Source organism: Mus musculus, chromosome 16 (assembly GCF_000001635.26).
Source record: "Mus musculus strain C57BL/6J chromosome 16, GRCm38.p6 C57BL/6J".
Lineage (NCBI taxonomy): Eukaryota > Metazoa > Chordata > Mammalia > Rodentia > Muridae > Mus > Mus musculus.
Window position 1 is genome coordinate 47,260,118 of NC_000082.6, and position 72,089 is coordinate 47,332,206.

The following is a 72,089-nucleotide window of genomic DNA, read 5'->3' on the forward strand; positions in this document are numbered from 1 at the left end:
TTTGTCCTTATGTTTCTCTATATCTCCTTGGTGTCTATTGTTATGTCTCCTATTCATTTTTAATTTTGTTTATTTGAATACTCCATCTATCTTTTGTCTAATTTGGATAAGTGTTTGTCAATCCTATTTATTGTCCCAAAGTGCCAACTTTTGGTTCCACTGCTTCTTTTTAGTTTTTGTTTCTGTTGTTTATTTCTATTTTATTTATTATAGCCCTGAGTGTTCTTTTTTTTTTTTTTTTTGCTATCTACTCCTTTTAGGTGTGTTTCTTTTATTAATTTTTCTCTCTCTCTTCTTCCTTATTTTCTTTCTTTCTTTCTTTCTTTCTTTCTTTCTTTCTTTCTCTCTCTCTCTCTCTCTCTCTCTCTCTCTCTCTCTTTCTTTCTTTCTTTATTCCTTTCTTTCTGTCTATCTGTCTAGAGCTTCTACATGTGTTGTTAGGTTACTACAACAACAGGTATGAGACCTTATTTTTTTTAAAAAATATATAGGCACTGAGTGCTATGAACTTGACTCTTGAAGAAATAAAACTAAAGCTTTTAGTTACCTACTTAAGAGATTTTCATCAGTTCCAGATGCTTCAGTCAAATTGTGGGGAATCCTTAAAAAACTAGAAAGTAGATTAATAAGGTTTACAATGGTGCAATTTTTAAGGTTTTATTTGATATAGATGCTTACCCTTCATTATAGGTATCCATTTTGAACTCTGAATCATTGGTGCCCAGAAAACAGAATATAAAGAATGAAAAGCCAGAAAGGAGAAAATATTTCTCAGGTACTATCAGAAAAAAAATGATTTGATGTACACTCTTTTGTAAGTCATATTCTTTCTTGAAGTCTACTAAATGTTGGCATCCTGTCAATCACAGCATTACTTAATCATCCTCATTCTGGCAATGGGCTTACAGAATGATTTGTTTTGCCTTATTGTTTTTTAAAGAGTGAGGTTTAGTTTCATTCTGCCAACATGTATTTACTCTCAATTGTTTAGTAACTTTTGTTATACTTACAAATTTAATCCTATATTAACATTTGTGTAATTACATCTCTAGATGTGAATGTAAAAGACTTCATTATTTACTAGTTTATGAGATACCTTTTTTTAAAAAAACATCTACAAATACAATAAAATTAGGTTAAAAAATATTGTAAGGAGAAAAATGCAGGTTAGAGACAACATACAAAATATATTTCTTTTTATGGAACACAAAATGTTCTTTGTATTCTAACCTACTTTGTTTCAAATACATTCTTTGTTTATTGGTCTTGATTGAAAATAAGCTTTTCATACAATATATTATGGCTTCCCCTCCCTCAACACTTTCCATGTTGTCCCTGATGACCCACTCACACTAATCCATACTTTTTTCCTCTTTTTCTCATCAAAATGTAAGCAGTCATCTAAAAAATCAGAATACAAATAAAACTGAAACAAATGAACTGCAATATAAAAAAATAAAGAGACAGTAGAAAAAGACCCAAAGAAAAAGCATAAGAAACACATATAGATACACACACACACACACACACACACACACACACACACACACACACTTAGACACATACAGAAATCTCATAACCAAAACAAAACATCACCAGATATCATACTATATACATAAAAGGCCTATGAAAACAAAAGAGAAAGAAAGAATATACAGACAAAGTATTATGAGACAAAGAACCTTCAAATTCAAGAATTCTATTGAATTTGCTTTGTCCTGTCTGACTACTGCTGGGAATGATGTTTATTCTTATAAGTGGTTGGTAGACCTACTGAGACTCTCCAGTAGAAAACTATTTTTTTTCCTTTGCAAGTGGTAACCAAATGGAGATAGCTTTTGGATTAGGGATGGAGGCATGTGTCCAGTTCCCCTCTCAGCACTGAGATACCCTCTGGCTTAGACCTGTGCATGCTGCCACAGTTATGTTTGTCAGCTTGGTTAGTTCCATGGAGTCCTCCACACTCTCTGGCACTTATACTCTTTCTTCCCGCTGCTTCTGAAGAGTTCTTTGAACCCTTAGGAGAGGGAATGGATAGACAGTGTACTTAAGACTGAGCTCACACATAATCTTTTTAAAAATTGGTTATTTTATTTATTTACATTTCAAATGTTGCCCTCCTTCCCAGTTTTCCCTCCGCAAACCTCGATGCCATCCCCTCTCCACTCCCCTCTGCCTGTAAGATGGTGATTCCTAACACCCCCCATCCACCCACTCCTGCCTCACCCCTCTAGCATCCCCCTATACTAGGGCATCAAACCTACACAGGACCAAGGGCCTCTCCTCCCATTGATGCCAGAAAAGGCAATCCTCTGCTACTTACGCAGTTGGAGCCATGGGTCCTTCCCTGTGTACTCTGGTTGGTGGTTTAGTCCCTGGGAGCTCTGGGGGTTCTGGTTAGTTGATATTGTTGTTCTTCCTTTGGAGTAACAATTCCCTTCCCCTAACTCTTCCATTGGAGTCCTCTGGCTCAGTCTGAAGGTTGGCTTCCAGCATCCACATCAGTGTTGATCAGGAAGAGCTTCTCAGGGAACAGCTATACCTGGCTCCTGTCAACAAGCACTTCTTGGCATCAGCAATAGTGTCTGGGTTTTGGTGTCTTCAGATGGTATGGATCCCTAGGTGGGGTAGTTTCTAGATGGCATTTCCTTCAGTCTCTGCTCCACTCTTTCTCTGCATTTCCTTTAGACAAGATCCATTCTGTGTTAAAATTTTTCAGTTGGGTGGGTGGCCTCATCTTTCAAATAGGAGTCATGCTTATCCACTGGATATGGTCTCTACAGGTTCTAGCTCCCCTTTGTTGGGTATTTTAGCTAATGTAATCTCCGTTTGTTCCTGGGAACCTCTTGCTTCCCTGACTTCTGGGACTATCTAGTAGCTACACCCAGTTCCCCCACCCCCCACTACTACACACCTCCTTTCAAATTTCTGACCCTCTGTATTTCTTCCCCATTTCCTTCTCTCCATCTCCTCCCACATCTGATTCTGCCCCCCCTTCTTTCCTTCCTCTCCTCTTTCCCTCCCAGGTCCCTTCCTCTCTCTACCTCCCATGATTATCTTGTTACCCCTTCTAAGTTGGACTCAAGCATCCACACTTTGGTTTTCCTTCTTGAGCTTCATATGGTCTGTGAGTTTTATTGTGGGTAGTTACCTGGTAGAAAATCCAGAGCCCTCACAATCTATTAGATATCTCAATAGTAAGATTACACTAAATGTAGCAATAAATAATAGAGAATTTCAAAATGAGGTTGGAAGTTTAACTATGTAAATTCACATAGGACATTTTAAAAATTGGTTATTTTATTTATTTACATTTCAAATGTTGCCCTCCTTCCCAATTTTCCCTCCGCAAACCTCCATGCCATCCCCTCTCTACTCCCCTCTGCCTGTAAGGACATAAATATATGAACTTCCAAAATTGTTTTATGTCCATAGCATATGTATCAATTAATTACAATATACATCCTTCCTGTAAATATTAACTCATATTTATAGTCACAGGAAAAAAAGCAAAGTGTCAAAACCTGTAAGAATAGAAACAGAAAATTATGGTGAACATGAATTATGTTTTCAATATACCAGTTTCCGTTTCAATTACTATATATATTGAGTAATATAAATACTTTCCTAAAATTAGAACTACTGTTTCAATCATTTCCTAGCTAGATAATGTAATTACATAAGGGTTAGCAGCCTGCCACAGGCCAAGCACTCAGAAATGAATGTAACTCCTATCAACCTCTAGAACACACGAGCATGACAAAATAGTAGTTCCTGAAAACCTAGTTTTCTCTCAAAATGATGTGCTTTCTGATTTAGTTTCTAATTAAAAACGCAATTAAATTATTAACTGTCACATAAAATCAGTTCTTACTCCATAATGATATTATTAGCTAGATACATGGAGACTCATTTTTCAAAGTACATTTTCTCGTATTCTCTGTATCTTCAGGTCTCCCACTGGAATGTGAATTAAAATGATATGTGTATCATTATTAAAATTGTTGAATCCAAACTATAAACATGCATGTAAATTAGATATTACTTAAGTTAAAAAATTGAAAATTGCCAATAAATACATGAAAATGTTCATCATCAATTATCACAGACATGCGAATCAAAGATGTACTGAAATTCTGTCTCACCTCAATCAATATGGCTAACATATAATAAAATGATGTTAAAGGTGACCCACAGTCAACTTTATACACCCATCATGGGATTATAATATTTCAGCCTCTATGGAAATCAATATGCCCAATTTTCAAAACACTCTTAAAAGACATACTATAAGATCATGTAGTTTATTCTTATTAATGCACATGAAAGAATTCAAATCAAGATTTAATTGAGAAACCTGCACTTCTCTGTGTGGTACCATTCACAACAAGTTACAGAATCAACCATGTATATATGTATGACATGTATGTAGATGGAACTTCTTAGGATGAAAATGTGACAAACAAGGGATAGTAGGAGATAAATGTGAAACATATGATAAACAAACACATCTGCATCATTTCATAAAATAACTATATACTGATATATTTTTTATTGATTTTTAAAATGTCCTACTTCTGGCCTTCTTTCTTGTTTCCTACAGGTGTCAATGTTAGTGACAATTAGCTGTAATTCAGTCTCCAGAGCAACAGAAGACAGGAAGTAAATTGAATACATGAATAACTTCATGGAGCAGAAGTTTTTAACCTGCACTAATCATGTACAATTTTTAAATGTAAAACATCCTAAAAGAGAAATATACAATTGTAATAACACAGGGACAAGAGAGGACATGGTGCCATTCCCAGTGTGCTAATGAGTGAGATAAAATTTTTGAAAAGTAACGTGGTCTTTCACAAAAATGTTGGTATATGCTAGACATTGGAACATCATTAATAATAGCAACATCAATATAAATAATCCTGCTATTGTGAGTAAACAGAGAAGGTTATTGTTGAACTAGAGTACAGAAGACAGGTGATTAGGAGTATGGGCAAGATGCTTAACCCATCTCCCTTTATTCTGAGAACAGTGTGAAATCAAGAAACATGTACAGTATGGGGCACAATGAGTTGCTTATTCATTATACTTCATTCATTTTCTGTTTGATATATAGGATCAGAAAACGGAATCATGTCTTATGTGCTCATGCAACAATTCACAGGGAGATGACAGAAAGAACAATGATGTCTTGGGACAAGTGCTGTGATGGAGGTAAAGAGAGCCCACCTATGTGAGGGAAGGAATAAAGATTATGGGGAACTGAGTACAGGTAGAAGACAGCACACAGCAAGCTGCAGAAAATTTAACACCAACATCTGGGTGGGGAAAGGGCCAGGGTGACAGAGAGTGAGGTTAGAGAAGAGGCTGAGAAAAGATTAAGTAGGGAGATCACTCTTGAGTTTTGTCACTATGTAGAGTGAATCTGAGACTGTATAGTCTATAGCTATGGCAGTGACTGTACAGTTTAACTCCTTTGCCTTTTATCAGCATGAGACCACAGATGCCTAAAATGGAAAAATCTACAATGAAGATGCAATTTAGGATGCTGGTCTTGAATCCCAAATATGGCCAGACTATGCAGCTTCATAATTTCTACATGATTTTTTTTAATTAGATATTTTCTTTATTTGCATTTCAAATGTTACTCCCTTTCCTGATTTCCCCCTCCGAAAAACCCCTATCCCCTCCCCCGCCTACCCCTGCTCACCAATCCACCCACTCCTGTTTCCTGGCCCTGGCATTCCCCTACACTGGGGCTTAGAGCCTTTACAGGACCAAGGGCCTCTCTTCCCATTGATGACCAACTAGCTACATATGGAGTTAGAGTCATGAATCCCACCATGTGTATTCTTTGGTTGGTGATTTAGTCCCTGGGAGATCTGGGGATACGGGTTGGTTCATACTGACGTTCCTCCTATGGGGCTGCAAACCCCTTCAGATCCTTGGGTCCTTTCTCTAGCTCCTCCATTGGGGACCCTGTGCTCAGTCCAGTGGATGGCTGTGAGCATCCACCTCTGTATTTGACAGACACTGGCAGAGGAGACAGCTATATCAGAGTCCTGTCAGCAGGCACTTGTTGGCATCCACAATAGCGTCTGGGTTTGGTGATTGTATATGGGATGGAACCATGGAAGGAGTTACAGGACAAAGTGTGGAGTAGAGACTGAAGGAATGACCATACATGTTTCTTTCTAAAAAGCTACTTTCTTACAAGCAACAGCAGCAACAAAACTGTAGTTTTACCATTTTTTCTTGTGGGTTTTTTTTGTTTGTTTTGTTTTGCTTTTTTCTTTCTTTCTTTTTTTTGTAAAGGATTCGCTAAATTATAAACATGGTGTTTGTGTCATTAATCAGGCAGAAAACTGAGAAAGGGTGGTTGTTAAACCACACATTTTGTTTTTGTAACAGTGCTATTCCAATTATTTTCAGTGATGCTGCAGCAGTAACCACCATACAGTAGGCCTCTATACAACAGCAGACATAGAGGAAGGGGACACCTAAAGGATACAAATCCAAGAGAACTAAAATCACAGGAGTCTGTAGGAGCAGCAGAGTGACCGGGGAGCCGGAAAGAACATGTGGTGAGATATGATTCTTTCAGGAGTGCTTTATTATTATAACAATAAACAAAAATATTATTTCTCCCCCTACCCCACTAGGGATCATTAGGACCCGCTTCTGATCAGGCTGAAGTGCTCAGTATTAAAGTGTGAGCTGTTTGGTTCTCACGCTTTCCTTTCTTCCAATGAATACTCAGATGAACAATGTGTGGTATTAGCCTAGGGTCACACAATAGTCCCCATTAAAGCTATTGCAACTCAACCAGAAGCAGTCTATTGCTATATATGTGTTCTTCACTGTCTGTCTCCTTCAGTACAGAGCACCTCGGTGCTGGAGATTTTCAATGTGAGGGGAAGACAAAGCAGAGTTTATTAGCTGGGTGACCACTGTCCACATGTGATGATGTTCTTCTTCATCTTATATGTGTCTTCGAAATGGATTAATAAACAACATAGCACTGAATGTTAGTGCAGTGCGCTAATGACCTCTTGATTTTTAATTGCAAGAGAAGCTTTCCCTGGAAGAGAGCCAGGAACTCCTGCAAACCAAACAGTCTTAATTTAGTTCCACCTCCGCCTGGCTTACACTGTGCTCTTCTTCCCTGCCCCATGCTCAGAGGCTGTGTGCAATTTTCTGCTCTGCCTGTTTTAGCTATTGTTACATTCAGGTGATGGTTCATTTAATCACTCATAATATTGATGCACTACGTTACATGTGTTAATACCCAGGGATCTCTGTTTGCAGGGCCTTTGGGTTATTTAGTGTCAGCCCATCTCTCTAGTACAGACAAAGCTCAGGATGTCGCACCCAGTTCACAAAAGAATTTTGTTCTCATTAATTCTTACACTGCTCTTGAGTGGGAAGTAGATTATATATTCATAGCACAGCAGTAGCACTAGAAACAATAACAGTTTCTGGCACCTTTCCACATATGTACCCTTTTTGACATTATTTGACAAGTAAAGGATCAAGTTACCTGACAAGCATCAAACCTCAATTATCCCTAGCTCACATTGGATCAAGCACTTCAGTTAGTCCCCAAGGTGCTGAATATTCCAAGTTTCTGAAAACACTCCTTCCATAGAGTTTGGATCAGCATGACAGGTATGGGGTCATTCTGTTAGAAATTATAACAGTCCCTCTCATACTGCTTCTGACCACAAAAGTGACTACTAAAAATGCCTGCAGAGAGAATCAGTTTATTTGTAGGAGTGCTCAGTTCTATTGAGAAGAGTTAGAGGGTAGAGAGGAGAGAGAACTTCAAAGAGGCTGAAACATGCAGGCTTGACTTTGATACCTTGACATATAGCCTAAAATCAGATCGATATGAAAGGCCTTAGGACACACTCCCCAAATGTGCCAACTTGGATGTCACTCTCTAACCTCCTGCCTTTCATCCAAGATGCTTGTAAAATGGAATATCTAAACAAATAAAAGAAGCAAAATAAATAAGAAAAGAAATGTATAAGAAAGTAAATTGGTAGATCTTCCCAGAGAAATACATTATATTTGGAGGTTAGGAAAATTATGACTAAAGAGATCTTTCTTAACCTTTCCTCTTTGTCATTAGATCTCAATTTTTGCCCTGCAAACAAACTTCAACACAACTGTCCCCCAAAATATTTTTCTGTGACTCTTCTCTGAGTTCCATGTCATATAAAACTTTAATTGGATAGATTGGCTTTGCTTTTCTCTTGTGAAGCGCTCTCTCTCTCTCTCTCTCTCTCTCTCTCTCTCTCTCTCTCTCTCTGTTATAAGGATTGCTGGTGTGATTCTTACAAAAGAGGAAGTATATTACTGTTCCCCCCCATTTCTGTGCGCACATGGGATAATATCGTTTAGTTTTAAATGATGATGATATTGAAAATTAATCATGTTCTTCATTGGGTGCATGTATAAATGGCATTTACTAGCTTAGTAGCTATAAACCGTAGGGGACAATGTGTTGAGTTATTAGGACTAGTAAGAAGGCACAATAGAAGAGCCATACTGGAATTAGTCTTTTCTTATCTAATTTAATGGAATTGTTGCTGGTAGAAGATGAGATTTCAAAGCCCGTTTGAGTGATGAAAAAAAAAAAAAAAAGAGAGAGAATTAGTCAGGGAGAATCAGAAGTTTTCTGAGAGAAAGCAATTTGCCCAAGGTCACTTAACTAGCCAATGTCAGAATTGGGAATTAAACATTGTGAAAGGAAATGGGTGTTTCTATAGTGAGTCTCTTAGAAGAGCACCTTCAAGCTGATGTCAAGAATTTCCTCCAGGAGGTACGCGAGAATTACAGTGACCTTCAAGAAATTATACATTGTGACTCAGAAAAAAGAGACTAAGATTTTTCATCTAAGGAGCCAGGGTTCCACAGGCAAACCTAAACCCACTTTCTGCATTATCTATGAAAGTGCTTTCACAGCCATGTCAAACCTGGGACAAGACAAAATTCTGGAAAAGATGAAACTTGCTTTAGTCAACCCTTTGACTGCCAGGGTAATCTTTCTAAAATTTGTTTGATAAATGCTTTATTTCAGCTACATATGAACACTCACAAAGTCATACATACAGATATATATTAATCCTGTGTATATTTCCTACAAAAAATTAAACATGAAATCCATTTTAAAGTAATATAAAACCATAGGAAAAGACCAGAATGAAATTTAGAAATAAATATTTTAACCATACATCATTTTTATATGGATGAATGTAATTTACATATTAAGCAACACAGAATTATTTTCCACAGTCTTAAACAGAAAAGAGGAATAATTTCAGGTTACAAAAGCCATTGTTGTTTTACTCTAGAAAATAAGAACACTAAATGAATGCAAACATTTGCAGTCACATTTTTCTCAGCAGTCTCTCTTAACTAATTCACCTGGGTAAGTAAGGGACCACACAAGCAGCCAGACTGATCTCAGAAATGCCATGTCTGAGAGCAAGCTCTTCTCCTCAGGCACACCATCTGAAGCTGTTGGTGTGCTTTCTTAATTATCAGATTCTACCATAGTCTTTCTATCTTCCCCTCGCCCACTCCTTGACTACCATCTTCCTTGATCATGTGCAGCACCTTTTTCCATTTTTCTCCCAATGACCTGTAGGCCTGAGCTCAACCCAGCTCATTACTATAACCATTGCACCTAGAATAGGAGCTGCTACATCATCCTCAGCATGTAATTTCTAAATAAGGCTGGGTTGTGGCTTAGTGATAGATGCCAAGCTTGGCCTGAATGAAGCCCTAGCTTATATTAATGACAAAAACAAATAAAAACAAAACAAAATAAATAAATAAAACAAACAAACCAAACCTCTTCTAGATTATTTTTGTACAATCCAAACTTAAAGTGTATGGAATTTCTGAACAAAATTGGAAAGCTAAGGCTATTTCATTATCAGTCTGATATCATCAATGTGAAGATTATTGATAAATAATGTGTGTTACATACAGGTACCAATGTTTTCTATTATATATGATAATAAGATCACATGGATATATATGCTTCACTAGAGGAATTGCCAGTCTGGAAAAATGTACTGACAACCACTGTGTGAATTTTAATTTTTATTTGTTTATTAAGTATAAAAATGTACTGCATAATTAATAAAACTTATATAGTGATAACTTGATATTTATCTCCATTGTGGAGCTATTTTCATAATCAAGTGAATTAGGATATTCAGTATCATGCATAGGTATACTTGTGCGTGTGTGTATGTGTGTGTGTGTTTGTGTGTGTGTGTGTGATTGCACACATGCATATGCGCTTATACTTGAGTTAGCTGCTCCTCTCTCCACTCCTTTTTCTATCCCTTAGTGTACAGGCTAGTTTTGTGTCAACTTGACACAGCTGGAGTTATCACAGAGAAAGGAGCTTCAGTTGAGGAAATGCCTCCATGAGATCCAACTGTAAGGCATTTTCTCAATTAGTGATCAAGGGGGAAAGGCCCCTTGTTGGTGGGACTATCTCTGGGCTCGTAGTCTTGGGTTCTATAAGAGAGCAGGCTGAGCAAGTCAGGTGAGGCAAGCCAGTAAAGAACATTCCTCCATGGCCTCTGAATCAGCTCTTGCTTCCTGACCTGCTTGAGTTCCAGTCCTGACTTCCTTTGGTGATGAACAGCAGTATGGAAGTGTAAGCCAAATAAACCCTTTCCTCCCCAACTTGCTTCTTGGTCATGATGTTTGTGCAGGAATAGAAACCCTGACTAAGACACTTAGCAACCAACATCTTGTTCTTAAATAAGTTCAACTATTAGAGCTTTCATGTGTAAATGACATAATATTTCAAAATATTTGTCTTTGTGTCTAGCTTATCACAGTTTTAAGAATAATTAATAGATGTTATTTGAAACACCCCCTTTTTAATCCAATATACATATAATATGTATTTATTATATATGAATCAAACTGTGAAAATAGAAATATAACTCTCTAAAAAACAATTTTTCTGGTGTTATCATCAGTTTAATAATCCTCAAAATTTAAAGATTAGTTCTTTTCTTTAAGTTATTTCTTTCCTGAAGTTTAGAAACTTATTCACATTGATATGTCATTTTTCTCAGTAAATGCAATAATATATACTTCATAGGAATGTTGTAGCATCAGAACTATGTCAATGATATGCTATATGATAATATATCATCATAATAATTGTTTATAAATAATATAGTTAAAGTATAGGAATTTCAGCCAATAAACATTAGTAATTGGTTCTTCCACTCAGCATATTCTATTTATGTCTACCACGGTCCTCTGGCACCCACCATATATTGTTAGTTACATAGGGTTTTATTCTTCTTGTTTAATTGACTAAACTGACATTTTTACCCAATAATCATCTTGGACTCTATCTGCTACACTTTCCTAAACATGCCTGCCTAGATGATATAATGACCTTTCCCTATGCCAAGAGGCTGCTGTAGTTTGGGTCTTTAATGTCTCCAAAGTTTCTCATAATAAAGAATTATTCCCCAATCTGTAGTACTGGGAAGTAGGATAGATCTAGGAGAATTTAGGTCATTTTTGATGCACCCATGAAGGACTCTGGCTTCTTTATATTGTTTTTAAATTTGCATATACTATAAGATAGGTACCTTGCTCTCCACCAGCTTCTGTCACAATTTGGTTATGTACTTTTTCTCAGAGAAGACTTGAAGAAATGTCTAGCTCTAGGCAATCCATAAAAGAAAGGGCAATGCTTAACTGAAAAATGAGTTGTCTAAGTCCAAGTTGCTTGAACAAACAAGTTTGTTACAGAACCACAGTTACTTATAGAAGCATGAGTAACACCATTTAGAGATAACAGGAACAATTTTCAGGTAACTACACCACTGACGAATCTCATTTGCTTGTGGTATAAATGACCCATGAATCCACATAACTGACAAGTTCCCTGGACTATATAGAGGTTATCACACCACTGAAAAGGTCTACTCACTTCAAAAAACATTAGGATGCACAATAGCCTCATGAGGAACTCAAAAGTTCACAAGTCCCATTTCATTGCTAAATTTTGAAACACTGGAAACACATAAAAGTGATAGGTATCTGACTTATTTGAACTAATCAACAATTTGGTGGTAGTTATAGATTGAAAGTGGAAGTGCTAAAGGTGAACACTATTTTGGCTTGGAAAATTAGTTTAAAAAATAGTTTCCTCTTCAAGTAGGAAATTAGGAGGTACTGGGGATTTATGAAAAATGGAAGATTCTGTATCAGTTAGGGAACATCTGTAATCCTATAGGTATGTAATAATTGAATTTTGAGGCTTGGAAGCTTGGAAGACATATCACATTGAGAGATGTGTATCTGAGAATCATTCATGTACTCAACTAATGTTTGTTCAATGTCTTCTGCACATAAGATTGCTTCTTGTTCTAGACACAAAATCATTCATCCTCAGATTAATTACACACTAGGGGGGCTTTCAAAAAGTGTGCATGGAAAAAAACTCAGCCAAGATGACTTCATCCCTTAAGAGAAGGAAGCCAGGGAGTTTTGAGAAACCGTGAAGGAAGAAGAGTAGCCACTGAGTTTGAGTTACTACAACTGCCTCAACTTTGCTTTTTCATGTGTTATGAAGAGCTGCTGAATGCCTCTAGATTATCCACTAAGTTATTTTGATTTACATTAATTGTGGTGCTTTGTCTATCTCCAGATGATTTTGAGATGGTTACTCTTTAGGAATTAAATGGATAAACTCCCTTTAGAATAATTAATGTTGGAAACCTAGAACATTTTCGAATTTATCTGAATATAAGGATAAGTATGTATTCCTAGATCTAAGTTTTAAATTAAGTATTTTAGTTATTTCAACACCTATGGTTTTTTTTGGAAAATGATGATCATAATATTTAAAGATTTTTTTAAGATGGCCAAATAAAATATACACTCACAAAAGGATGTTGTTGGGATATACAGAGTTACATGTGTTTTCACAATGTAAAAGCAAGAAAAAATGTTTTCTACACTATTACTATATTAAATAACTCTGTAAGACTCAAGTCAATATAGTGATTTCTAACAATAGGGTTTTTTCTCTTAATTTTACAATAAACTAAAAATAGAGTAGGAAATATAAAACAACAAAGCAAGGTCAAATCGGTGAATGGAAAAGTAGTTTCACTCAGTAGATATGTAAATTCCTGATCTTCATATGGTCTAATTATAATGCTATGGATAAATGAGACATAAAAGAAATGATTTCCAAATACTCTTTCTTTGTTTAAGTGATGAAAAACCCAGCTCTTTGATTGGCCTTCTTAAAAGGGAGGCAGACTCCTGAGAAACAAAATGTCCATTTTCATTCTGGTTTAATGATTCACTATTCAAGTGTGAAATTAGATAAATAAACAATATGTCATACAGAGATAAAAGTTTGAAATGCAAGGTGTTTTTTTTAAGTGTCACACAGTGTCTCTGTTTTTCCTTGTTTTGCTTATTTTCTGTAATTTGCAGAATGGTGTACAAAGGTTTGCTACTCCGACAGAGGAGGAGAGACAGAATAGCATGTATTATTCACCAACAAGGTGAAAATCACTCACAAACCCATCTGCCTTCTGGATACAGCAGAAGAAATATGAGTCTACATTCATGGAAAGCAAGATGCCCTTCTACATCAACAATTTTAGAAATCTCAGGTAAGCCTCACAGTACCCCGGAGCTCTTGTCTCTAGGTGCATATGTGTCAAAAGATGGCCTAGTCGGACATCACTGGAAAGAGACCCATTGGTCATGCAAACTTTATATGCCCCAGTACAGGGGAACACCAGGGTCAAAAAGTGGGAGTGGGTGGGTAGCGGAGTGGCGGGGAGAGTATGGGGGACTTTTGGGATAGCATTGGAAATGTAAATGAGGAAAATTCCTAATAAAAATAGTAAAAAAGAAAAAAAGAGAGAGATGGGATTTTTCTATACATTGTTTCACAGCTGTGAAACATTATTTCAAATTTACAGAGGTGGAAGAAAAGATATCATTTTGAGAAAATGGGAAACACCAGTTCTCCTGATAGACTCCCAACAACAACAAAAACCACATTTGCTCCTGAAAGATACAGAAAAAAAAAAAAATCAAAAATCCAACCAACCAACCAACCAACCAACCAACCAACCAACCAAAAAACAATGTTTAGAGAAGACAGTGGTAAAGTTAAAGCCTAATTTAAATTAATTTTCTCTAAGTTATTTTGTTGAGCTTTTCACTGAGCCCATTCAGTGTATAGATGAGAATAAGGAAATTCCTCCCTATTGAAGATATTCTTAGAGCAGAAAAAGTGCACATAGGAAATCAACTGGATCCTGTATCATAAAGGTTTTACTTGGATAGCCAGGATTTTTATGACACTCTTTCATGCTCTTCTACTCCATGTGGAAAAAGAAAAGAAAAAAAAATGAAAACTATCCTCCGAACACACTTAACCAGTGGAAGAAAATCTTATCTGTACCAAGGGACCATACATGTTTCATCACACAAACTCCTATGTATCAGTCTAAAAGAAGATGTGAAGACTCCGTACCCTAGATACAGAAAAAAAAAAATCTACAAGCTCTTCTGGAATTTAATAATAAACACTTACAGACCATGGTGATTCAATGGCCAGCATGACACACTTAGATAAACCCAACATTTCCCAGCTGTTTCCTTCCACAGTAGCCAGGAAGACGAAACAGAACAGGAGAAATGTTAACAAAGATTTGACATCTGAACAAATTTGAATACCCATGCTTGCTGACCCAGTGAGTGCCATTCTAAGCAATCTATCACTAGGTGTCTCCAGGTCAGAGGAATCACTATACCACTGAGAGAGAACATAGATACAACTTGCCTGCTTAGCTCTCCAAACAAGGGAAACAGCAGAAGCCAGTCTGACTGAAAAGTTTGGTGGAAAACTTGTTTTCTGTAGCTCATTATTGAGAAAAAGTCAAAGCCAAAAAAAAAAAAAAAAAAACCAAAAACAAAAACAGAAATAAGCCCAAGGAATATACTTTGTAGATTTCCAAGTTCCAGGAGGGAAAGTTTCTGGAGAGAACACTGAAAGCTCATGTATTGTTTCAGGGGTCGGGGTCTCAGAAAATATGTGCATGTTCTGACAGTGGTCCTTGTCTGGACTGGCTTGCATTTGTTTTCCTTAAGAGAAAAGAAATATTAGGAAATAATAAAGTTGTACCAAATTGTCTCAGAAGGCTATTAAATTGTATTTCTACCTCAGTTCTGGTGACTGACATGAGAAGTTCCTTATACACAAATAAACAAATATATAACAACTATGTTGGAAGCACATAGTTTGTAGTTTACATTCCAGAACTCTCTTCTCCATCAGCTCTGACAAGCACATGGAGATAAAGGCTCTAGGGCAGTTGTTCTTTGGAAAACCAATCAACAAGAAATAGTCCTGATATTCTCTAGACAACTCTCCATATATAGTATCACATAGGAAAACAGGCTCTTCCTCTAAAGGAAACTCTTTGTCATTTTTTTTCTTACTCTTCTTTGTGACAGTATCTGTTCTATACTCTGTAGGCAGCAAAATAGGTGCTTCACAGTATTTTGAACATGTCCTGGGGTATAAAGTCTAGTAAAGGGAGGCTGACAAAGATATCTCACACTCTGTAATGAACTCCAGCCATACCTCTGCCAAACAGAGATTCTTTTAGCCTCTGGGTTTCCAACATAACTGTTATTTCTACTCTGTAGAAAAGATGTAGCAAGCAAAAGATGAAGTTATTTAATGCTTAAGTATATTTTAAAAATACAGAAAAAAAGTTAGAATAAAAATATGTTCACTTTGATTTTGAGGCTAGTCAAATATTATTAAAGACATCCATTCCTGGTCTCTGCCACTAAGCTTTATTTTATTGCCACCAGCAAATGTCATATGGAAGTACTGTACATTTTATCATTTGTAACCATAAATTATTTATACAGTTCAACTCAGACTGGAAAGAAATTAGGATGTGTAGTACATCTTCAAAAAAAAAACCCACAAAAAATGTTTAGCTGAGAGAATATCTACTGTAAAACCAGCAATTTTATAAGACTGTATTTTTTTATAAAGGATACATATACTCACTGAAATGCTATATTCAATTGTATTACAGCCTAATCATGTCACAGGTGCATGCCCGCATATAGTTCCCTGGTGGCCATTTTACACAGAGAGTCTATTGTATTGTTTTCCTTTCTCTTTGGACTAGATGACTAGCTAAGTGTTCATGTTCAAGTGTTAGTGTGGGCCACTGTTAACTCTATTGATGCTCTATACCTCATAAATAAATACAATTTGAGTAGATGACTTTCAGTCTCTTCTCCATTTGTGTAACAGACACATATGATTTTGGCCTTTTGCCCATAAATTGATTTGTCAGTTAGTAGAAACCTGTGCGCTATGCTCTATCACATTTTTTGAAAAAAAAAATCTATTACTACTAGCTTAGCAAAGAAGAAGCAATAGCAACACACACACACACACACACACACACACACACACAAAACCAACAAAAAACTGTGTCTGACTCATTATCTAGTCTGAGATACACAACCTCAGTCTTCTGGTCAATTCTCAGAAATAATCTTTTCTGGTGAGTTTTTTTCTTTTTTCACTTAATATTGGGATAGTGTGGGTTATTTTCTTCTAATATCTATAGAAGGAAGAAATCTCAATTTATGTCAATTTTTCATAGAGTTCTAGCAAACAGAGAGAGAATTTCATTCCATCATTTCAAGATATATACTATGATGGCTAGTGAGATTCTTCATCGGGTACAGGAGCCTGACACCACGCCTACTTACCTGACTCAAACTTGATCTCTTCCCCATGATGGACTGGAAAAAGAATCCTACAAGTTTTTCCATGACCTTTTCCTATATATCCACTATGTCACAAGTGTACACCACATAGACACACACAGACACACACACACACTCACGCATAATACAACCATACATACATACATACATACATACATACATACATACATACATACATGAAATTAGTTTTAAAATTCAAATATCAGAAAATAAAAGATAATATATTGAAATACCTCTTTTCTCAGTGTGAGGGATCTTATATGATTCCCATATCCCAAGAAACACTTCAGTTTCCCAAAGAGTGGAATCTCATTGGCAGATACGAACCTGGCAATTATGAAAGAAGTTTATTAACTTGATGGACATATGAACTAACTTGTAACTTAACTTCTGGCCTCAGACTAAACACTGGCTAGCAAACTATATACAGCATGTATTAATTTTGCTGCCACTTTGTTAGACTAACACAATTTCTCACTATATTCTAAATCTTATCCTTACACCCACAGATAGGTGTAGTTACTAACCCTCAGCAAAGAGCCTCCCCTTTCCAACAATGGAGACCATCACAGAAAACCACATCTGGACAAAAAGCAAAGATTCAGTCCATGGAGTCCCCAATCCCAGTGGATATATCTTTATCACACAGTTACTACATCTGTGACTCAGGACACATCATGGAAGAAGGGACAGAACATTATAAAAAACAGAATACAAGGAAATCTTTCATAAAGCAGTCTCTCCTAGAAATGCCTAAAGAGACAAAAACAAACAATAACAATATCAATGTTAAATTGGAAGGGGAAATTTTTCATAGAATCTCATCCCTAAATGAGGAACTTCAAGCAATTAGTAACTACTTAGAGAAAGAAAGCTAACTTCTTCCAGAAATGAAGTATCCATTGGATAAACCATTTAGTATAATCAGCATTGAAACCATATACACAAAAACAACAAATAGAGAGTCAGCAGATTGTATTTATGTATCTTTGTGCATAAACCCATATGTATACATGTATGTGTATGTGTAACAAAAATAAAGAAAATGAGGCTTTCAACTTGAGACTGGGGGATACATAAGAGGTTTAAGGAAGGAAAGTTGAAAGGGGTTAGAGGGAAGAAAGGGACAGAGAAAATTATATTCTATCTTTAAATTAAAAATATACATTTAGCTAAGCTAAGCAGTAGGGACTCATGCCATTAATCTCAGCACATGAAAGACAGAGTCAGGGAGATCCCTGAGTTCAAGATGAGACTGATTTACAGAGTGAGCTCCAGTACAGCTAGAGTTACACAGAGAATGCTTTCTCTATAGATTAGATATAGATGATATAGATATAGATATAGGTATAGATATAGATGATGTAGATATAGGTAGATAAGTATAGATATCACTGAATCAAACATAAAAATATATTTATAGATGAAGATATAGTCATAGATAGATATGAACCTTGATATAGATGCATATATTTAACATATATATTAAATTATTATATAATTATGCAATCATGCTAGGTTCTCAAACAAAAAGTATTTTGTAGAATACCAGTTACATAAAAATAGTTGTAAAAATTGTAGCACAAAGAAATGTCTTTATTATCTGCTTAATCCAATGTTCTCTGGCATTGTTTGAGAAGTTAATTAATTTAAATCATACCATCTATAGAGGGGACCAGGTCGCATCTCACAAAACTCACCTAAAAATATTGATGGATGTTAACTTTCATTTTTGTAGTGATCAGTTTCAAATGTCCCATAATAGGGGAATTCCAGAAAGGTGTTAAGCAACCTGTTGGAAACAGACAGCTTTCAGAGAGACAATAAAACTTAAACTCCACCTTGGGAACCAAGGCAATTATCCTTGCTCCTGACTCAGTTTGGACAGTGTACATGCAGCCAGCAGGATCTATCACACTTATGAACATCACACTTAGAACTCACAGTGGAACTGAGCTCTGAGAAACCAGAATTCAGCCAAGAACATGACAATAGGCTCACCATAGATATGTCTCCATTTTCTTGCCTGAATAGCCAATAGTGTCATCAAAGAGAATCATGCTATGCTTCCTGATGAAAATAGGGAAGGTCTCAGCTGGACTTTGTATGCTTATTTAAAGACATGAAATGTGATATCTTGCTGTAATAAATATTTTGGAAGAGTTTCTGAATGTTATGGCTAAAACACATGAATAAAGCAAAAATCTTAAAGCAAACTTAATTTTTGTAGGTAATACAGGATGGAGCTAAAGAAGAGCTGAAGAAATGAAGTTATACAAGCTGATGCCCCTCTATGAACTATGAGTATGAAATAACACCATATCTGAGAAGGAAAGAGGGAGTTCCCTGTTGGAAGTTGTTATCATAGATGGATTCTTACCCTTGTGTTCTCAGAACCACTTATTTTCCTGTGAAATTTTATCTTCTGATTATTTCTGAGAAGTTCAGCTACTTTGAGGAATTACCAACTCTCGCTACTTATAGACTTTTGCAATAGTGCAGGTGTCAGCCATACTGTTAAACAGTCTTACTAGAATTATACCATTAAACTATAGTCAAGGCACTGAGGTAAATTTACTAAAAGTTTTTTTTATTTTTAGGTATAGCATAGACATTTGATTGTGTGGGAAGCCGCCCTCACATTCGCCGTTGCAAGATGGCGCTGACATCCTGTGTTCTAAGTGGTAAACAAATAATCTGCACATGTGCCAAGGGTAGTTCTCCACTCCATGTGCTCTGCCTTCCCTGTGACGACAACTCGGCCGATGGGCTGCAGCCAATCAGGGAGTGACACGTCCTAGGCAGAGGATAATTCTCCTTAAAAGGGACGGGGTTTCGCCATTCTCTCTCTTGCTCTTGCTCTCTTGCGCTCTGGCTCCTAAAGATGTAAGCAATAGAGTTCTTGCTCTTGCTCTCTTGCGCTCTGGCTCCTAAAGATGTAAGCAATAGAGTTCTTGCTCTTGCTCTCTTGCGCTCTGGCTCCTAAAGATGTAAGCAATAGAGCTCTTCCTCTTGCTCTCTTGCTCTCTGGCTCCTGAAGATGTAAGCAATAAAGCTTTGCCGCAGAAGATTCCGGTTTGTTGCGTTCTTCCTGGCCGGTCGCGAGAACGCGTGTAAGAGATTGGAAACACAGAATCATTTCATAGACACTAATTTTATAAAATATGATATTTGTAAAATGTTTAAGAACAAACTTTATATGCCCCAGTACAGGGGAACACCAGGACCAAGAAGGGAGTGTATGGGTAGGGGAGCAGGGCGGGGGAGGGCATAAGGAATTTTCGGGATAGCATTTGAAATGTAAATAAAGAAAATATCTAATAAAAATGATGGCTACTTAAACATCTAAAGTTTTGGATTTTGTGGATACTGACAATAGGTATGAAATTTAAAAGTTATATAAAATGTAAATTAATTTAATAATGATTATGGGTATTCTTATCTACAATTCTTAAAGAATGAAAGGGAATAATCAAGACCAAAGAAATCATTTAAAACAATTTTGTAAATATCTGATAATTCCATTGTCTCATTTTGACAATTAATAGAATTTCTTAATTGTAGTGCCTCTGGTGGATAATAATATAATTATCCCAGCATTATTCAAATTTTACAAGATTCTAAAACTCTGGGATCAAATTGTATGCATACATTTTTACTACTTGATAGTGTAATTTGCTATTATTTAGCAACTTTTATGTTACATGAATCCAGCATGGGACATATTCATCACTTTAAATTTTATCTGGTTCAATAGAGATGCCTCCTGGATGCTGAATTGTATTTAATTGACTCCATGCTGCATGGTATTTTGCAAGTAGCTTGGATTGATCATCAGATATTTTAACATTTGTATTCATTCAAGACAAACTTTTTGGGGCAATGAAGTAATGGTTTAAATGATAAAGTGCTTACCATGGAAAACCAATGCCATATATTCATTCTCTATATTTCATATAAAAACCTAGGCCTGGTGATGTGGTGCTTATAATCCCAACACTGGGGAGGTGGTAAGACTCAGATAATTGAAGTTTCTTGGCCAGCCAGCATTGCCTACCTGTTGGGTTCTACATGAATAACAGAATCTATCTCAAAAAAAATATGATAAATGGTCTTTTTGAGGAATGACTCCTGAGCTTATCCTCTACCCTCTACAAACATATTGCATGTACAGAAACACACAGACTAACAGAAAGACAGACAGACAGACAGACACACACACCATTTTTAAAATCGCTGTGCTTGGGATGTGGAGCTGGCTGTGTTTGGAAATGTTTATTGTGAAGCATGAAGACCTGAATTTGATCTCCAGTTTCCACATAAAAGGCAGGTATGATTTGCTTATAATCCTAGTGCTGAGGGAACACAGACAGGAGGATTCATGTGACTTACTAGTAAATCAGCTTAACCTAATTAGACACCAGGCCAATGACACTCAGTCCCAAGTTAAGATGGATAATGTCTTAGTAATAACATTTGAGGTTTTTCTCTGACCTCTACACGAATGTATAACTATAAAGCACATGCACCTACACACACACACACACACACACACACACACACACACACACACACACACATTAACCAGCTATGTCCTAGGCAATGCTTTAGATAATAAAACTTGTCAGTGATTGTTTAAAAGAACAAGACTCCTAGTCTCAGTCCTCTTGATGAAGTTATCTTCCATTTGACTTAGCTCTGTGACTGATGGTAGGCAGACAGAATAAACTAAAAGATACTCATGGATTTCAAATAGAGATAAATGTGAAAAAACAAAACAAGGTTATCTGAGAGAAAATAAGCTCAGAGAGCTCTTGTTTCAAAAAGTAAATAAAATTAAACTTCCATCTAGGCCATGAGAATACATCAATGACCCGAACAACAAAAGACAGACATTTTGTTTGGAATTTTTGAGCAATTGAGAAGTTTCTGTTAAGGACAAGATTTGGTTCATTAGAGGAATGGAATGAAGACTGGATGAATAACTGGAATGAAGAGCTTTAGGTGAGGGGCTGGGAAGTAGGAGGTGATAAAATGGGTATTGACTACTGAGATGAATGCATTTAGACTAGTCTTCTATGGTTGAACATTCTATCCATCTACAGCTGTATATATCTTTGTTGTCTGCATCCTGGAGGCAGAGAATTTTGATATCAATCCAAATGAACATGAGCATCACCTTCAGTAATGTAATATAGAGTAGGTAAGTATGATTCTAATCACGTGTAGGTCACATTTGCTAAACATAGACTTAAGAATAAGTGTTTTCAACAGGTGATCTATTTAATTTTCAAAATTAAATTGAAATATATTGTACAGCTATTAAAACTTTAGAAAATATTCATAGCACTGTTTCTCTTCATGAAGTCATATTTTCTGACTAGCCTATTAGTCGTCCCCCTCCCCCAATTTTAGTGTTATTTATCTAGGGAAAGCATTTTGTATTTTGTGAAGTACAAAGTCCTCTATATTGTGTACTTCATTTTTCTTTTGTGTATAATGTTTTCTTACCTCCTGATATTTTTGCCATAACCTGGGAAAACCATGTGTGCCTGTGTGTGTTTGTTTGTGCCCAGTTTCCTCTTTTTACTAGGAAACCAGGTTATTTCATCTTAAGTACTTATCTTGGCCGTAATACTTGATATGATAGAGTAGAGCATATTTTGACATTTTAGACACCATTATTAGGCTCTCATCTTGCTGATTCCATGGCTATTCATTTGTTCTTATTCTGAAGCAATGATATATTATCTGTAAATTGCAAGATCATTTAGGCATTTATTATAGTGGGTATTTCTACAATAAAAATTGATTATCAATTCATTAACATATATTGATACATAACTCTAGCAAAAAATTATTCTGAAATATGTTCATTAGAGTTGTTTAATTCTAGTATGGTGTATCAGTCCTGAACAAGCCAAGCAATTGGCCTTTAGCAGCTAAAAGACATGTGCAAATTAGATGACTGTCTTAAAGTTTGCCTTATGGCTAGATCCAGAATTTTGCCATAAACAAAAGCAAAACTGAAAATAGGTGAAATAAAAGTCTTAAGGGGGAAAGAGCAGTGTATTAGTTAGGGTTTTACTGCTGTGAACAGACACCATGACCAAGGCAAGTATTATAAAAAAAAACCAACATTTAATTGGTGTTGGCTTGCAGGTTTGGAGGGTCAGTCCATTATCATCAAGGTAGGAGCATGGCAGCATCCAGGCATGTATGGCACAGGCAGAGCTGAGAGTTCTATGTCTTCATCCAAAGGCTGCTAGTAGAAGACTGACATCCAGGCAACTGAGGTGAGGATCTTAAGCCCATACCCACAGTGACACACCTACTCCCACCAGGTCACACCTATTCGAACAAGGTCACGCCTCCAAAAATATATAAACCATCACAAGCAGTATATTAACAACTGTTCTTGTTACTTGAAAGAAACAATTCATTGGAGGATGAGCTTGATATGGGTCTGATTTTGAGATTATATCATGGTGCTAGGAAGCTCTAGTTTAGCAGAGGGTGTCACTAGGATTTCTCACAGATAAGAAATGGGGAGCAGATAGGAAGTAGAGCTGAGTTATGAAAAAGAAAAGAAAAAGAAAAAGAGAACATCAAAATCTAATTCTATCAACCTACCTCCTTCAGCAAAGGTTGATCCTCCTAAAGGTTCCAAAACTTTCTAAAACATTGCCAGCTTAAATACAAGTGTTGAAAACATATGAGCATCCAAGGAAACATTTCACATCCAAATCACAACAAGTAAGAAGAGCATGAAACATTTTTAGGGTGCCAATATTATTCTGTAGGACACTACAATAGGGACCCCATGAAAATATACACATGTCCACACATGCAGTACACATAGTCATCAAAGAACCTAAGTGCCAGCAAGGGACTTTGAGTGAAAACAGCATATTGGCATAGGTTCATTAATTTTAACATATGTACCACTCTGTGACAGTAGGAGAAATATATTTGAGGGCAGGGGATATTGGAAATCCAAATTTATACTTCCTGACTAGTTTTGTTCTGAACCCAGAAGTACTACAAAGTAATTAAGTCTATTTAAAAAATCAGAGTATAAGAAATTTACCTTTGACATTTTTATGGAAATAGAAATTTCCAGAATAGAAGACATTGTGTCTGGAGAAAACTGCAAAATAATTAGAGTCAACTCTAACAAGACTTGAAGAGACCTGTCCTAAGTTCTGACTGAATCAGTTCTCACTGACATGACCACAATGATTTTCTATTAATTTTTCCAAAACCTAAAATAAAGTTCAGGTCATAATCTACATTTCACTACAAGGATTCACATTTAAAATCTGAGAAAGAACACACTCTCAATAATTAGCAGAATCATTATGAGTGGACAATTCTGGACATAGTAGGTGGAAACAGGTAGTGGAGAGAAACATAGACTAACAAGTGAAAATATGGGAGATAGTGTGTCCCTCCAAAATTAAAAACAAAACAAAACAAAACAAAAAACAAAACTGGGTTACTTTGGATACCAGCCAAGGAGATGAAATCATCCGTAGACACATAGTTTATATAACTCACCTGGTGCCACATACCTAAATGAAGTATTAACTAGAAATAGACTTCTGTGATTCTATCCTAATTTTAACTAAGACAGCACAATCTCTTTTTTCTAAAGTTCTCATTTTCTTTCTTCTTCTGCATCTACTATGGCTTGAAGATTGATGTTTACTAAAATTTATACAGTAAAGACTAGTATTCAACCCATGGTATTAAGAGATGGGAGTCTTAGGAAACAATGCAGTTATGAAAGGTCCACCCTCATAAACATAGTTAATATCGTCATAGGAGAGGTTTGAAGGATATTGTTTTCCTTTCTATTATATGAAAATGTAACAGGAAAGTGGTTACCAGAACTTGGATGGGCTACCCCTTTAATTGTGAACACTAGGGGCTTAAGGGCTCATCAATACACCTCTGCTCTTCAGAAATAAAGCATGAGTCCCTGTTTGGCCTTTTTTTTTTTTAATTCATATACATGAAGAAAACTATGGCAGCTCTTGCCTTGTGCTTGGCATCTGTAATGTAAATGGGCCTATCTAGTTATATTCTTAACTTGTGGAATCTGAACTTGCTTCTAGGTAGAGTGTCACAAATCACCTATTATACACCTCCAGAGGCTGTTGGAAGGGTGGTGTTTAGAAAATATACACCAGCATGCACAGTGTTAGAGGTGTTATATGAACAGAGAGATGCACCATTCCCTCTGAATTGGTGTGAGAATCAGGATGTTCTAGTATAGTCTTGACTCATAGGTGCATATTAGAAGAAAAACAGATTTTAAAAGACCTGGGGATGATTTGGCTTCTTGCGGTCTAATCATCACAAGATGAAATGCTTGAATGGAGGTCAAATGCTATAAGTGAGGTTACCAGTGGGACACAGAATATAGAGGTAGCTTGGACTCCTTGAGGACGTAGGAAACGGAGCCACAGTAAACAGCATATAATCCCAACAAAGCCTTTGAATTGTTCTCTATAATTGTTAAAAAAAAAAGTAAGAAATACGATAAGTTTAAATTTCAGTCAGGGAGAACTTTGAAAACTAACCTCAAAAATGCATTCCAAAATGAAAATTTAGGTAGGAATAACAGGGATTTCTCTGTGACACTGGGTAGCCAAAAACATAGTTCATATGGAGAGAGAACAATGCCAAGAACCCATGCAAATTAAGAAATAGGCACTAGTATTGAGCAGCAGTCTTCTTTTGTGAATTTTGCCATCATTTTCTTGCCATCATTGTATAATAGGTTGTAACGAATTTAAGCGCACTATCTCTGAATTTGATCATTAAAAATGGAAGTGTAAGTTGGGTGGATAAAGCTATGTTGATGTATTATTAAGTTAATTAAAACAGTTAATCATGATCTAGATGCACAAGATGAAGTCCTCCTGGTAAATAATGCTAGGTATTAGACTTAAAGGATGCTAACAATGAGAAGGCAGTGTGTTTGCCATCTCTCATGGTGTCCAGTAGAACAGCATCTCTGAGCTCTGAGGCAGCTATGTGTTCACTGGCATAATTCATAACTATTGCTTACTCACTGACTATACCGGTTACCTGTCATGGCAAATGCCGTAGTTAGTGGGCCCCATTTACAAGAGTACCCCATTTATCAGTGGTTATTTATAACTGAACAACCATTTAGGCAGCCTTCATAGATTTGCTTTCTTGGGTCCCTGCTGTACTGTTGAGCAAATGATAGAAAGAAATTGGTGGGAGTGTTTCAAGGAAGAGATCTCAAAAGTAGAGCTTGAGTCTTGTCATTGTTCAGAAGACAACAGTGCCCTTGTTTTTTTCCTGTTTGCCAGACATGGCAAATTTGTTTACAGCAATAGCTTATACTTAGGTTATGCTATCGCCCTTTCTCTAATTGAGCTGTTCTGCATGTAACTTATACACAAGGCTATGACCAAATCTCTAATCCAGACATCCATTCCTTTCATGAGCCGACTTAGAATGGGAAAACTGGATCTTCATGTGCAAAACAGATTTTTTTCCTATGGTAATTTTAGTAATGATGTTTTTGAATGTTTGGAATTTGTGTAATCAACCAGTGTCTTGGTTTTATTTCTTCATGTTTACATACAATAGTAACTGAGGTGGTTGCAAAATGATTGAATTCAACTGACTTGCTGCCCCTTGACTACATTCTAAGACATGAATATCAGCAAGAGCGAATACTATAAACACTCCTGTATCCTGAATTCAGCCCACTTCTTACATGATTTTAAGAACCCCCCCCCCCCAACTGCTTCAGGGGGCAGTTTTATGAGGTTACCTCACTTAGATACCTCTAAGTATGGAGTCTTCACTTTCAGCTAGCTTTGAAGCCTACCTCCAGTTTCCGTGGTAACAGTAGAAAGGAAAATATCACATCTGTTTCACAGTGGGATCTGGTGTTTCCATGACTCCTTTGCCTACTCTTGAGACTCTCTTCTTCATATTGGGTTTCCCTGTCCAGCCTTGATAAGAGGTTTGATAAGAGACAAGCTTTTGGCTTGACTTATTGTGTTATATTTTCTAGTTTTTGGCTATTGTCACTTGGAGACCTGCTCTTTCCTGAAGAAAAAATGGAGAGAGAGCAGATCTAAGGTAGAAGAGAAGTGGGAGGGAGCTGGGAGGAGAGGAGGGAGGAAAACTGTGGTTGGGATGAACCATATGAGAGAAGAATCTATTTTCAATAAAAAATTAAAATACCATATGAAAATGTTTACATATCAGTGTTTTGTTGAGACCCATTAAGGGAAAAGTATTTCTTTTAGGTCAAAGGATGCAATCTGAGTTCTACTTTTGGTCCTGGGAAGAAATATGACATTCTGTTCTGCTCCAAAGAATAAATAAATTCATAACATTGCCTTAATGCAACTTAAGACTGTCAATAACTTGGGCTCAGGAAAGCTAATTCACTGAAGATATATTAGGATGATGGTACGAATACCTATCTCCTTAAAGGGACCATGTAATTATCTTTCTCAGAGGCTCCTCCCCCAGTATAGTTGCCACAGGGATTCAAAAGCCAAAGTGTCTCTCATTCCCCTCTTGCCATCTCCTTTAGATACTGGCCAAAATCTGGAGGACATTTGCTTTGACTCTCAGGGCTTACTAAATCTTTTGATGCAGCCTCTCTTCACTTTTACCATGCTGCCATTTTCTGGCCTGAACTGCTTAAAGCACCCAATTTCTTGAAATGTAGTTTAAAAGACATGGCCACCTTTCTTTTTCTTTTTGTAACTATATCTATCCTTCCAGCAGTAATCAATGTATGCCTTGTCTTTTCTGTTGTTAGTCTTTCAAACTCTCCTAAGATGATCCCATTGTTTCCTTCTGGGTCTCCCTTTTTCTGCTTTAGTTAATTTTGTAATTTTTATTTCTTCCTGAGGATTTTCAAATGCATATAATGAAATATGACTATATCCACCACAAATCATCCAAATCCCCTCAAAACTTACCCATATAACCCCTCTCTTATCACTGCATCTTTTGCTTTTTATAGTGCACTAAGTTCAACTGTTGTTGCCCATGTATACAGTGGAGGGCCATCTACTGGGACATGATGCTGTGGTGTCTCTGAATTTATGCAATTCATTATAGTTATTGATTTGCACATGTTGAGCCATCATCTTAGCATAAATTTGAATAAATGAAACATTATCATGATTAATGATATTTTTCATCTGATTCTGAATTCAGTTTAGGCACATTTTATTGATAATTTTTCAACTATATTCATCAATAAGATCACCCTATAATTTTCACTTTATATCATATATTTATTATCTTTTGCTATTAGGATGATAATGTTCATATAAAGAACCAGAAGTCTTTTTACATTTGATGTAACAATTTGAGTAGTGTTGATATTAGATGTTTCTTTGAAGTTACTGGAGAAATCCACAGTAAATCCATCTCATTTTTGACATTCATTTATTTGGGAGACTTTTTATTTTTATGACTATTTTAATCTCATTGCTGGATATAAAGATATTTAAATTATTATTTTACCATGGTTTAATGTTAGCATAGGGGATGTATCTAGAAATTAATCTATTTTTCTCATGATTTTCTGAATTTAATTGGTATCTGCTGGAGTGTTTGCCTTTGATGTCCAATTTTATTCATTGGGGTCTTCTCTCTCTCTCTCTCTCTCTCTCTCTCTCTCTCTCTGGTTACAAATTTGTGTGTTTTGTTCACATTTTCAAAGAAGCCTTGCTTTGTTTCATTGATTCTTTGTTTTGAGTAATTTTTTAAAATTTTATTCATTCCTGGATGATTTTGATTGTCATTGTCTGCAATTATAAAACTTGGCTTTTTCTTGTATTCCCATGGTCTTCAAGTGTGCCATTAACTTTCTTATTTAGGATATCTCAAAGTTTTTATTGGAAGTAAATTTCTTTCATATAATACAGTGCAACCACAGTTTCTCCTTCCTCTATTTTTCTCAGTTTCCATCCCCTCTCCCATGCTTTCCAACAGATGTACTCCACCTCCCTTTTCCTGTAGAAAAGAATAGGCCTCCAAGGGACAACAAACAGACACGACCAAACAAAATACTGTAGAACAAGGCAAAGATTGCTCTCCTGAGAATGGACAAGAGAACCCAATAGAGGGAAAAGAGTCCAAAGAGCAGGCAAAAGAATTGGACACACCTGCTTCCAATCACCTTTATGGAGAGGACCTGGTGCAGAGCAATACAGACCCCATGTTGCCTCTTCAGTCTCTGTCAACACAGGAGAGCCCTCCATAGTTGATTCAGTGAGTCATGTTTCCCTGGTGTCCTCCATCCCTTCTGACTCCTACAATCTTTCTTACCTCTCTTCAGTGGTGTTCACAGAGCTCTGAGTGGAGGGACTTAATGGAGACCTCTAATTTTGGCTCTCTGCTAAATGGCTGGTTTGGGTCTCTGTATCTGATTCAATCTGTTCACAAAGGAAGCCTCTATGATGATAGTGTAACAAGGCAGAGAGCTATGAGTATAACAGAATGTCATTATGGATCATTTCATTATTATTTTCTAGTCATGTTTGGTTCTACCCTAGGTTTCTGGGCTATCCAGGTCAGGTTCCTGTCTATCAAGGTAGTGTAAGGCATGGGCTCCTCTCATGTGCCTCAAATTAAACTAGACATTGTTTGGCCACTCCCACAAGTTCTTCACCATTATTGGATAGCATGCCTTTCAGGCAGATCAGATTGTGGACAGTCTTCCGTGGCTGTGTTGTTGTACAATTTTCTTTCTATAGCCTACAGAGTGCCTTCCTGGAAAAGAGTAGAAGACAGTGGTGAAAACTTCATGAGGGCATATTCAGTGAGCTGTATGGATGTTGTCCTCAGCAATTGGCTTCTGTGATCAGTTTTCAGGGAGGAATTCTCTATTCTGCATTAACCAGGGAGGTTTACAGATCTCTACAGTGCCTGCCTGCCAACATCTTAACCTAATGCAACCTGAGCCCACCTGGATAAAAACATGGCCAGTTCAGACTGTAACCTCCATTACTGAAAGTCCTTACTGGGGTCATCTTTGTAGATTCCAGGAAATTTCTTGTGTACTATGTTTCTACACCACCTACAAAAGTCCCACAATTCCAGCTGTCTCTGTCCACTCTCTCCCTCCATTTCTTCTTTCTGAAACCAGATCCATCCCACTCCCATCCCCCTAGGCTGCAGTCCAAACCCAAAATCTATGTTATTTCCCCTTGCTAGGGTGATACATGCATGCTCTCTAGAGCCTTCCTTCTTACCTATCCTCTCTGAGTCTATTTATTTTAGCTTGGTTATCATTCCCTTAACACACAATACCGCCATATAAGTGAATACATGCCATAATTACTTCACTCCGGATGATTCTTTTTAGTTGCATCTATTTGCCTGCAAATTTAATGATGTAATTTTTGTATAGCTGAGAAACATTCCATTGTATAAATGTGCCACTTTTATTTTTAATACATTCTTTAGTTGAGGTATATCAAGGTTGCTTCCAGTTTCTGAATATTTTGAAAAATTCTTCAATGAACATAACTGAGACAGTATCCTTGTCATAGGATGGAGCATTCTTTAGGTATATTTACAAAAAATGGTATAGCAGGCCCTTGAGGTAGATTGATTACTAATTTTATGAGGAACTGCCATATATATAACATAGGAGCTGTACAATTCTGCACTACCCCCAGCAATGAAGGAGAATTCCCCTTGCTTCACATCCTTCCCAATATGAAAAAGATGTCACTTGTGTTATTGATCTTAGCCTCTTTGATAGGTGTAAGATAGAATTGCAAAGCAGTTTTCATTTACACTTCCTGATGGCTAAGGATGTTAAACATTTATTTAAGTGTTTCTCAGTCATTTGAGATTCCTCTATTGAAAATTAACTGCTGGAGGTGTCACCACCCTCAATTTCAAGTTGTAATAGAAGAGCTATAGCAATAAAACTACATGGTATTGGCATAAAAACAGATTTGTTGATCAATGAAATTGAATTGAAGCATCAGTTATAAATCCACAAACCTATGAACACCTCATTTTTGATAAAGTAACCAGTAATATACACTGGGGGAAAAAAAGCATGTTCAACAAATGGTATTGGTCAAAATATACATCTGTTTATAAAGAGTATAAATATATTCATATTTATCACTCTCAAAACTATGAAACTCAAGTCCAAGTGGATCAAAGTCCTCAACATGAAAGCAGAGACACTGAGCCTTTTAGAAAAGAAGACATATAATGGCCCTGAATGAAGTTGGCACAGGAGACTACTTTGTGAACACAACACCAATAGAGCAGAGACTAAGATAAAAAAAAATTAATAAATGGGACCACATGAAACTAAACGCTTCCGTACCAAAGGACATCATCAATTAGATAAAGCTACAGCCTACAAAATGGGAAAATATTTTTGCCAACTCCATATACGATAGAGGCCTAAAGTCCAAAATATATAAGGAACTCAAGAAACTAGATATTAATGCACCAAAATGATCCACATAAAATGGGTTACACATCTAAACAGGTATCTTCAACTTTGTGATGAAGCATTCATCAGTATGAACTTCTCTCTTCAGACTGCCTTTGTTGTGTCAACAGATTTTGATATGTTGTATCTTAATTTTCATTCAATTTCAAAATACTATATTTTCCTTTTTGATTTCCTTAGTGATCTACACATTCATCATTCAATAGTGAATTTTTTAATCTCTGTGAAGTTGTACTTTATGGAGTCATGCTTGTATTTTAATTTATATTGTATTTCCATGGATTTTATTAGCTCAGTCTCTTTCAGAGGTGTATTAATATATTTTGACTACTGAAATCCAGAATTATTACTGATTGAATTCACATAATCTTTTATTCTTGTCACAATGCTAATAATGCATTTTTTCATTTAGTCCAAATTTTGTCCATATTACACATATTTGGGACATAAAATTGTGAAGACACCCATTTCCCAGCATGATTTCTGTAGTTATCAATCAGATTTGTACAGAGCAAGTCCCTCAGATTCTGAAGCACCATTTCCCAAGCAAAAGATGAGTCTCTACTATACCAACTCAGAGTAATATGTTCTCTAACCAGAAACTCTAGCAAGAAAGCAAATCCGACAGCCAACATTCAGACCCAGAATTGTACCTGTCAAAAAGAACTGCAGGGACAAAATTTGAGAAGAGACTGAGGGAAAGGTGGTCCAGTGACCAGCCCAACTTGGGATCCATCTCAAGGGGAAGCTCCAAGGCCTGACACTATTACTTTTGCTATTGTATGCATACAGATAGGAGCTAAGTATGACTGTCTTCTGACAGGCCCAACAAGCATCTGACTGAGACAGATGCAGATACTTAAGACCCAACCAATGGGCTGGGTTCCCTCTGGTTGAAATAGGGTAAGGCTGGAAGAAGCTGAGGAGGAGTATGTCCCTATAGGGAGACCAGCAGTCTTAACTAACTCTAACCCCTGAGATATCTCAGACACTGAGCCATCAACCAGGCAGCATACATGAGCTGGTCCAAGGTTCCAATACATATATAGCAGAGTATTGCTTGGTCTGGCCTCAGAGGGAGAAGATACATTTAACCCACAAGAGCTTTGAAACCCCAGGGAGTGGAGAGGTCTTGTGGGGGGGCATCCTCTTGGAGACAGGGGGGAGTAGGAATGGGATGAGGAACTGTAATGGGAGGAGGGCCACAAGGGACAGGACTGTAAAAAATAAAAGTAATTTGAAAAAAGTAAACAAAAAGAAAAAAAGATCCAACTTCAGATAATATGACCAAGAAAATATATATGATGCAGTAACTAATGACTCTAGTGTGCATATATGTCAGGAGAATTCTAAGATATTATAAGTGTCTTCAATAACTATATTTGAGTGAATTCCTTTGTATTTAAAGTTGTATTTACACTCCTTTTTAATCACAGCAATATGAGAATGCAAGGTACTCCATTCTACATTGTCAAGATGCTCCTCTTTGCTAGCATTGCTGCATTCTAAGTTTAAAATGTGTGCTGTTTTAAATCTGCGTTTCTTTCAGTCATTTCGATTGCATTATTTTGTCATATAGAAACCAGAATACATCATTGTCAGTCACGCATTCTAAAGAGAGACAATTGATTCTAAGGATAAAGGAAGCTCTGTCCAACATACTTTAGCATAAGCAGATATTATGATCCACATTTCCCAGGATAGAAGAAGCCCATGAAACACAAATTGAGATGTGCATCTCAATGCAACAGTGATAGCTTCCATAAACATGGGTAGAAAATGAAATGCAAATAGATACAGCACTTGAAACTACCACTGGAGAGACAGGTGCAGGAAGATAGCCAAGTTTTTCTTAATGAGACTTTTGTACTTTGCTCCAGTTAGCCAATTTAAGAGACATTATATATGTATACACGTGGTGCACTAGCATTTAAACTGAGAGAACTGATTAACATTCACATCTTGCAAACTCCATGACAGTCTTCTTGGAACATTTTCTGAAGGCAAGGTGGTATTTTTAATTGTGAACAAGTAAACATTAGCCTAGATGCTATGAACAATTCAACAGATGAAATGAGACAGAAGTTTTCTCTGCAGGTGGGTTAGTAGCTGTTGCCAAATGTCTCCATCTTTTTGTTTTAGAGTAAGCCTATAGCAGATTGATTAAATCATTTTCTCTGTCACAAATCCCCAAGCTGAAGAGCTCTGTTTCTCATGGAAAAAATGTGATTGATATTAAAGGTTGGACCCTTTGATTCTGTAAGAGAAAAAGCTTTTGATACTTTGAAACAATACTGTTTCTTTTGTGAAGATGGATCTAACTTGCCTCTCATTTTATTTTTCTGAAGCAGAAATCATAGGAAAGATTAGAACTCTAAATTTAATTGCCTATAATTTTGCTATCATGGCAGCCAATTGAAGTGTTCTACAAACAGAGGAGTGATTGAAAATGAGAGACAAGTGTCTAGCTATCCACAAAACTAAATTAGAAACCCTGCAAGGCTCTGCCTAGATCTCCCTCATTTGCATCTCATGACATACTTCTCCCCAAATGCACCTCTTCCTTTTCCACATCTCTCTAGAACATTAAATGATGATGCCAGAACTTGTCTCTAGGCATGAACTTTTGATGAGGTGGATTTTAAGATTCAAATTACAGAAAATAAACAGATTTCAGGGATATTGTTGATGCAAATAAATATTGACAAATTTTAATTGAGCAAAGGAGTGAAGCAATGCATTACAATGGCAAGATAACTTTCAGTTAGTATACTGTTCTTCAAGGGTGTTTACAACTTCTTAGAAGAGTCCAAATACTGTTGATTATTATTTCTCCATTTTATCTTATCTCAAAATGAATTTTGTTTTACATCATGTTTCTGCATTAGCACCTGCTCAGCTCTTACCTTGTTTTAAAATCATTTCCCTTTCTGTGTTTCAACAGGTACAACTTTACCAAACAATATTAGGGTAAAACTCCATAACAGATAGAAAAAGAGGTAGTAGCAAATGATATATGTGATGTTGTCCTGTGATCTATGGTAAACTTCTAATTAAGAAATTGATGACCTTGGGCCCAAACTTGGCAGGTAGTCCCACTGTCTCCAGAGAACTCTCCACACCACAGGCACCCTAGCACATGCAGGATCTTTTTTTTTTTTTTTTTTTTTTTTATTTTATTTTTTTTTCCATTTTTTATTAGGTATTTAGCTCATTTACATTTCCAATGCTATACCAAAAGTCCCCCTTACCCACCCACCCCCACTCCCCTACCCACCCACTCCCCCCCTTTGGCCCTGGCGTTCCCCTGTACCGGGGCACACAAAGTCTGCGTGTCCAATGGGCCTCTCTTTCCAGTGATGGCCGACTAGGCCATCTTTTGATACATATGCAGCTAGAGTCAAGAGCTCAGGGGTACTGGTTAGTTCATAATGTTGTTCCACCTATAGGGTTGAAGATCCCTTTAGCTCCTTGGGTACTTTCTCTAGCTCCTCCATTGGGAGCCCTGTGATCCATCCATTAGCTGACTGTGAGCATCCACTTCTGTGTTTGCTAGGCCCCGGCATAGTCTCACAAGAGACAGCTACATTTGGGTCCTTTCAGTAAAATCTTGCTAGTGTATGCAATGGTGTCAGCATTTGGAAGCTGATTATGGGGTGGATCCCTGGATATGGCAGTCTCTACATGGTCCATCCTTTCATCTCAGCTCCATACTTTGTTTCTGTAACTCCTTCCATGGGTGTTTTGTTCCCACTTCTAAGGAGGGGCATAGTGTCCACACTTCAGTCTTCATTTTTTCTTGAGTTTCATGTGTTTAGGAAATTGTATCTTATATCGTGGGTATCCTAGGTTTTGGGCTAGTATCCACTTATCAGTGAGTACATATTGTGTGAGTTCCTTTGTGATTGTGTTACCTCACTCAGGATGATGCTCTCCAGGTCCATCCATTTGGCTAGGAATTTCATAAATTCATTCTTTTTAATAGCTGAGTAGTACTCCATTGTGTAGATGTACCACATTTTCTGTATCCATTCCTCTGTTGAGGGGCATCTGGGTTCTTTCCAGTTTCTGGCTATTATAAATAAGGCTGCTATGAACATAGCGGAGCATGTGTCCTTCTTACCAGTTGGGGCTTCTTCTGGATATATGCCCAGGAGAGGTATTGCCGGATCCTCCGGTAGTACTATGTCCAATTTTCTGAGGAACCGCCAGACTGATTTCCAGAGTGGTTGTACAAGCCTGCAATCCCACCAACAATGGAGGAGTGTTCCTCTTTCTCCACATCCTCGCCAGCATCTGCTGTCACCTGAATTTTTGATCTTGGCCATTCTCACTGGTGTGAGGTGGAATCTCAGGGTTGTTTTGATTTGCATTTCCCTGATGATTAAGGATGTTGAACATTTTTTCAGGTGCTTCTCTGCCATTCGATATTCCTCAGGTGAGAATTCTTTGTTCAGTTCTGAGCCCCATTTTTTAAGGGGGTTATTTGATTTTCTGAGGTCCACCTTCTTGAGTTCTTTATATATGTTGGATATTAGTCCCCTATCTGATTTAGGATAGGTAAAGATCCTTTCCCAGTCTGTTGGTGGTCTTTTTGTCTTATAGACAGTGTCTTTTGCCTTGCAGAAACTTTGGAGTTTCATTAGGTCCCATTTGTCAATTCTCGATCTTACAGCACAAGCCATTGCTGTTCTGTTCAGGAATTTTTCCCCTGTGCCCATATCTTCAAGGCTTTTCCCCACTTTCTCCTCTATAAGTTTCAGTGTCTCTGGTTTTATGTGAAGTTCCTTGATCCACTTAGATTTGACCTTAGTACAAGGAGATAAGTATGGATCGATTCGCATTCTTCTACATGATAACAACCAGTTGTGCCAGCACCAATTGTTGAAAATGCTGTCTTTCTTCCACTGGATGGTTTTGGCTCCCTTGTCGAAGATCAAGTGACCATAGGTGTGTGGGTTCATTTCTGGGTCTTCAATTCTATTCCATTGGTCCACTTGTCTGTCTCTATACCAGTACCATGCAGTTTTTATCACAATTGCTCTGTAGTAAAGCTTTAGGTCAGGCATGGTGATTCCACCAGAGGTTCTTTTATCCTTGAGAAGAGTTTTTGCTATCCTCGGTTTTTTGTTATTCCAGATGAATTTGCAAATTGCTCCTTCTAATTCGTTGAAGAATTGAGTTGGAATTTTAATGGGGATTGCATTGAATCTGTAGATTGCTTTTGGCAAGATAGCCATTTTTACAATGTTGGTCCTGCCAATCCATGAGCATGGGAGATCTTTCCATCTTCTGAGATCTTCTTTAATTTCTTTCTTCAGGGACTTGAAGTTTTTATCATACAGATCTTTCACTTCCTTCGTTAGAGTCACGCCGAGATATTTTATATTATTTGTGGCTATTGAGAAGGGTGTTGTTTCCCTAATTTCTTTCTCAGCCTGTTTATTCTTTGTGTAGAGAAAGGCCATTGACTTGTTTGAGTTAATTTTATATCCAGCTACTTCACCGAAGCTGTTTATCAGGTTTAGGAGTTCTCTGTTGGAATTTTTAGGGTCACTTATATATACTATCATATCATCTGCAAAAAGTGATATTTTGACTTCCTCTTTTCCAATTTGTATCCCCTTGATCTCCTTTTGTTGTCGAATTGCTCTGGCTAATACTTCAAGTACTATGTTGAAAAGGTAGGGAGAAAGTGGGCAGCCTTGTCTAGTCCCTGATTTTAGTGGGATTGCTTCCAGCTTCTCTCCATTTACTTTGATGTTGGCTACTGGTTTGCTGTAGATTGCTTTTATCATGTTTAGGTATTGGCCTTGAATTCCTGATCTTTCCAGAACTTTTATCATGAATGGGTGTTGGATCTTGTCAAATGCTTTTTCTGCATCTAACGAGATGATCATGTGGTTTTTGTCTTTGAGTTTGTTTATATAATGGATTACATTGATGGATTTTCGTATATTAAACCATCCCTGCATCCCTGGAATAAAACCTACTTGGTCAGGATGGATGATTGCTTTAATGTGTTCTTGGATTCGGTCAGCGAGAATTTTATTAAGGATTTTTGCATCGATGTTCATAAGAGAAATTGGTCTGAAGTTCTCTATCTTTGTTGGATCTTTCTGTGGTTTAGGTATCAGAGTAATAGTGGCTTCATAAAATGAGTTGGGTAGAATACCTTCTACTTCTATCTTGTGAAAAAGTTTGTGCAGAACTGGAGTTAGATCTTCTTTGAAGGTCTGATAGAACTCTGCACTAAACCCGTCTGGTCCTGGGCTTTTTTTGGCTGGGAGACTATTAATAACTGCTTCTATTTCTTTAGGGGATATGGGACTGTTTAGAAGGTCAACTTGATCCTGATTCAACTTTGGTACCTGGTATCTGTCCAGAAATTTGTCCATTTCGTCCAGGTTTTCCAGTTTTGTTGAGTATAGCCTTTTGTAGAAGGATCTGATGGTGTTTTGGATTTCTTCAGGATCTGTTGTTATGTCTCCCTTTTCATTTCTGATTTTGTTAATTAGGATTTTGTCCCTGTGCCCTTTAGTGAGTCTAGCTAAGGGTTTATCTATCTTGTTGATTTTCTCAAAGAACCAACTCCTCGTTTGGTTAATTCTTTGAATAGTTCTTCTTGTTTCCACTTGGTTGATTTCACCCCTGAGTTTGATTATTTCCTGCCGTCTACTCCTCTTGGGTGAATTTGCTTCCTTTTTTTCTAGAGCTTTTAGATGTGTTGTCAAGCTGCTAGTATGTGCTCTCTCCCGTTTTTTCTTGAAGGCACTCATAGCTATGAGTTTCCCTCTTAGAAATGCTTTCATTGTGTCCCAAAGGTTTGGGTACGTTGTGGCTTCATTTTCATTAAACTCTAAAAAGTCTTTAATTTCTTTCTTTATTCCTTCCTTGACCAAGGTATCATTGAGAAGAGTGTTGTTCAGTTTCCATGTGAATGTTGGCTTTCTGTTATTTATTTTGTTATTGAAGATCAGCCTTAGTGCATGGTGATCTGATAGGATACATGGGACAATTTCAATATTTTTGAATCTGTTGAGGCCTGATTTGTGACCTATTATGTGGTCAATTTTGGAGAAGGTACCATGAGGTGCTGAGAAGAAGGTATATCCTTTTGTTTTAGGATAAAATGTTCTGTAGATATCTGTCAGATCCATTTGTTTCATCACTTCTGTTAGTTTCAGTGTGTCCCTGTTTAGTTTCTGTTTCCATGATCTGTCCATTGGTGAAAGTGGTGTGTTGAAGTCTCCCACTATTATTGTGTGAGGCGCAATGTGTGCTTTGAGCTTTACTAAAGTTTCTTTAGTGAATGTGGCTGCTCTTGTATTTGGAGCATAGATATTCAGAATTGAGAGTTCCTCTTGGAGGATTTTACCTTTGATGAGAATGAAGTGTCCCTCCTTGTCTTTTTTGATGACTTTGGGTTGGAAGTCAATCTTATCAGATATTAGGATGGCTACTCCTGCTTGTTTCTTCATACCATTTGCTTGGAAAATTGTTTTCCAGCCTTTCATTCTGAGGTAGTGTCTATCTTTTTCTCTGAGATGAGTTTCCTGTAAGCAGCAAAATGTTGGGTGTTGTTTGTGTAGCCAGTTTGTTAGTCTATGTCTTTTTATTGGCGAGTTGAGACCATTGATGTTAAGAGATATTAAGGAAAAGTAATTGTTGCTTCCTGTTATTTTAGTTGTTAAAGGTGGCATTCTGTTCTTGTGGCTGTCTTCTTTTAGGTTTGTTGAGGGATTACCTTCTTGTTTTTTCTAGGGCGTTGTTCCCGTTCTTGTATTGGTTTTTTTCTGTTATTATCCTTTGAAGGGCTGGATTCGTGGAGAGATAATGCGTGAATTTGGTTTTGTCGTGGAATACTTTGGTTTCTCCCTCTATGATAATTGAGAGTTTGGCTGGGTATAGTAGCCTGGGCTGCAGTTTGTGTTCTCTTAGTGTCTGTATAACATCTGTCCAGGCTCTTCTGGCTTTCATAGTCTCTGGTGAAAAATCTGGTGTAATTCTGATAGGCTTGCCTTTATATGTTACTTGACCTTTTTCCCTTACTGCTTTTAGTATTCTATCTTTATTTAGTGCATTTGATGTTCTGATTATTATGTGTCGGGAGGAATTTCTTTTCTGGTCCAGTCTATTTGGAGTTCTGTAGGCTTCTTGTATGTTCATATGCATCTCATTCTTTAGATTTGGGAAGTTTTCTTCAATAATTTTGTTGAAGATGTTTGCTGGACCTTTGAGTTGAAAATCTTCATTCTCATCCACTCCTATTATCCGTACGTTTGGTCTTCTTATTGTGTCCTGGATTTCCTGGATATTTTGAGTTAGGATCTTTTTGCATTTTCCATTTTCTTTGATTGTTGTGCCGATGTTCTCTATGGAATCTTCTGCACCTGAGATTCTCTCTTCCATCTCTTGTATTCTGTTGCTGATGCTCAAATCTATGGTTCCAGATTTCTTTCCTAGGGTTTCTATCTCTAGTGTTGCCTCGCTTTGAGTTTTCTTTATTGTGTCTACTTCCCTTTTTAGGTCTAGTATGGTTTTGTTCATTTCCATCACCTGTTTGTATGTTTTTTCCTCTTTTTCTGTAAGGACTTCTACCTGTTTGATTGTGTTTTCCTGTTTTTCTTTAAGGACTTGTAACTCTTTAGCAGTGTTCTCCTGTATTTCTTTAAGTGATTTATTAAAGTCCTTCTTGATGTCCTCTACCATCATCATGAGATATGCTTTTAAATCTAGGTCTAGGTTCTCAGGTGTGTTGGGGTTCCCTGGACTGGGCGAAGTGGGTGTGCTGGGTTCTGGTGATGGTGAGTGGTCTTGGTTCCTGTTAGTAAGATTCCTCCGTTTACCTTTCGCCATCTGGTAATCTCTGGAGTTAGTAGTTATAGTTGACTCTGTTTAGAGATTGTTCTTCTGGTGATTCTGTTACCGTCTATCAGCAGACCTGGGAGACAGATTCTCTCCTCTGAGTTTCAGTGCTCAGAGCACTCTCTGCTGGCAAGCTCTCTTACAGGGAAGGTGCGCAGATATCTTGTATTTGGACCTCCTCCTGGCCGAAGAAGAAGGCCCAAAACAGGACCTTTCTCAGACACTGTGTTGCTTTGGCAGTTCCCAGGTGGTACAGACTCTCACCTAAGCAGACTAAATTCCTAAGTTCCTTGGAGTCCCGGGACCAAGATGGCGACCGCTGCTGCTGTGGCTTAGGCCGCCTCCCCAGCCGGGCGGGCACCTGTCCTCTGGTCCGGACGGTGGCCTGCTGTCCCCGGCCCACAAAGGGTGCTGCCTCAGCGCCTCTGTGCCTCCGCCTGTTCCAGAAGCTGTCAGGTTCTCTGGCGCACCCTCTCACCTGTTCAGACCAATTTCCCAAGTTCGGCGGGTCCCGGACCAAGATGGCGACCGCTGCTGCTGTGGCTTAGGTCGCCTCCCCAGCCGGGCGGGCACCTGTCCTCCGGTCCGGAAGGTGGCTGGCTGTCCCCGGCCCACACAGGGTGCTGCCTCAGCCCCTCTGTGCTTCTGCCTGTTCCAGAGGCTGTCAGGTTCTCTGGCGCACCCTCTCACCTGTTCAGACTAATTTCCTAAGTTCGGCGGGTCCCGGACCAAGATGGCGACCGCTGCTGCTGTGGCCTAGGCCGCCTCCCCAGCCGGGCGGGCACCTGTCCTCCGGTCTGGATGGTGGCCGGCTGTCCCCGGCCCACAAAGGGTGCTGCCTCAGCGCCTCTGTGCTTCCGCCTGTTCCAGAAGCTGTCAGGTTCTCTGGCGCACCCTCTCACCTGTTCAGACTAATTTCCTAAGTTCGGCGGGTCCCGGACCAAGCAAGTTAGGATCTTTTGCATTTTGTATTTTCTTTGATTGTTGTGTCAACGTTTTCTATGGAATCTCCTGAATCTGAGATTCTCTCTTCCATCTCTTGTATTTTGTTGCTTATGCTCATATCTATGTTTCCTGATTTATTTCTTAGCGTTTCTATCTCCAGAGTTGTCGTACTTTGAGTTTTCTTTATTGTTTCTACTTCCCATTTTAGGTCTTGGATGGTTTTCTTCAATTCCATCACCTGTTTGGTTGTGTTTTCCTGGAATTCTTTAAGGGATTTTTGTGTTTTCTCTTTAAGGATTTCTCCCTATTTAGCAGTGTTTTCCTGTAATTCTTTAAGGACTTCTACCTGTTTAGCAGTGTTCTCCTGTATTTCTTTAAGTGAGTTATTAATGCCCTTCTTAAAATCCTCTACCAGTATCATGAGATTGATTTTAAATCCAAGTCTTGTTTTTAGGGTGTGTTGGGGTATCCAGGACTCACTGTAGTGGGTGTACTGGGTTCTGATGATGCCCAGTGGTCTTGGTTTCTACTAGTAAGATTCTTACATTTGCCTTTCACCATCTGGTAATCTCTGTTGTTAGATGTTCTAGCTGTCTGTGGCTGGAGCTTTTTCCTCCTGTAATTCTCTTAGCCTTTGTCAACACTCCTGTGAGTCCAACTCTCTCATGTGTCACAATGGTCAGAACACTCTCTGGAGGCATGCTCTCCTCTTGTAGGAAGGGTTCCCAGAGGTCTGGGTCTCAGCTCTACCTCCTGGCTGAGGATGAAGCCCCGAAGTGACCCTGTCCAAGAAGCTCTGTTGCTTCTGGTCTCTGAGAAACATCGGATATAAAATGAAGCTCTCACCTGAGTCCTGGGGTCAGAGCCCTCTCTGGAGTCTGACTCTCCTAAGTGATCTCAAGATCCTGGATGTGCTACGGTGTCTGCAGTGTGGAGAGTTTTCTGGGAGACTTTGGGAATGTCTGCCTAATTTGCACCCAATGTGGTGCGGGCTAGCAGTGTTTATTTATATTGTTGATTTTTTTTCAATGAACCAGCTCCTGGTTTGGTTGATTCTTTGCATAGTTCTTTTTGTTTCTATTTGGTTGATTTCAGCCCTGAGTTTGAACGTTTCCTGCTGTCTACTCTTCTTGGGTGCATTTGCTTCCTTTTGTTCTAGAGCTCTTAGGTGTGCTATTAAGCTGCTCTTGTATGTTCTCTCCAGATTATTTTTGAAGGCACTCAGAGCTATGAGTTTTCCTCTTAGGATTCCTTTCATTTTGTCCCATTTGTTTGGGTATGTTGTGGCTTCATAATCATTAAACTCTAAAAAGTCTTTAATTTCTTTCTTGAGTTTTTCCCTGACCAAGTTATTATTGAGTAGAGTTTTGTTCAGCTTCCATGTATATGTGGGCTTTCTATTATTTATTTTGTTATTGAAGATCAGCCTTAATCCATGGTGATCTGATAAGATGCATGGGATTTCAATATTTATTTCAGTATTTTTGTATTTGTTGAGGCCTGTTTTGTGACTAATTAGATCAACAATTTTGGAGAAGGTACCATGAAGTGCTAAGAAAATGGTGTATACTTTTGTTTTAGGATAAAATGTTCTATAGATATGAGTGAATTCCATTTGTTTCATAACTTCTGTTAGTTTTCACTGTGTCTCTGTTTAATTTCTGTTTTCAGGATCTGTGTCCATTGATGAGAGTGGGGTGTTGAAATCTCCCACTATTATTGTGTATGGTACAATGTGTGTTTTGAGCTTTACTAAATGTTCTTTAATGAATGTGGATACCATTGAATTTTGAGCATAGATGTTCAGAATTGAGGGTTCATCTTGGAAGACTTTACCTTTGTTGAGTATGAAATGTCCCTCCTTATCTTTTTTGAGAACTTTATGTTGAAAGTCGATTTTATTCGATATTAGTATGGCTACTGCAGCTTGTTTCTTTGGACCATTTGCTTGGAAAACTTGTTTTCCAGCCTTTTACTCTGAGGTAGTATCTGTCTTTGTCACTGAGGTTGGTTTCCTGTATGCAGCAAAATGTTCTGTTTACGTAGCCAGTATATGTCTTTTTATTGAGGAATTGATTCTATTGATATTAAGAGATATTATGGAAAAGTCATTCTTGCTTCCTGCTATTTTTGTTGTTAGAGTTGGAATTTTGTTCATGTAGCTATATTCTTTTAGGTTTGTTGAAAGTTTATTTTCTTACTTTTTCTAGAGTGTGGTTTCCCTCCTTGAGTTGGAGTTTTCTCTTTATTATCCTTTGAAGGGCAGGATTTGTGGAAAGATATTGTATAAATTTGGTTTTGTCATGGAATACCTTGATTTCTCCATGTGTGGTAATTGAGAATTTTGCTGGGTATAGTAACCGGGGCTGGCATTTGTGTTCTCATAGATTCTGTATGACATCTGTCTAGTATCTTCTCCCTTTCATAGTCTCTGGGGGAAGTCAGGTGTAATTCTGATTGGTCTGCTTTTATATGTTACTTGACCTTTTTCCCTTACTGCTTTTAATATTATTTCTTTGATTTGTGCATTTGGTGTTTTGATTATTATGTGACAGGAGCAATTTCTTTTCTTGTCTAGTCTATTTGGAGTTCTGTAGGCTTCTTATATGTTCATGGGCGTCTCTTTCTTTAGGTTGGAGAAGTTTTCTTCTATAATTTTGTTGAAGATATTTACTGACCCTTCAAGTTGGAAATCTTCCTTCTCATCTATACCTATTATCCTTAGGTTTGGTCTTCTCATTGTGTCTTGGATTTACTTGATGTTTTGGTTTAGTATCTTTTTTGCATTTCACATTTTCTTTGATCATTGTGTCAATGTTTTCTATGACATCTTCTGCACCTGAAATTTTCTCCTCTATCTCTTGAATTCTGTTTTTTTTGTTTTGTTTTGTTTTGTTTTTTATGCTTGCATCTATGGCTCCTGACTTCTTTCCAGAGTTGTCTCCCTTTGTGATTTCTTTATTGTTTCTACATCTATTTTTATATCCTGAATGGTTTTTTTCAATTCTTTCACCTGTTTGGATGTGTTCTCCTATATTTCTTTAAGGAAGTTATTTATGTCCTTCTTATAGACCTCCACCATCATCATGAGAAGTGATATTAGATACATATCTTGCTTTTCTGGTTTGATGGCATATACAGGGCTGACCGTGGTGGGAGTTTGGTTCTGATGATGCCACATAACTTTCTTTTCTGCTGCTTCTTTTCTTATGCTTGCATCCTGACATCTTATTATCTGAAGTACTTTCTGCTCTTGATATATCTGATTGGAGCCTGTCCTTCCTGTATTCTCAGTTGAGTCAGATCTTCTCAGAGTCCTGCTTTCTTTGTGATCCTGTGATTCTGTGATGCTGAGATTTTGGGTGTGTCAGTGTTCTTGGCAGTCAAGCTTCCTCTAAGACTCTGAGATCCTTGTGTGACCAAACTTCTAAGATGCTGGGATCCTAAGATCCTGGGCATGCTAGAGTGCCTGGAAGTGGTACCTCCTCTAGAGACCATGAGGCTCTCTACTGAGTTCTAAACCAAGGAAGACCAGTGCTGATGGGAAGGAACCTGAGTCACTGATTGGGCAGGGTTTCTGTGTCTGTGCTACAGCTGTGCCCAGGCACCCTTGGTTGTATTTGAACAGATGTTTTCCCCTCACCATTGATCTTAAGATCCTGCATGGGCCCGGCTGGGGAGGCGGCCTAAGCCACAGCAGCAGCGGTCGCCATCTTGGTCCGAGACCCGCCGAACTTAGGAAATTAGTCTGAACAGGTGAGAGGGTGCGCCAGAGAACCTGACAGCTTCTGGAACAGGCAGAAGCACAGAGGCGCTGAGGCAGCACCCTGTGTGGGCCGGGGACAGCCGGCCACCTTCCGGACCAGAGGACAGGTGCCCACCCAGCTGGGGAGGCGGCCTAAGCCACAGCAGCAGCGGTCGCCATCTTGGTCCGGGACCCGCCGAACTTAGGAAATTAGTCTGAACAGGTGAGAGGGTGCGCCAGAGAACCTGACAGCTTCTGGAACAGGCGGAAGCACAGAGGCACTGAGGCAGCACCCTTTGTGGGCCGGGGACAGCCAGCCACCTTCCGGACCGGAGGACAGGTGCCCACCCGGCTGGGGAGGCGGCCTAAGCCACAGCAGCAGCAGTCGCCATCTTGGTCCGGGACCCGCCGAACTTAGGAAATTAGTCTGAACAGGTGAGAGGGTGCGCCAGAGAACCTGACAGCTTCTGGAACAGGCAGAAGCACAGAGGCGCTGAGGCAGCACCCTTTGTGGGCCGGGGACAGCCAGCCACCGTCTGGACCGGAGGACAGGTGCCCGCCCGGCTGGGGAGGCGGCCTAAGCCACAGCAGCAGCGGTCGCCATCTTGGTCCGGGACCCGCCGAACTTAGGAAATTAGTCTGAACAGGTGAGAGGGTGCGCCAGAGAACCTGACAGCCTCTGGAACAGGCAGAAGCACAGAGGGGCTGAGGCAGCACCCTGTGTGGGCCGGGGACAGCCAGCCACCTTCCGGACCGGAGGACAGGTGCCCGCCCGGCTGGGGAGGCGACCTAAGCCACAGCAGCAGCGGTCGCCATCTTGGTCCGGGACCCGCCGAACTTGGGAAATTGGTCTGAACAGGTGAGAGGGTGCGCCAGAGAACCTGACAGCTTCTGGAACAGGCGGAGGCACAGAGGCGCTGAGGCAGCACCCTTTGTGGGCCGGGGACAGCAGGCCACCGTCCGGACCAGAGGACAGGTGCCCGCCCGGCTGGGGAGGCGGCCTAAGCCACAGCAGCAGCGGTCGCCATCTTGGTCCCGGGACTCCAAGGAACTTAGGAATTTAGTCTGCTTAGGTGAGAGTCTGTACCACCTGGGAACTGCCAAAGCAACACAGTGTCTGAGAAAGGTCCTGTTTTGGGCCTTCTTCTTCGGCCAGGAGGAGGTCCAAATACAAGATATCTGCGCACCTTCCCTGTAAGAGAGCTTGCCAGCAGAGAGTGCTCTGAGCACTGAAACTCAGAGGAGAGAATCTGTCTCCCAGGTCTGCTGATAGACGGTAACAGAATCACCAGAAGAACAATCTCTAAACAGAGTCAACTATAACTACTAACTCCAGAGATTACCAGATGGCGAAAGGTAAACGGAGGAATCTTACTAACAGGAACCAAGACCACTCACCATCACCAGAACCCAGCACACCCACTTCGCCCAGTCCAGGGAACCCCAACACACCTGAGAACCTAGACCTAGATTTAAAAGCATATCTCATGATGATGGTAGAGGACATCAAGAAGGACTTTAATAAATCACTTAAAGAAATACAGGAGAACACTGCTAAAGAGTTACAAGTCCTTAAAGAAAAACAGGAAAACACAATCAAACAGGTAGAAGTCCTTACAGAAAAAGAGGAAAAAACATACAAACAGGTGATGGAAATGAACAAAACCATACTAGACCTAAAAAGGGAAGTAGACACAATAAAGAAAACTCAAAGCGAGGCAACACTAGAGATAGAAACCCTAGGAAAGAAATCTGGAACCATAGATTTGAGCATCAGCAACAGAATACAAGAGATGGAAGAGAGAATCTCAGGTGCAGAAGATTCCATAGAGAACATCGGCACAACAATCAAAGAAAATGGAAAATGCAAAAAGATCCTAACTCAAAATATCCAGGAAATCCAGGACACAATAAGAAGACCAAACGTACGGATAATAGGAGTGGATGAGAATGAAGATTTTCAACTCAAAGGTCCAGCAAACATCTTCAACAAAATTATTGAAGAAAACTTCCCAAATCTAAAGAATGAGATGCATATGAACATACAAGAAGCCTACAGAACTCCAAATAGACTGGACCAGAAAAGAAATTCCTCCCGACACATAATAATCAGAACATCAAATGCACTAAATAAAGATAGAATACTAAAAGCAGTAAGGGAAAAAGGTCAAGTAACATATAAAGGCAAGCCTATCAGAATTACACCAGATTTTTCACCAGAGACTATGAAAGCCAGAAGAGCCTGGACAGATGTTATACAGACACTAAGAGAACACAAACTGCAGCCCAGGCTACTATACCCAGCCAAACTCTCAATTATCATAGAGGGAGAAACCAAAGTATTCCACGACAAAACCAAATTCACGCATTATCTCTCCACGAATCCAGCCCTTCAAAGGATAATAACAGAAAAAAACCAATACAAGAACGGGAACAACGCCCTAGAAAAAACAAGAAGGTAATCCCTCAACAAACCTAAAAGAAGACAGCCACAAGAACAGAATGCCACCTTTAACAACTAAAATAACAGGAAGCAACAATTACTTTTCCTTAATATCTCTTAACATCAATGGTCTCAACTCGCCAATAAAAAGACATAGACTAACAAACTGGCTACACAAACAACACCCAACATTTTGCTGCTTACAGGAAACTCATCTCAGAGAAAAAGATAGACACTACCTCAGAATGAAAGGCTGGAAAACAATTTTCCAAGCAAATGGTATGAAGAAACAAGCAGGAGTAGCCATCCTAATATCTGATAAGATTGACTTCCAACCCAAAGTCATCAAAAAAGACAAGGAGGGACACTTCATTCTCATCAAAGGTAAAATCCTCCAAGAGGAACTCTCAATTCTGAATATCTATGCTCCAAATACAAGAGCAGCCACATTCACTAAAGAAACTTTAGTAAAGCTCAAAGCACACATTGCGCCTCACACAATAATAGTGGGAGACTTCAACACACCACTTTCACCAATGGACAGATCATGGAAACAGAAACTAAACAGGGACACACTGAAACTAACAGAAGTGATGAAACAAATGGATCTGACAGATATCTACAGAACATTTTATCCTAAAACAAAAGGATATACCTTCTTCTCAGCACCTCATGGTACCTTCTCCAAAATTGACCACATAATAGGTCACAAATCAGGCCTCAACAGATTCAAAAATATTGAAATTGTCCCATGTATCCTATCAGATCACCATGCACTAAGGCTGATCTTCAATAACAAAATAAATAACAGAAAGCCAACATTCACATGGAAACTGAACAACACTCTTCTCAATGATACCTTGGTCAAGGAAGGAATAAAGAAAGAAATTAAAGACTTTTTAGAGTTTAATGAAAATGAAGCCACAACGTACCCAAACCTTTGGGACACAATGAAAGCATTTCTAAGAGGGAAACTCATAGCTATGAGTGCCTTCAAGAAAAAACGGGAGAGAGCACATACTAGCAGCTTGACAACACATCTAAAAGCTCTAGAAAAAAAGGAAGCAAATTCACCCAAGAGGAGTAGACGGCAGGAAATAATCAAACTCAGGGGTGAAATCAACCAAGTGGAAACAAGAAGAACTATTCAAAGAATTAACCAAACGAGGAGTTGGTTCTTTGAGAAAATCAACAAGATAGATAAACCCTTAGCTAGACTCACTAAAGGGCACAGGGACAAAATCCTAATTAACAAAATCAGAAATGAAAAGGGAGACATAACAACAGATCCTGAAGAAATCCAAAACACCATCAGATCCTTCTACAAAAGGCTATACTCAACAAAACTGGAAAACCTGGACGAAATGGACAAATTTCTGGACAGATACCAGGTACCAAAGTTGAATCAGGATCAAGTTGACCTTCTAAACAGTCCCATATCCCCTAAAGAAATAGAAGCAGTTATTAATAGTCTCCCAGCCAAAAAAAGCCCAGGACCAGACGGGTTTAGTGCAGAGTTCTATCAGACCTTCAAAGAAGATCTAACTCCAGTTCTGCACAAACTTTTTCACAAGATAGAAGTAGAAGGTATTCTACCCAACTCATTTTATGAAGCCACTATTACTCTGATACCTAAACCACAGAAAGATCCAACAAAGATAGAGAACTTCAGACCAATTTCTCTTATGAACATCGATGCAAAAATCCTTAATAAAATTCTCGCTGACCGAATCCAAGAACACATTAAAGCAATCATCCATCCTGACCAAGTAGGTTTTATTCCAGGGATGCAGGGATGGTTTAATATACGAAAATCCATCAATGTAATCCATTATATAAACAAACTCAAAGACAAAAACCACATGATCATCTCGTTAGATGCAGAAAAAGCATTTGACAAGATCCAACACCCATTCATGATAAAAGTTCTGGAAAGATCAGGAATTCAAGGCCAATACCTAAACATGATAAAAGCAATCTACAGCAAACCAGTAGCCAACATCAAAGTAAATGGAGAGAAGCTGGAAGCAATCCCACTAAAATCAGGGACTAGACAAGGCTGCCCACTTTCTCCCTACCTTTTCAACATAGTACTTGAAGTATTAGCCAGAGCAATTCGACAACAAAAGGAGATCAAGGGGATACAAATTGGAAAAGAGGAAGTCAAAATATCACTTTTTGCAGATGATATGATAGTATATATAAGTGACCCTAAAAATTCCAACAGAGAACTCCTAAACCTGATAAACAGCTTCGGTGAAGTAGCTGGATATAAAATTAACTCAAACAAGTCAATGGCCTTTCTCTACACAAAGAATAAACAGGCTGAGAAAGAAATTAGGGAAACAACACCCTTCTCAATAGCCACAAATAATATAAAATATCTCGGCGTGACTCTAACGAAGGAAGTGAAAGATCTGTATGATAAAAACTTCAAGTCCCTGAAGAAAGAAATTAAAGAAGATCTCAGAAGATGGAAAGATCTCCCATGCTCATGGATTGGCAGGACCAACATTGTAAAAATGGCTATCTTGCCAAAAGCAATCTACAGATTCAATGCAATCCCCATTAAAATTCCAACTCAATTCTTCAACGAATTAGAAGGAGCAATTTGCAAATTCATCTGGAATAACAAAAAACCGAGGATAGCAAAAACTCTTCTCAAGGATAAAAGAACCTCTGGTGGAATCACCATGCCTGACCTAAAGCTTTACTACAGAGCAATTGTGATAAAAACTGCATGGTACTGGTATAGAGACAGACAAGTGGACCAATGGAATAGAATTGAAGACCCAGAAATGAACCCACACACCTATGGTCACTTGATCTTCGACAAGGGAGCCAAAACCATCCAGTGGAAGAAAGACAGCATTTTCAACAATTGGTGCTGGCACAACTGGTTGTTATCATGTAGAAGAATGCGAATCGATCCATACTTATCTCCTTGTACTAAGGTCAAATCTAAGTGGATCAAGGAACTTCACATAAAACCAGAGACACTGAAACTTATAGAGGAGAAAGTGGGGAAAAGCCTTGAAGATATGGGCACAGGGGAAAAATTCCTGAACAGAACAGCAATGGCTTGTGCTGTAAGATCGAGAATTGACAAATGGGACCTAATGAAACTCCAAAGTTTCTGCAAGGCAAAAGACACTGTCTATAAGACAAAAAGACCACCAACAGACTGGGAAAGGATCTTTACCTATCCTAAATCAGATAGGGGACTAATATCCAACATATATAAAGAACTCAAGAAGGTGGACCTCAGAAAATCAAATAACCCCCTTAAAAAATGGGGCTCAGAACTGAACAAAGAATTCTCACCTGAGGAATATCGAATGGCAGAGAAGCACCTGAAAAAATGTTCAACATCCTTAATCATCAGGGAAATGCAAATCAAAACAACCCTGAGATTCCACCTCACACCAGTGAGAATGGCCAAGATCAAAAATTCAGGTGACAGCAGATGCTGGCGAGGATGTGGAGAAAGAGGAACACTCCTCCATTGTTGGTGGGATTGCAGGCTTGTACAACCACTCTGGAAATCAGTCTGGCGGTTCCTCAGAAAATTGGACATAGTACTACCGGAGGATCCGGCAATACCTCTCCTGGGCATATATCCAGAAGAAGCCCCAACTGGTAAGAAGGACACATGCTCCGCTATGTTCATAGCAGCCTTATTTATAATAGCCAGAAACTGGAAAGAACCCAGATGCCCCTCAACAGAGGAATGGATACAGAAAATGTGGTACATCTACACAATGGAGTACTACTCAGCTATTAAAAAGAATGAATTTATGAAATTCCTAGCCAAATGGATGGACCTGGAGAGCATCATCCTGAGTGAGGTAACACAATCACAAAGGAACTCACACAATATGTACTCACTGATAAGTGGATACTAGCCCAAAACCTAGGATACCCACGATATAAGATACAATTTCCTAAACACATGAAACTCAAGAAAAAATGAAGACTGAAGTGTGGACACTATGCCCCTCCTTAGAAGTGGGAACAAAACACCCATGGAAGGAGTTACAGAAACAAAGTATGGAGCTGAGATGAAAGGATGGACCATGTAGAGACTGCCATATCCAGGGATCCACCCCATAATCAGCTTCCAAATGCTGACACCATTGCATACACTAGCAAGATTTTACTGAAAGGACCCAAATGTAGCTGTCTCTTGTGAGACTATGCCGGGGCCTAGCAAACACAGAAGTGGATGCTCACAGTCAGCTAATGGATGGATCACAGGGCTCCCAATGGAGGAGCTAGAGAAAGTACCCAAGGAGCTAAAGGGATCTTCAACCCTATAGGTGGAACAACATTATGAACTAACCAGTACCCCTGAGCTCTTGACTCTAGCTGCATATGTATCAAAAGATGGCCTAGTCGGCCATCACTGGAAAGAGAGGCCCATTGGACACGCAGACTTTGTGTGCCCCGGTACAGGGGAACGCCAGGGCCAAAGGGGGGGAGTGGGTGGGTAGGGGAGTGGGGGTGGGTGGGTAAGGGGGACTTTTGGTATAGCATTGGAAATGTAAATGAGCTAAATACCTAATAAAAAATGGAAAAAAAAAAATCCTAACTCAAAACATCCAGGAAATACAGGACACAATGACAAGAACAAACCTAAGGATAATAAGTATAGATGAGAATGAAGATTTTCAACTTAAAGGGCAACTAAATATCTTCAACAAAATAACTCACTTAAAGAAATACAGGAGAACACTGCTAAACAGGTAGAATACATTAAAGAGGAAGAACAAAAATCACTTAAAGAATTGCAGGAAAACACGACCAAACAGGTGATGGAATTGAAGAAAACCATCCAAGACCTAAAAAGGGAAGTAGACACAATTTAAAAAAAAAAAAAAAACCCAAAGTGAGGCAACGCTGGAGATAGAAACCTTAGAAAAGAAATCTGGAACCATAGACACGAGCATCAGGACAAGAATACAAGAGATGGAAGAGAGAATCTTAGGTGCAGAAGATTATATAGAGAAAATCAGCACAACAATCAAAGAAAATGGAAAATGCAAAAAGATCCTATCTCAAAACATCCAGAAAATCCAGGACACAATGAGAAGACCAAACCTACAGATAATAGGAGTAAATGAGAATGAAGATTTTCAACTTAAAGGGCCATCAAACATCTTTAACAAAATTATAGAAGAAAACTTCCCAAACCTAAAGAAAGAGATGCCCATGAACATACAAGAAGCCTACAGAACTCCAAATAGACTGGACCAGAAAAGAAATTCCTCCCTACAGATAATAATCAGAACAACAAATGCACTAAATAAAGATAGAATATTGAAAGCAGTAAGGGAAAAAGGTCAAGTAACATATGAAGGCAGGCCTATCAAAATTACACCAGACTTTTCACCAGAGACTACAAAAGCCAGAAGATCCTGGACAGATGTTATACAGACACTACAAGAGCAAAAATGCCAGCCCAGGCTACTATATCCAGCCAAACTCTCAATTACCATAGATAGAGGAACCAAAGTATTCAATAACAAAACCAAATTCAAACATTATCTTTCCAGGAATCCAGCCCTTCAAAGGATAATAACAGAAAAAACAACAACAACAACAACAACAACAAAAAAACAATACAAGGACGAAAACCACACCCTAGCAAAAGCAAGAAAGTAATCCCTCAACAAACCAAAAAGAAGACAGAGGCAAGAACAGAATGCCAAATATAACAACAAAAATAATAGGAAGCAAAAATTACTTTTCCTTTATATCTCTTAATATCAATGGACTCAATTCCCCAATTAAAAGACATAGACTAACAGACTGGCTATACAAACAGGACCCAATATTCTGCTGCTTACAGGAAACCCATCTCAGGAAAAAAGACAGACACTACCTCAGAGTGAAAGGCTGGAAAACAATTTTCCAAGCAAATGGTCTGAAGAAACAAGCTGAAATAGCCATTCTAATATTGAATAAAATCGACTTCCAACCCAAAGTTATCAAAAAAGACAAGGAGGGACACTTCATACTCCTCAAAGATAAAATCCTCCAAGAGGAACTCTCAATTCTGAATATCTATGCTCCAAATGCAAGGAGAGTCATATTCATTAAAGAAACTTTAGTAAGCTCAAAGCACACAATGCACCTCACACAATAATAGTGGGAGAATTCAACACACCACTTTCATCAATGGACAGATCCTGGAAACAGAAACTAAACAGGGACACATTGAAACTAATAGAAGTTATGAAACAAATGGACTTAACAGATATCTACAGAGCATTTTATCCTAAAACAAAAGGATACACCTTCTTCTCAGCACCTCATGGTACTTTCTCCAAAACTGACCATATAATTGGTCACAAAACAGGCCTCAACAGATACAAAAATATTGAAATTGTCCCATGCATCCTATCTGACCACCATGGACTAAGGCTGATCGTCCTTAACAACATAAATAATGGAAAGCCAACATTCACATGGAAAATGAACAATACTCTTCTCAATGATACCTTGGTCAAGGAAGGAATAAAGAAAGAAATTAAAGACTTTTTAGAGTTTAATGAAAATGAAGCTACAACATACCCAAACTTATGGGAGACAATGAAAGCATTTCTATGAGGAAAACTTATAGCTCTGAGTGTCTCCCAAAAGAAACTAGAGAGAGCACACACTAGCAGCTTGACAACACACCTAAAATCTCTAGAAAAAAAAAAGGAAGCAAATTCACCCAAGAGGAGTAGATGGCAGGAAATAATCAAAATCAGGGGTGAAATCAACCAAGTGGAAACAAGAACTATTCAAAGAATCAACCAAAAGAAGAGCTGGTTTTTGAGAAAATCAACAAGATAAATAAACCCTTAGCCAGACTCACTAGAGAGCACAGGGACAGCATCCTAATTAACAAAATCAGAAATGAAAAGGGAGACATAACAACAGATCCTGAAGAAATCCAAAACACCATCAAATCCTTCTACAAAAGGCTATACTCAACAAAACTGGAAAACCTGGTCGAAATGGACAAATTTCTAGACAGATACTAGGTACCAAAGTTGAATCAGGATCAAGTCAATGATCTAAACAGTCCCATATCAACTAAAGAAATAAAAGCAGTCATTAATAGTCTCCCAACCAAAAAAAGCCCAGGATCAGATGGGTTTAGTGCACAGTTTTATTAGACCGTCAAAGAAGATCTAATTCCAGTTCTGCACAAACTATTCCACAAAATAGAAGTAGAAGGTATTCTACCCAACACATTCTATGAAGCCACAGTTACTCTGATACCTAAACCACAGAAAGAACCAACAAAGATAGAGAACTTCAAACTAATTTCCCTTATGAATATCAATGCAAAAATACTCAATAAAATTCTTGCTAACCAACTCCAAGACACATTAAAACAATCATCCATCCTGACCAAGTACGTTTTATTCCAGGGATGCAGGGATGGTTTAATATACTGAAATCTGTCAAAGTAATCCATTATATAAACAAACTCAAAGTCGAAAGCCACATGATCATCTCCTTAGACACAGAGAAAGCATTCTATAAAATCCAACACCCACTAATAATAAAAGTCTTGGGAAGATCAGGAATTCAAGACCCATACATAACTTGATAAAAGCAATCTACAGCAAACCAGTAGCCAACATCAAAGTAAATGGTGACAATCTGTTAGCAATCCCACTAAAATCAGGGGCTAGAAAAGGCTGCCTACTTTCTCCCGACCTATTCAACATTGTACTTGAAATCCTAGCCAGAGCATTTCAACAACAAAAGGAGATCAAGGAGATACAAATTGGAAAAGAGGAAGTCAAAATATCACTTTTTGCAGATGATATGATAGTATATATAAGTGACCCTAAAAATACCACCAGAGAACTACTAAACCTGATAAACAGCTTCAGTGAAGTAGCTGGATATAAAGTTAACTCAAACAAGTCAATGGCCTTTCTCTACACAAAAAATAAACAGGCTGAGAAAGAAATTATGGAATCAACACCCTTCTCAATAGTCACAAATAATATAAAATACCTTTGTGTGACTCTAACTAGGATGTGAAAGATCTGTATGATAAGAACTTCAAGTCTCTGAAGAAAGAAATTAAAGAAGATCTCAGAGGATGGAAAGATCTCCCATGTTCACAGATTGGCAGGATCAACATTGTAAAAATGGCTATCTTACCAAAAGCAATCTACAGATTCAATGCAATCTCCATCAAAAATCCCACTCTATTCTTCAACGAATTAGAAAGAGCAATCTGCAAATTAATCTGGGGAAAAAAAAAACCCTAGGATAGCAAAAACAATTCTCAAGGATAAAAGAACCTCTGGTGGAATTACCATGCCTGACCTAAAGCTTTACTAAAGAGCAATTGTGATAAAAACTGCATGGTACTGGTATAGTGACAGACAAGTAGACAAATGGAATAGAATTGAAGACCCAGAAATGAACCCACACACCTATGGTCACTTGATCTTCTTCGACAATGGAGCTAAAACCATCCAGTGCAATAAAGACAGCATTTTCAACAAATGGTGCTGGCACAACTGGTGGTTATCATATAAAAGAATGCGAATTGATCCATTCCTCTCTCCTTGTACTAAGGTCAAATCTAAGTGGATCAAGGAACTCCACATAAAACCAGAGACACTGAAAATTATAGAGGACAAAGTGGGGGAAAGCCTCGAAGATATGGGCACAGGGGAAAAATTCCTGAATAGAACAGCAATGGCATGTGCTTTAAGATTGAGAATTGACAAATGGGACCTCATGGAACTGCAAAGCTTCTGTAAGGCAAAAGACACCGTCAATATGACAAAAGGACACCAACAGATTGGGAAAGGATCTTTACCTATCCTAAATCAGATAGGGGACTAATATCCAATATATAGAGAGAACTCAAGAAGGTGGACTCCAGAAAAATCAAATAATACCATTAAAATATAGTGCTCAAAGCTAAACAAAGAATTCTCACCTGAGGAATACCGAATGGCTGAGAAGCACCTGAAAAAAATGTTCAGCATCCTTAATCATCAGGGAAATGCAAATCAAAACAACCCTGAGATTCCACCTCACACCAGTCAGAATGGCTAAGATAAAAAATTTCAGGTGACAGCAAATGCTGGTGAGGATGTGGAGAAAGAGGAACACTCCTCCATTGTTGTCAGGTTTGCAAGCTTGTATAACCACTCTGGAAATCAGTCTGGCGGTTCCTCAGAAAATTGGACATAGTACTACCAGAGGATCCCGCAATACCAACTAATAAGAAAGACACATGCTCCACTATGTTCATAGCAGCCTTATTTATAATAGCCAGAAGCTGGAAAGAACCCAGATGCAGCTCAACAGATGAATGGATATAAAAAATGTGGTACATTTACACAATGGAGTACTACTCAGCTATTAAAAAGAATGGATTTATGAAATTTCTAGGCAAATGGTTGGACCTGGAGGGCATCATCCTAAGTGAGGTAACCCAATCACAAAAGAACTCACATGGTATGTACTCACTGATAAGTGGATATTAGCCCAGAAACTTAGAATACCCAAGACATAAGATACAATTTGCAAAACACATGAAACTAATGAAGAACAAAGACCAAAGTTGGACACTTTGCCCCTTCTTAGAATTGGGAACAAAACACCAATGGAAGGAGTTACAGAGACAAAGTTTGGGGATGAGACGAAAGGATGGACCATCTAGAGACTTCCATATTTCAGGGATTCATCCAATAATCAGCCTCCATTCGCTGACACCATTGCATACACTAGCAAGATTTTGCTGATAGGACCCTGATATCGCTATCTCGTGTGAGACTATGTCGGGGCCTAGCAAACACATAAGTGGATGCTCATAGTCAGCTATTGGATGAATCACAGGGCCCCCAATGGAGAAGCTAGAGAAAGTACCCAAGGAGCTAATGCGATCTCTAACCCTATAGGTGGAACATCATTAAGAACTAACCAGTACCCTGGAGCTCTTGACTCTAGATTCATATGTATCAAAAGATGGCTTATTCGACCATCACTGGAAAGAGAGCCCCATTGGGCATGCAAACTTAATATGCCCCAGTACAGGGGAACGCCAGGGCCAAAAAGTGGGAGTGGGTGGGTAGGGGGTTGGGGGGGAGGGTATGGGGGACTTTTGGGGATAGCATTGGAAATTTAAATGAGGAAAATACCTAATAAAAAATAAAAAAAAGTAAAGTGGAAAAAAATAAAAAGAAAGCCAACATTCACATGGAAGCTGAACAACACTCTTCTCAATGATAATTTGGTCAATGAATAAATAAAGAAAGAATTTAAAGACTATTTAGAGTTTAATGAAAATGAAGCAACAACATGCCCAAACTTATGGGACACAATGAAGGCAGTCCTATGAAGAAAACCCATAGCTCTGAGTGCCTCCAAAAGGAAACTAGAAAGAACATACATTAGTAGCTTAACAGCATACCTAAAAGTTCTAGAATGAAAGCAAGCACATTTACCCAAGAGGAGAAGACAGCAGGAAATCAACCATGTTGAAACAAAAAGAACTATACAAAGAATCAACCAAACCAGGAGCTGGTTCTCTGAGAAAATCAACAAGATAGATAAACCCTTAGCCAGACTAACTAGAGGGCACAGGGACAGTATCCTAATTAACAGAATCAGAAATTAAAATGTAGACATAACAACAGAACCTGAGGAAACCTGAAACATTATCAGATCCTACTACAAAAGTCTATACTCAACAAAACTGAAAAACCTGGATTAAATGGACAATTTCCTAGAGAGATACCAGGTCCCAAAGTCCCAAATCCTCTAAAGAAATAGAAACACTCATTAAAAGTCTCTCAACCAAAAAAAGCCCAAGACTTGTTGGGTTTAGTGCAGAGCAATATCAGACCTTCAAAAAGGACCTAATTCCAATGCTCCTCATACTATTCCACAAAATAGAAACAGAAGGTACTCTGCCCAATTCATTCTATGAAGCCACAATTACTCTGATACCTAAACCACACAAAGACCCAACAAAGAAAGAGAACTTCAGACCAATTTCCCTTATGAAAATTGATGGAAAAATACTCACTAAAATTCTCGTAAACTGAATCCAAGAACATATCAAAACAATTATCCATCATAATAAAGTAGGCTTCATCCTAGGGACACAGGGATGTTTCAATATACGGAAATCCATCAGTGTAATCCACTATGTAAAGAAACTCAAAGACAAAACCCTCATGATCATCTTATTAGATGCTGAGAAAGCATTTGTCAAAATCCAACACCCATTCATGATAAGTCTTGAAATGATCAGGAACTCAAGGCCCAAACCTCAACATAATAAAAGCAGTTGAAACAGAAAACCAGTAGCCAACATCAAACTAAATGGAGTGAAACTTGAAGCAATCCCATTAAAATCAGGTACTAGACAAGGCTGCCCACTTTCTCCCTACTTATTCAGTATAGTACTGGAAGTCCTAGCCAGAGCAATTAGACAGCAAAAGGAAATCAAAGGAATACAAATTAGAAAGGAAGAAGTCAAAATATCAGCATTTGCTGATAATATGATAGTATATATAAGTGACCCCAGAAATTGCATCAGAGAACTCCTAAACCTGATAAACAACTTCAATTCAGTAGCTGGATATAAAATTAATTAAATTATTCAGTGGCCTTTCTCTACACAAAGGATATACAGGATATGAAAGAAATTAAGGAAATAACACCATTCAAAATAGTCACAAATAATATAAAATACCTTGGTGTGACTCTAACTATGAAAGTAACAAATCTGTATGATAACTATGTCATGTCTCTGAAGAAAGAAATTAAAGATCTCAGAAGATGGAATGGTCTCCCATGCTCATGGATTGGCATGATTATTATAGTAAAAATGTCTATCTTGCCAAAAGCAATCTATAAATTCAATGCTATCCCCATCAAAATCCCAATTCAATTCTTCACAGAGTTTGAAACAGCAATTTGCAAATGCATCTGGAATACCAAAAAAATCTAAGATAGCAAAAACTATTCTCAACAATAAAAGAACCTCTGGTGGAATCACCATCCCCCACTTCAAGTAGTACTCCAGAGCAATTGTGATTAAAAACTGCATGGTACTGGTACAGCAACAGATAGGTAGATCAATTGAATAGAATTGAAGACCCAGAAATGAACCCACACACCTATGATCACTTGATATTTGACAAAGGAGCTAAAATCATCCAGTGGAAAGAAGAAAGAATTTTCAACAAATGATGCTGGCTCAACTTGTGGTTATGATGTAGAGGAATGCAAGTTGATCCATTCTTATCTCCTTGTTCAAAGCTCAAGTCTAAGTGGATAACAGTGCTCCTCATGAAACTCGTGACACTGAAACTTATAGAGGAGAAAGTGGGGAAAGCCTGGAGGATATGGGCACAGGGGAAAAAAATTCCTGAACAGAACAGCAATGGCTTGTGATGTAAGATCAAATAGACAAACGGGACCTCATAAAATTGCAAAGGACATAGTCAAAAAGACAAAACAGCAACCAACAGATTAGGAAAAGATCTTTACCAAACCTAAATCCCATTGGGGAGTAATATCCAATATATATAATGGAGTCATGAAATTGAACTCCAGAAAACCAAATAACCCCATTAAAAAGTGGGGTACAGAGCTAAACAAAGTATTCTCAATTAAGGAATATCAAATGACTGAGAAGCGCCTGAAAAAATGTTCAACATCCTTAATCATCAGGGAAATGCAAATCAAAACAACCCTGAGATTCCACCTCACACCAGTCAGAATGGCTAAGATCAAAAACTCAGGTGACAGCAGATGCTGGTGAGGATGTGGAGAAAGAAGAACATTCCTCTATTGCTGGTGGGACTGCTTGCTGCTATAACCACTCTGGAAATCAGTTTGCCTATTCCTAAGAAAGTTGGACTTAGTTCTACTGGAAGATCCTGCAATATGACTCCTGGGCATATACCCAGAAGATGTTCCAGCTTGTAATAAGGACACAAGCTGCACTATGTTCATAGCAGCCTTATTTATCATAGCCAGAAGCTGGAAAGAAACCAGATGTCCCTCAACAGAGGAATGGATACAGAAAATGTGGTAGATTTACACAATGGAGTACTACTCAGCTATTTAAAAAATGAATTTATGAAATTCTTAGGCAAATGGATGGATCTGGAGGATATCATTCTGAATGGGTTAACCCAATCTGAAAGAACGCACATGATATGCACTCACTGAGAAGTGGATATTAGCCCTGAAGCTCACAATGCCCAAGATACAATTTTCAAAACACATGAAAATCAATAAGAAGGAAGACCAAAGTGTGGATACATATTCCTCCTTAGAATGGGGTACAAAATACTCATGGAAGGAGATACAGAGGTAAAGTTTGGAGCAGAGCCTGAAGGAACGACCATCCAGAGACTGCCCCACTTGGGGATCCACCCCATAAACAACCACCAAACCCAGACATTAGGCAGATGCCAACAAGACCTTGCAGACAGGAGCCTGATATATCTGTCACCTGTGAGACTCTTCCAGTGCCTGACTAATACAGAAGTGGATGCTCACTGATCATCCATTAAATGGAGCAGAGGATCCCCAATGAAGGAGCTAGAGAAAGTACCCAAGGAGTTGAAGGGATTTGCAGCCTCCTAGGAAAAACAACAATATGAACTAATCCTAGAACTCCCTGGGACTAAACACACAGAGAGACTCATGTCTCTAGCTGCATATAGAGCTGAGGATGGACTAGTAGGTCATCAATGAGAGGAGAAGCCCTTGGTCCTGTGAAGGTTCTATGTCCCATTATAGTGGAATGCCTGGGAGTGGGTAAGTTGGGGAGCAGGGGTTGGGGGGAGAGGATAGGGGAGTTTCGGATAGGAAACCAGGAAAGGGGATAACATTTGAAATGTAAATAAAGAAAATATCTAATAAAAAATTTTAAAAAACATGAATTACAAATAAAATTAAATTTAATTTAAAAAAAGGAAAAAAAATGAAACAAAGAAATTGATCTCATTGTGGCCAAAATTAGAAGAGGGCCCTGAGACATTTTTTACTTTCTTTCTAGTGTTTTATTCTTGCTGAAATGAATTATAACCCAGAAGACAAAGGTGAACCTATGATCATTTTCTCATTTAGCAAATTTGGAGCCAGTGGTTGAGAGTGACTTTTAAAGTTTCAGGGATCAGCTGATGATAGGCATGTGCATCTTGAATACTTCTATTTCAAAGACTTTAATTCAAGTCTTTTCAATGTAGCATTTGGGGTTTTGTTGTATTTTTATTTTTATGTAATAATTTAAACAAAAAAATTGAATGAGTAATGATATATCTTTGCTTATATAACTAAAATCACAGAAAAGGGAATTCTACATATTGTTTCACTCAAACTTTATAAGATGTGAATACAATATTAATACTAGAAAATGTTTGGGGCTGTAGAGATGGCAAGAGCTATGACTGCTCTTTCAAAAGTCCTGAGTTCAATTCCCAGCAACCACATGGTGACTCACAACTATCTATAATAGGATCTGATGCCCTCTTCTGGTGTGTTTGAAGACAGCTACAATGTACTCATGAATTCTAAAAAACAAAAAACAAAAAAGGGAAACATTTGATGATTCAAAGAAAATTATTCCAGAAGATATCTTGACACATGCTAACAAAACACATGAAAAAATCTCAATATAAAGAAAACTTTTTGTGTATATATATGTACATAGGCTTGTGATGGTACATTTACAATTTTATATATTGAGTAAAATGAAAGCATATATACTGGATAGTTTTGTGTCAACTTGACACAGGCTGGAGTTATCACAGAGAAAGGAGCTTCAGTTGGGGAAATGCCTCCACGAGATCCAGACTCAAGGCATTTTCTCAATTAGTGATCAAGAGAGGAGGGCCCCTTGTGGGTGGTACCATCTCTGGACTGGTAGTCTTGGGTTCTATGAGAAAGCAAGCTGAGCAATCCAGGGGAGGCAAGCCAGTAAAGAACATCCTTCCATGGCCTCTGCATCAGCTCCTGCTACCTGACCTGCTTGAGTTCCAGTCCTGACTTTGTTCAGTGATGAACAGCAATGTGGAAATATAAGCTGTATAAGCCCTTTCCTTCCCAACTGCTTCTTGGTCATGATGTCTGTGCAGGAATAGAAACCCTGACTAAGACAGCATACAAACATAAAACATGAAGCTAGGCTTGAAGAACACTTTTATTAGGAACTTGTGTTACCACACACTAGACATGCTTCTGTCTTCTCTCTTCAGAATTTGTCTTACATGAATTGAATGCTGCTCTCATAGTGTTGATTTATTGATAAACTAGTTCAGAGGTGAGATTTGCATGGAGCTTTCTTTTTGTTTTCTTTGGCTCTAATGAGGTATGGCTGGCAATTAACATAATACATAATTAAGCCACAGGACATGGTTAATCGCTGTGCAAAGTTTATTTTCTTTCTCATTGAAGCAAGAACATGTCCAGCTTCTAGTCAAGGACACAAATAGAGACTATCACTAAATTTACAAACATATTTTGTCTCATATTTTCATCACTACCTTCAATAAGTCTCTTCTAGTCTTTTTGACAAGTTGCTACATTTCATAAGTCACTTCCTACAAGAAAAACAATGCATTTACTTTCATGAGAATTGTGTGAGGCATATCTTTATGCTAATTTCTCCTTAGCTTTACTTCAGTTATTTGGAGATACTGCTGTGCTGTTTTGAAGATAGTTATTCTTTCACATTCCTTACTGCCTCTCTGGCATGTAGGAGGCACTGATAAACTCTTTATGAAGTTCCCTCAAATGCATTCCTAAATTGTTCTATATTGTCCCTAGGAAGTAATTTAAGTGCTCTGTTCATTTCCTTTATGCTAAAATATTATCTCAGGACACTTTCTCCCTTTATTGTCTCTTTCTATTATTGCAGTCAGAGTACTCTCAAAAGCTTTGATGTCAATTTTTTGACTAACTTTGTAAAACATATGAACCATTCTATGTTCTTGATCATAGACTAACTAGATTATAAACACAAGAACAATGAAGGCATATCCTTGGATTTAAAGTTGGAACTATTATAGAAAATATCAATATGAAAATAATTACGGTAATAAAAACTATAAAGGTTTATGATTGTCGGGCTTGTCTATAAGAATTTTGCATTGGCTTATCTCAGGGAAAACTCATATTTATGCCTGCTCAATACTGGGGTATTGGTCTGAATCTCTCACCTTAGGGTAGGACAGCCAGTTATTAGTCTAGTGGAGAATTTCTTATGAGGGTCAGTCAACAGTGTTAAATGATGATTTTCCATCTTGGCTCGACCTGTTTATATTTCTTCCATCCTCTCATAGGTTTAAAAAAATGCCAGTGTTAATTCAGAGTGTGAAGAAAAAAATTCAATTCAGATATAGTAAGTGTGGGGGTTAACTATCAGGGATCAGAGGACAATAAATGAGATGTTGGCCGATGAGCACTAAACTGTCTTGTACAACGAATTAGTTCTTTTTTTATTATTTTCTATTTTTTATTGAGTACTTTTTATTAGATATTTTCTTCATTTACATTTTAAATGCTATCCTGAAAGTCCCCTATATCCTACCCCTACCCTGCTTCCCAACCCACCCACTCCTGCTTCCTGGCCCTGGCATTCCCCTGTACTGGGGCATATGATCTTCACAAGACCAAGGGCCTCTCCTCCCATTTATGGCCAACTAGGCCATCTTCTGCTACATATGCAACTAGTAACACAGTTCTGGGCGGTACTGGCTAATTCATATTGCTGATACTTTCTTTATTTACATTTCAAATGTTATCCCCTTTTCCCATTCTTTCTTCCCCAAACCCCCATCCCATCCCCCGTCCCCAGCTTCCATGAGGGTTCTCACCCACCCACCCACCCACTCCTACCTCCCCTCTCTGGCATTAGCCTACAAGGGAGGGGGCATCAAGCCTTCACAGGATCAAGGGCCTCTACTCCCACTGATGACAGACAATGCCAACCTCTGCTACATATGCAGCTGGAGCCATGGATTCCTCCAAGTGTAGTCTTTGGTTGGTGGTTTAATTCCTGGGAGCTCTGGAGGAGTGTCTAGTTGGTTGTTATTGTTGTTCTTCCTATTGGTTGCAAACCCATTGTTCATCTTCTCCAGTACTTTAACGCCTCCATTCGGAACTCTGTGCTCAGTCCAATGGTTGGCTGAGAGCATCCTACTCTGTATTTGTCAGGCTCTGGCAGAGACTCTCAGGCTCCTGTCAGCAAGCACTTGTTGGCATCCACAATAGTGTCTGAGTTTAGTGACTGTACATGAGATGGATTACCAGGTGAGGCAGTCTCTGGGTGGCCTTTCCTTCAGTCTCTGCTCCACAGTGCGTCTTTGTATTTCTGCCCGTGAGAATTTTGTTCCCCTTTTTAAGAAGGACCAAAGCATCCACACTTTTGTCTTTCTTCTTCTTGAGCTTCATATGCTCTGTGAATTGTATCTTGGGTATTCCATGCTTGGAGAAGAATGTTATGCAGTTGCCCATGGAAGTTCATGAGTTACTCATGTAGCACATATGAGTCCTTTTCTTCACTCTAAAATCAGGCTGCGGGAGCATGTAAAATGTATTTGAAGTGCTTATTAGTTGAATACTACAAGTATTCTTAAAAATTATTAATCCCAACAGAATGTCTCAGTTTTCATCAAATTTCCACTATAAGGCATACATGAGTCCACTGTGCAGGACAACACATAGTTTCATCCTTTACAGCACTTCCCACTCTTGGAAGTTCTTTCTCACTTTCTGCAAGAAACCTGTTTCCTCTCCTCACTTCTAGTTTATGTCTCCTTATTCTCCTTTACCATGATACAATAAACCTAGAAGTCACTTTCTTAGGATGTCTTAGGATGAATGTCTAGGATACTCTCACCCCACAATAACTTTGCAAAGAGGCCAGAAAATATACCCTATTATTTTCAAAGAAGCAACATCATTGGGTATCTAATATTTAGCCTTATATCTACAATTCATAATAACAAATTTTTAAAAATATATCTGATACACTTTTTAAAATATTTCTGATATACCAGAAATGCCAGATGTATTTTAAGTTATAGTTTCTGATTTTTTTTTACCATAATCTCAACAGTGTTGCAATTAGTCTCTGAATTTTGTATATCTATTACGATCTTTATGTTACCTCTTCTAGCAAAGGACACCAATTTCAAAACTATACACAACTCCATTTTGGTTGATTTGTGACAATTACAGTAACTGTAGTACTTTGAATCCTGGAAGTAGCATAATTTGTTTCTCTAGATCCTTGACTGACATAACCCATGGACCCCAAGTAATGGTCAGCCTAGACAAAAGTTTAGTCACCCTCTAACATTGTGTTTTCTTGTACTGAGAAATAGATAAGTGTAGCTCTCGCTAACCTCAATGAAAGAAACTTCCTTTTATAGCAGATATGCCTACTATTGCAGTCGTTGTGCAGGCTTTTTTGAGACAACCATGTTGAGGTTTGATGGATGCATGAGTCTTGCTGTGTTTAGAAGATATTACCTCATAGCAGATGTCTTGATCTTTGGTGTTCACAGTCATTCTCCCCCTAACACCACTCATAGATGTTTCCAGAACTTGAGGGATAATACTTGCCTTGTAGATGTACCGCTTGGACCTTGGTACCGTGTGGTCACTTAATGTCTGCATTATGAACGGTTGCTGATCTATGTAATCATTGACATGTCAGTGTAGGTGGGAAACATTTCACAAGGCCTCCTCCCGAGATGAGAGCTATAGGTAATAAATGGCTGCTGAAAATGGAAGACTGGTTTTCTCCAGAAGCATTAGTAGTTTATGTAGTCACAAATGATTAGTACTAAAAACATGTAAAATTTAAACAGGAATCACATTAAATGGAGTCAGTAAAGTGTGTGTGTGTGTGCATGTGTGTGTAGAAGATGAACTGAGAGGAACTGGAGGTCACAGAAGTAGTTGAGGGGGAGTGGATATAGTAGAAATGATTTAAATACAGTACTGAGGTATGAAATTAAAATAGACTTTAAAAGTATTTTAGAATAGATAGTGAGAGTTTTTAGAACTATATGCAGAAAACAATCTTTAGATCATATGCTTATGAAAGGATAACTGGCTAGAAAGAACCTCAAATTGGGTGAACCTTGAGAAAATTTTGTCAGGCATTTCAGAATGTTCTGGAGCCAAGAGTGCTCATTAAAACACAGCCCTAGTCAGCCATAGACCATGGGGTGGCATGTGATCTGGAACTAACAAATACAAGGATAGGGTCTTTTCTGAGTATTTCAACAGTACCTAGAGATTTTCCAGTTAGAAAAACGAGGCAGAAATGAATAGCATGGACATAATGGTGAGGGTGTGTGGATTGCCGTAGGTATTACTTACACACTCCCCCCCCCTACACACACACACTGGTACCTTGAAACACTAAATAGCTTAGCTGTTACCAAAAATAGAGAGGGGCATTAATTGAAAGAGCATATAGCCCTGGAATGAAGTCCTTAGATTATATTATTAGAAAATGTCTAAGAGCTTTATATCTGTGCCTTCTTTATAATGAGGCTTTCTGCAATACCTACCTGCTATTTTTTTATAACAACAAAGTGCATTTCCAGATATTTTTCTGAAAACACTAGAAATTGAATACAGGTACAATATTTAAAGCTGTATGGGTTTCTGCAATGTTAGAGATTGGGGTGACTGATCTCTAGGAATAACGTACAACATGGGGCAAAAGATCTCCCTTCTGTGGAGTTTGGACCCCAAGAGATCTCAAGGCTGTTGCTCCTTGACAGAACTTCAGAATGGTTTACGTGGAATAGTGAATCTCTCATTAGTGCAGTGCTGGAGAGAAACTTCAGATTGGCCTTGAGTTTCCAGGAGAAGGGAGAATCAGCATGCATATCCTATTACAGATGTATTCTTCTGACCTTGAAAGCAGAGAGCAGCACCTTTACTTCCTGGGGGAAAAGCATGGTAATTCTATGGCACATCACAGGATATTAGCCAAAACTAAGTTCCCTACTGCTCTGAGTTTTCAAAGAGAACTCATGATTGTGCTTGCTTGGATCTTTACCACACCTTGTCGTGACCCATAAAAATATTTTGACAGAGCAAAGAAGAAAGACTAAACAGATTAAAGTTTGAGCTATCATTTCTTCAATTTTCCTTGTAAGATTTTTATATCCTTTCCCATGTCACTGTTCTGCTCTAATGTCTGCTTTTCTGAATGGCCACTGCCCTCAGTGTTATCATTATAATTACCCTAAAAATAAAATCGTAAGTCTCAAAATATTCAGCTCTGTTAGAATTTTTGAAAATGCAGTCATTATTATTAACCTTTTTTTTGCAATTCTGTGAACATAAGTACTACTTTGGGACTAACCTAACTTCCCTCCCTCCACTCTCATTAACTACTTAATAGTTTTATCAAGTATCTCCTGAATTTTCCTATTTCTATTTATCTTTAAAATAGCTCATGTTTTATGTAAGTTGTAATTTGTTTATTTATCTGAACTCTTGAGGCTTTCATAACAAACTGAGAAATTAATCAATGCACAAGTTAAGTATCAAGTTCCCATGCTATGAAATGTTTTCCTAGTTTTACAAATACTTGGTAAAAGACAGCTTTAAAGTTAAGTAAAGAGCATTAAAATGTCCTCCACTATGAAAAGATTTTTCTACCTCTAACCACAAGACATAGATAAAACTCTTCCTAAAGATGATTAAAAGGATGGGCCTCTTCAATATTAAAATATGCAAGAGATTTAGGTAAAGTGGTTATGCTATAACACAATGATAGAATAATCAATTACTTTGGAGATATACACAGTGATCAGTTCCAAATTGGAAGTCCAGGTAGTCAAGTACAGTTGTGTTGTCAGGCTTTGTATTGATCAGTGAAGAATAGGTCAACATCAGTTCTCAAGTATGGGAAAGATATTGTCCAGCTTCAAATAACTCATAGTTGTCAACAAGAATAAGACACTCAGAAGGAAATAAACCTAAGTATGAACAGGACAGTATAGTGATGAGGAATGGGGCCCAGCATTCTACACAGGCTATGAAGTAAGCTCTTATAGTAATAAAATGTAGCTGATTTTGTGAGGTTGCCAAGAGTTATTTAGGTCTTAAATTAGACCTAAAGTGAAACCAAATGGCCTGGTCTTAGAAACAGTTTCCTGCTCTTTACTTTCAGAGATTTTTCTTCTTCATCCATTTATGATATGTTTTAGAATTATTTTAAACATGGATAAATTTTAAACCAGCTATTTTCCTTTTATCACATATTTTTGTATTTATTTCATATATATGTACTGGCTAACCAATGTTTCTGCTGTACATCAGTAAAGATAATAACAAGAGTAATACTTGAAAAACAAACTAAGTTTATGATTTAAATGATTGAACTTCAGGTCATTGTTTAGCAAATGAAGCATATTCATGTAAGAAAATAACTGTTTGTATATGTAAAGTTCATATGCTTGAACATGTATGTATGGGTGCACATGCACAAGCATGTTATAGATCATTCCTCAGAAGTGTTTTTGAGACAGGGACTTTTTCTGCCCTAGCTAATTAGGCTAGACTGGCTGGCCAGCAAATTTCAGGGATCCTTCTTTTTCTGCATTCTCGGTGCTAGAATTAGAAATATTCAACTCTGTTAGAATTTTTGAAAATGCAGTCATTATTATTAACCATGTTCTTGCAATTCTGTGAACATAACTACTACTTTGGGACTAACCTAACTTCCCTCCATCCACTCTCACTAGCTAGAGAGAGAGTGTGTCACCAGTTTGTGTTTTTTAACTTGGGTTCTATGGATTGAAATTGTGTCCTTATGCTTGGACAGCAGGTGCTTGGCCAACTGAGTCATCTCCTCCTGCATGATTTAAAAAGCATGTTTTTAAACAAAAAGACCACCAACAGATTGGGAAAGAATCTTTACCTATCCTAAATCAGATAGGGGACTAATATCCAACATATATAAAGAACTCAAGAAGGTGGACTTCAGAAAATCAAATAACCCCATTAAAAAATGGGGCTCAGAACTGAACAAAGAATTCTCACCTGAGGAATACCGAATGGCAGAGAAGCACCTGAAAAAATGTTCAGGACCCAGATGTAGCTGTCTCTTGTGAGACTATGCCGGGGCCTAGCAAACACAGAAGTGGATGCTCACAGTCAGCTAATGGATGGATCACAGGGCTCCCAATGGAGGAGCTAGAGAAAGTACCCAAGGAGCTAAAGGGATCTGCAACCCTATAGGTGGAACAACAATATGAACTAACCAGTACCCCGGAGCTCTTGACTCTAGCTGCATATGTATCAAAAGATGGCCTAGTCGGCCATCACTGGAAAGAGAGGCCCATTGGACACGCAAATTTTATATGCCCCAGTACAGGGGAACGCCAGGGCCAAAAAGGGGGAGTGGGTGGGTAGGGGAGTGGGGGTGGGTGGGTATGGGGGACTTTTGGTATAGCATTGGAAAGGTAAATGAGCTAAATACCTAATAAAAAATTTAAAAAAAAAAAAAAAAAAGAAAGAGTCTTGGAAGTAACCTGACCTGTCCTCAAACACCATGGAGTTCTTACCTCTGGCACCCTAATGCTGGAATTACAGGTGTGTGACATCATATCCCATTAAGCAAACATATCTTTTATATACATTAGAAAATTCTATGAAGTTTTAGATGAATCTACTTTCTGTTTTGCAGGTAGATTAAAAAAGATTTTGTCATCTTGTTTTATTCTCCTTTAACAAAGAATGTATTTGCTGCTTTGCTTTCTAAAGAGAAACTTTTAAAAGGTCAATAAATATTCAAATGTTCGGTTAATGTGAACAAAAGACATGAACTTGTAAATTATACCACAATGAAATCTCTTGCTCTCCTTTCCCCCTTACTCTCTCCTCCCCACTTCCCTCCTATCTCCTGTCCTTTCCTCTCCTCTCATTTCCTTACCACTATTTCTGTCCTGTTTCTCTCTCAGTACTTAAATATATATTAACATTATCCTAATAAACTCCAACTTAACTCATCAAAAATTCACATGCATAACAAAAAGTGAAATGAGTAAAGCTGTGCAAATTTTCGAGGATCATTTCACTTTGATAGATTGAGTTGTAAATGATACAATTTATGTAGAACTACTTACGTAAAAATAGCATTTGTAATGTATCATTGTAGAAAAGCAAAACAAGTAATTATTAAACTAAGGAATAAAAAGGATGTTACAGGTACTTAATTGGAAATGAGATAGAATAATGGAAATGCTAAACATGAAGCAACAGTAGGTATAACTACAAGCACAAATGATCATAATAAAAACAAAAACATGGCAATTTCCCTCATGCCTGAAGTTATAGTGAATGTTATTCATAATTATCAAATATTGAAACCTTTTGCCACTGATTCTAAAGATTCATTTTACTTATTGGATCTGATATACATGTTTGTGCTCCATGTTAGAAGCACCTAACTTTTGTGGAAGCAGAGTTGCTGTGATGTAATTGCCTTGTCTATTACCTGACATGAAAATGACTTTTTACACCCTCCTTCCTGCTCTCCATCCTTTCCATTCTTGCTGACTTGTCTTTTGTAATGTTCCCTGAACCTGAATGATGTGGTATAAATACATTGCCTAGGACTGAACCCTCAACTCTACTTTATTCTCAGCATTTCATGTATTTATGGGCCCCTTCATTTAACTTCGTTCTCTGCAAAAGAGCTTCTCTGTTTAAGGCTGTGAGTAGAATTTGTGACTGTAAATACTTCATATAGTAATTTCAGCTAATGAACATTCTTATCCACCTCTCAACCTAGACTTCCTCAGTCATGAATTTTGGTTTTGGTTTGCAGTATTAGGCAGAGGTTTTGACTTGGAGAGGAAATCCAAATTGAAGTCAGGAGCTATCGGTTATTCCAACAATAACCATGTCATAAGGATATAAGTGGGAGTGTCTTGCAGGTAGGTTGGCATTACAGTTTGTCGATTTCACATTGATCAAACAATCAATGCCTGTAACTCACTTTAGATACATAGCAACTTCTGGCAATATGAAAGACAGGCAAAGAGTAGAATCTTTAGCCTAGTTCAAATTTGGTTTCCCTGTGTCTTGCATTCATGATGTTTAATATCCACCACAGTAGGCACACAAGACATTGTTGGTTAGAAATGGTATTGCTGGAGCCCTCTAAGAACTTTTATTACCAATTATTCATGTAGTGGTGTCCCACACTGGACCCTTGGGTATTTATTTGTTTAATAACCCTTTCCTCCTAAGGATGTGCATTTCTAGTCTTCCTGCATGTGTGCCTTCGAAACTTCTTCTGTGCTTTTTAATAGAGTTTCCTGTATTAAGGTCTCTGAGTAGTTTTTTCATGCTTCCTTCAATTTGTTTGACCTCCCCTACTTTTACTTGCATTCTCTATGCCCCAAGAATCTCCCTGTTGAAGCTTTCCATCTCCAATATACCCTGCGCCAGACTTCATTTAACCTATGTAGATTGATTTTTCTCTTGCATTAGTCTGAATTCACACACACACACACACACACACACACACACACACACACACATGCACACTGTACTCTTATTAGTTTATTGGATTCCTGAGGTACTTCCCCAAAAGGTGCAGAGAACTAAAGTGATGGAGTCACAGTCTGAATGTGAGGAGAAATGCATGACCTTTGCCTGTCTGGGCCTCAGTTGCC